At 36.9% G+C, this 72089-nt stretch overlaps 4 protein-coding genes, 1 long non-coding RNA gene and 1 other non-coding gene across 6 annotated transcripts; 3 read left to right on the top strand and 3 right to left on the bottom strand.

Annotated features, from left to right (window-relative positions):
- The first annotated feature begins 16428 nt into the window (after positions 1 to 16428).
- Positions 16429 to 17382, top strand: LOC113272487. Its single transcript, XM_026522313.1, has one exon. It carries the CDS (start codon positions 16429 to 16431, stop codon positions 17380 to 17382), a length of 954 nt encoding a protein of 317 aa, XP_026378098.1.
- A 3407-nt stretch (positions 17383 to 20789) lies between these two features.
- Positions 20790 to 23762, bottom strand: LOC113275416 (zinc finger CCCH domain-containing protein 15-like). Its single transcript, XM_026524906.1, has 3 exons — positions 23624 to 23762; positions 22217 to 23095; positions 20790 to 22025 (listed from the first exon to the last, which is right to left on the bottom strand). Exons 2-3 carry the CDS (start codon positions 23084 to 23086, stop codon positions 21675 to 21677), a joined length of 1221 nt encoding a protein of 406 aa, XP_026380691.1. The 5' UTR covers positions 23087 to 23095; positions 23624 to 23762; the 3' UTR covers positions 20790 to 21674.
- A 7643-nt stretch (positions 23763 to 31405) lies between these two features.
- LOC113273853 lies at positions 31406 to 32981 on the top strand. The gene is made up of 3 exons (XR_003322636.1): positions 31406 to 31459; positions 31931 to 32016; positions 32926 to 32981. It is a non-coding gene; the product is annotated as an uncharacterized LOC113273853 (long non-coding RNA).
- A 1787-nt stretch (positions 32982 to 34768) lies between these two features.
- LOC113273852 (putative zinc finger protein At1g68190) lies at positions 34769 to 37080 on the bottom strand. Its single transcript, XM_026523444.1, has 3 exons — positions 36422 to 37080; positions 35532 to 35858; positions 34769 to 35407 (listed from the first exon to the last, which is right to left on the bottom strand). The coding sequence occupies exons 1-3, from the start codon at positions 36899 to 36901 to the stop codon at positions 35225 to 35227; spliced, it is 990 nt and encodes a 329-aa protein (XP_026379229.1). The 5' UTR covers positions 36902 to 37080; the 3' UTR covers positions 34769 to 35224.
- A 443-nt stretch (positions 37081 to 37523) lies between these two features.
- LOC113273851 lies at positions 37524 to 40302 on the bottom strand. Its single transcript, XM_026523441.1, has 6 exons — positions 40242 to 40302; positions 40051 to 40135; positions 39898 to 39965; positions 39666 to 39808; positions 38495 to 38696; positions 37524 to 37905 (listed from the first exon to the last, which is right to left on the bottom strand). Exons 1-6 carry the CDS (start codon positions 40242 to 40244, stop codon positions 37711 to 37713), a joined length of 696 nt encoding a protein of 231 aa, XP_026379226.1. The 5' UTR covers positions 40245 to 40302; the 3' UTR covers positions 37524 to 37710.
- A 20594-nt stretch (positions 40303 to 60896) lies between these two features.
- On the top strand, positions 60897 to 60969 carry TRNAR-UCU. The gene has a single exon. It is a non-coding gene; the product is annotated as a tRNA-Arg (tRNA).
- The last annotated feature ends 11120 nt before the right edge of the window (positions 60970 to 72089 follow it).

Here is a 72089-nt window from a genome sequence, read left to right as displayed (position 1 = left end):
TCCAATGCAAGAAATTGTTGTTTTAGTAAACCTTAACATGTATAGAAGTTAACAAGACCCTTTATTTTAAGAGAACAAAATGGTAAATTCTATTGAAATTTAACCATCATCTAATCGATGAAGTCTGGAAAAAAACCGAAAGAAATGTACAAAGTTAGTCATTCCATACAATAAAATTTTAGTTAGATATCGAGATGCTCAAAAAGAATCCTACAAAGATATTGGTATGCAATGACTAATTTGAACAAAGTGTTTGACAGACATTATCATTTGATTTACAGTTCTCTTAGCCTTTTATAAAGTCTATAATTAACTCCTTCAATTTGTTCAACCAAATTATAAAATGAAGCAAGCTCCAAATCTTCTTCCATGTATTTTTATTCTTCTTGATAGACCATTTCCAAATGTTATATTTCATAGTTTCAACAATGAACCAACTTGCGCCAAACCTATCCAAGAGATAATGTCATATCTTTTTAATTTTTGGACAACGCAGAGATAAGTGTTATTGGTTTCTTGGTCAGATGCACACAAAAAGCATTCGCTATAATTTACTTATTCATTTTACCAGTTCTCATTAGATACTTCAAAGTGGAAGCACAAGGAGCACCATTATGAAATAAAGACCATACATAAAAAGACATTTTGAGAAGAATATTTGGGGATCGAGACTTGCTTATAGTGAAATAGAAAAAGACACCCAAGTCAAGTGAGGAGTAACAATTTGACACTAAAAATCAAAGCCAAACTTCCATTCTATTACATCCTCCAGTGTTGAGTATAGGAAAAAAAGAAGCAGATAAGTCACATAGCAGCTGTAATAAACCAACAATTTCTACTTCACTCTCAATCTTCTCTTGAAATTGAACTTTCAAGCTCCATTATTTGATAGCATTTTTTTCCACATGCATTGATTTTTTTGAATTCTAGAAATTTTGTAAATAGTAAGATAACTCTTTTTTAGAATTACATCACCATGTTGGGATTTTCGCTCCATAAGGGCCATCTGGTCCATGTACTTTATCATTGTCAAAGTGCATAACGACATTCTTTACCTCTTCCTCAGAAAAATGATTTTCAAGTGCAATACTTTCAGCAAAGGAAATAGATGGAAATTTTAAATCATCGAATCTTAGTCTTGTACATGCTCTTCAGAAAATAGAGCAGTACAAAAAAAATTCAATAAATATATTACCTTTATAATAACTCAAAAACTCATATCAATGAAACGATAATTTATATTGCTAAAGTTATGGTTGAAAGAAGCAAATGCACCTTGAGTTTTTTCGCGACCCTTTACTCACCTTTCCTTAACTCTTTAACGCCATTTTCTAACTAAGTCCAAAGATAAAGAAGTGTTTATGATTCTTGCCTCTTATCTAGCCATAATAGCAGCAGAAGTTAATTGAACATTTTCCTTCATAACATTCCAGTCATCAATTGACTTGTTAAGGATACGTGATGAGCATATTAATGCTCACACGGTAATTAGTTGTAGCTTCAAGTTCAATTATTTTCTTAATTATGTATACAAGTTAGGTATGTCTTTCTGTACAAGCTTATACCTAAGTTAGGTATGTCTTTCGGTACAAGCTTGTCTAGAAATCTCTGTAACATCAATTGATATAAATATATGTGTCCTTTACATAATCAGTGGAGAACCAGGATTCTTCAATTCCACATGACTCCTCCAACTAATCCAATTTTTATGTTAGATAACTCTTTCCAATATTGTCTATAATAACCATTGTTAAAAGCTCCATAAACTGAAGTGAAACACCAATAGAGATTGACAACAACTCTTGAACTTAATTGTTACCGAGAAAACATTAAGTAAGTGATCTTCCATATATACCAATTATTTTTACCACATCACTATAATAGCACTAGAAACGCCCTCATAAGATGAAGGAACAAAATTACATCTGTTATTGCCCCATAGAGATGTAAGGCTTCATCAACCATTTTCTTTTTTGTCTCTTGAATAACATAAATAGTTTCATTTTATTCTTTCTAATTACAATCATCTTCTCATTTTTAATCCAAATATTTCATTGTTTTATTTATCTTTTTGGTTAAAACACCATATAACTTTCTCTTAGAGTTAGATATGTATCTACTAACAAGTTTGAACCAATGTTGATTCTCATTTACTTCAATTTATTTGAGTATTTATGCTTAAGGTTCAAATAAAATTAAAATGTTAGAGAAGTTGAAATAAAAAACAATGTTGACTATTGTTGATGGTGGTTTTTAGCTTAGGGTTAAAATCGTAAAACCTTACATCTGACATGACATCATTACGGCCACTAGCGCATTTATTGAATCATTCAACATGCCTACGTAAGAATTACCAGGGTACCTTTTTTTTATATACATGTGTCATGTTCCACGACAGAACCCTTAGTATTTACCGACATCATCTTCATACCAAACCCTAATTCTCACACCAGACGTGCCAATGACAAACCATGCCAGCCACGTCTCCGCGCCAAGGCATGCCAACCATGCCAGCCGCGCCACCGTTCCAATGGAAAACCATGCCAGCCACGTATTTGCGTCCATGCATGCCAACCATGCCAGCCGCGCCTCCGTGCCAATGGAAAACCATGCCAGCCATGTCTCCGCGCCAAGGCATGCCAACCATGCCAGCCGCCAACCGTGCCAATGGCAAACCATGCCATCCACGTCTCCGCGCCTAGGCATGCCAACCATGCCAGCCACGTCTCCGCGCCAAGGTGTGCCAACCATGCCAGCCACGCTACCGTGCCAATGGAAAACCATGCCAGCCACTCTCCACGCCAAGGCATGGAGAATCACTTGTTAGCTTTCCCATCTGTTAGCTTTCACTTTCTGTTACAAGTTAAACAACTACTCTTCTAGAATCAACTACTCTGGTCTCAACACTCTCTTCGCTTCCCTCCCCAAAACCAACCCTTCTCCTTCACTTTGTGACCAAAGCAAGTCTGGAACGGCCATTTCTTGGTTTAGGACGGATTTGTACAGATTGATATCTCGAATCTAAAGTGCTCTCTTGCAGTACATTGTTTAGGGTTAAGACTCGTTTCTCACCCACAACACACGAAATTACCGAAACCAGCAGAAACTGTTTTCACCCTCAAACAATTGGCGACCACAGTGGGAGATTAATCTCTCTGTTACAATATCGATTTCCAACTCCAAATCTCATACTTAAACCCAGACATCAAGGTGGTAGAAGCAAACGATCCGCTCAGGAATCGGCGACTCAGTTACCAGTCATGACACGACAAGAGGTGACTGGGGACTTCCAAGATGGTAGAAGCAAACGATTCGCCCAGGGATCGACGACTCGGTTATCAGGTGACTCAGGGATGACTGGGGACTTTCCACAATCACGGCGGTGCTTCACACAAAACTTGGACTTACACCCGGAAGATTCATTTTTCGTCAAGAGATCCGAGAAACCCGAGTAAGTCTTGCCTAGACAAAATACATGGTTTACTACTTCAAGTTTTCACGAGAATGATAAAATTGATAACCATGTTATGTCTCATCTCATGCTCTCTACCGACATGCAACGCTCACGGTTCTATGGTTTTCCTGGGATGTTTGCGTCACTTGCAATCGTAACCAAGACAACATTATTCTAAAACAATTCATTCAAAAAGAGTAATCCAAAAACCTCATATATAACAGTTATCTATCAATTCAAACCAAAACCATAAACCAGGCGTTTCATCTTCCTTTCAAAAAAAAAAAACCTAAATAAAGAAGTTCAGAAGACAGGAGTGCATTTAAGGGAAACTATCCAGTAACGGCTTGCTCTTCTTGGAGAAGGCCTCCCTCGCGCTTTCGAGAGCCTCCCTTTTCCGATTCAGCTTCCTGGACAACCTTTCGATTTCTGCCTCCTGCGGTGTGATTCCATCCGCAGAAGGGCCTTCGACCGCTATGGCTTTGAACTTTTCAATCTCAGCAAAGCCTTCGACAAACCATAAGACGTTTAACTCATGGTCTACGCACATATCACGATGAAACTTCCAACTTGTAATCACTTCCTCAGAAACGGCGCGGCCAGTCTCTTTGCACATACCATCAATCGAAGATAAAACTTCCTCCACACGTTTGGCTAGCGCAAACTGACTAGTGACCTTTTTGGTTGTGGCAATGTGTCTGTACCTTTCCCATATCTTGGCATATAGCGTTTCATACATGGTTGGCACGCTGAAGACCCCAATCAACACATGATCCGGATAAGGAACCAAGTATGGAGGAGCAAAAGTGGCGCCAGCAACTGAACCAGTGACCATCAAGGGATTCCCAACTACAATTGTGCTTATAGACACGGAAATGCTCTCTGTTATTTGAATCGCAACAACACTTTCAGCTTGATCAACCTCCGTTTCCAGATTTCCATATGTAGCTTCCGCGATTAGAGGTAGAACTATATCTCAACGAGCCTCAACTTCAGGTCCATCTCCAGAAGCGGATCCTTCCTGTAATATCACAAGTTAGACACTTTCAACAAAAAAAAGGGGGAAGAGGAAGAAATAAAGGTGCGCAGAAGACTGACTGATCCGCTTTCAGAAGAAGACTCAACACTACTGTCGGAAGAGCTATTCTCGTCATCACAAGATTCAGATTCAGAGCTTTCCTCCTTTTCTGACTCCTCTTCACCGTGGGAAGGTTCAGCATTGCCACCCCCTGCCTCAAGAAGTGCCGCCTTCTGACGACGTGCAAGTTCAGCATTGCCACCCTCCGCCTCAAGAGGTGCCGCTTTCTGAGACCCTGAACAAAGCGCCAATACAGAAATTCAGAAATGAAATGAAGATTTAGACAATCCAGCTAAGCCGGGGAGAAGATGACGCATACCCGGATATTGGAAGAACTGAAAGTCACGAGAGCCGCCGGATCTGCCGGACCTGGCCGAAATCACCTGCACGATTCTTTGACCTTCGTTCCTTCGCTTGGGGAATGTCCACATTCCTACTAGGGGACTTTCGCTTAGTTGAAGAAGGTTCCCTCAACAGCGGGTGCTTTTCCAAAACCTAAGGGAAGGGTTTACCGCGGGTATTCTCCACTGTATTATTCACGAAATCTTGGATACAAAGGAACTCATCCTTCCAGAACACATTATACTTGGAAGTCGTTGACGGGTTTCTTTCCAAGGACAAGAAGGGGAGACTCTTACCCGCCGCAAGGGCACTGGCGTCGAGAACGGCGGGCAACGGATTCTTTGAAGCAACCAGCTGACGAGCAAGAGGGACTCCTTGGTCAAATCTCACATGTCGAGCTTCCCGATAAATATTGTAGGAGACTACCTGGAACGATCCTCGAAAGAAAGACGGTATACAACCAGGCACACAACTTCGCATGAATACAACCTCTCCAACACTCATATTCCTTTCGTTAGAGAGCAAAGACATGTTCAGAGCAGAAGCAAAAGTGTTAACCTGAACTATGGATGCGCACACCGAGGCCCACGGGCGAAAGTTGACCGCGTACGAATTATCGAGAAAATCAACCAGGTTTGAACCGGCTCTTGGAAACTATTCGACCAACGAAGTATCCTCGAACCGCTGCAAGCCTCGGGAAGTGAAGACGACGGTTTAGGAGCGTATCTCTCGAAATGCTCCCATAACCATGCCTGGAGGAAAGCGGCATGGACATACGAGTCCACTTTCATGTAGCCATTTGAAGCGCGCATGTCTGCAACCAGATGATCCAAGTGTGTGTACATAGAACCAAGAAACAAGCCGTTAAGAGGGAGAACGACGCCTTTCGTTAATTTTATGGCAAGCTTGATAAGTTCCGGTCTTATGTCCTTCATCCCAGAGCCATCATCGAAAAAATATCTGGATAACCAAAGAGCCAAGAATGCGGCGACATGAAGTGTACTATTCTTTTGATCCAGCTCCAACTCATCGGGAAACCATTGAGACACCCACCAGCTGTAGAAACACCCCGTTTCATTTTCTTTCCGAACGAACCCTTTCGACTTCGCAACTAGAGCGCTTGGCTTATCATGAATCGCATCCATTTGACGAAAGAACGCGATGGACTCACACTGATTTTAAAGTCAATAGGGGAAGCAGAGTACTCTCCTCTGTGGAGACAGAACCGTATTACACCCTCTGGTCGAACCGACCGGGTCCTGCTTTCATCTTCTGAACCGGTCAGAAGAATCGACAAATACTTGGGATGATTTCTCCTAGATGTGGTAAAAGACATCGTGAAGAATCCATCATCCGTGTTTGGTTTGGAGTTGCCAACGTATTTTGGTACAGCAAGATTTTTCTCAGGTGACATCCTAAAGAAAGTTTCTTACGCTTTCGCTGTCGAGGTAACTACACTGGAAACAAAACAAAGGGAAGTTACTACAAGGTGCATGAAATCTATTTTGTCAGCAATGGAGAATCCATTTTAGACGCGAACCAACTTGTTTTGGTTGCAAAGTCATAACATGCATAACCGAAGAAATGGAGACTACCAAACCCTACGAAGCCACGGAAAGCACACTCCTTGCGAAGCCGTACCTTGCAACGTAAAGTACACACCCGACCAAGAAATCATGCTCCATCGCGGAAACTATACGCACGCTACAACAAGGAAAGGGAGGAAACCCTAGAAACTAGGTTTTCGTGGGGAAGGAATGGGTGGCAGTTACCTGCCCATGCATGCCTACTTTGCGTAATAATTAAGGTGGCAAACATTAATACGGTATTCACGCCAAAATATTTCTACAAATTCATGGAAAGTATATCTACGGCTAGGGTTCACACCAATACAGAAGAACAATATTTCTACAAGTTCATGAAAGGTACACCTATGGCTAGGGTTTGCACCAACACAAGAAAACAAGAAAAAAAAATTGAAGAGGAAACGATGGAAGACATACCTGGGATACACTTGCTCACTTTATTGCTACCGCGCGGCCAGGACGTAAAAACAAAGGTGTGAAATAAAAGGGAGAGGCCGACCCCTTTTATAGGCATGACACTTTGGAGTTTGAATAAGGAAAGGACTTCCTATAAGGAAAAGAGCCAATCGGGCCCGCGAAGACAAGCCACAACCGTGCAAACAGTCCGCACCATGCCTTGCCTCACCGTGCCAACAACCTGCGCCATGCCAAGCCAACACCATGCCGATCAATCCGCATCATGCCAAGTCCGCTCCAACTCCCACGCCACACCGAGCCAGCGCCCAAGCCGGATCCCAAGCCAACGCCCATGCCAAGTCTACGCTAACGTCCCCATTCCAAGCCAATACTACGCTGGCGGCTCCATTCCAAGCCAATACTACGCTGCAGCTCCATTCCAAGCTAATACTACGCTGACGGCTCCTATTCCGAGCCGAGCAACGCCAACAACTTGCTAAGCCAGCACCTCCGCGTTCCCTATCCCAGCACAGATGACGTGGGACCAAGCCAAGTCGACAGTCTACATCTCACCACTTCACGGTCTAGCCAAAAACACCACGAGTAGAATTTACACAAGGCCGCCAACACAAGAATCACGAATTCTCCTTACCTCTCGAAAAAGGTTAGCCGGGTCTTCCTGGCCATCTTTTCATGACTTGCCATTTCTATTTTGTCCTTGCCTGTCACCATCTTATGCTTACCTCGCAACAATGCTCCTGTTCCGAGCTAAGCAGGGGACTTAATGTTGATGGTGGTTTTTAGCTTAGGGTTAAAATCGTAAAACCTTACATCTGACATGACGTCACTACGTCCACTAGCGCATTTATTGAATCATTCAACACGCCTACGTAAGAATTACCAGGGTACCTTTTTTTTTATATGCATGTGTCATGTTCCACGACAGAACCCTTAGTATTGACCGACATCATCTTCATACCAAACCCTAATTCTCACACCACACGTGCCAATGGAAAACCATGCCAGCCACGTCTCCGCGCCAAGGCATGCCAACCATGCCAGCCGCGTCTCCGTGCCAATGGCAAACCATGCCAGCCATGTCTCCGCGCCAAGTCATGCCAACCATGCCAGCCGCGCCACCGTTCCAATGGCAAACCATGTAAGCCACATCTCCGCGCCAAGGCATGCCAACCATTCCATCCACGTCTCCGCGCCAAGGCATGCCAACCATGCCAATCGCGTTACCGCGCCAATGGCAAACCATGCCAGCCACGTCTCCGTGCAAAGGCATGCCAACCATGCCAGTCGCGCCACCGTTCCAATGGAAAACCATGCCAGCCAAGTCTCCGCGCCAAGGAATGCCAACCATGCCAGTCGCGCCTCCGTGCCAATGGAAAACCATGCCAGCCACGTCTCCGCGCCAAGGCATGCCAACCATGCCAGCCGCACTACCGTGCCAATGGCAAACCATGCCATCCACGTCTCCGCGCCAAGGCATGCCAACCATGTCATCCGCGCCACCGTGCCAATGGAAAACCATGTCAGCCACATCTCCGCGCCAAGGCATGCCAACCATGTCAGCCACGTCTCCGCGCCAAGGCATGCCAACCATGCCAATCGCGTTACCGTGCCAATGGCAAACCATGACAGCCACGTCTCCACGCCAAGGCATGCCAACCATGCCATCCGCGCCACCGTGCCAATGGAAAACAATGCCAGCCACGTCTCCGCGCCAAGGCATGCCAACCAAGCCAGTCGCGCCTCCGTGCCAATGAAAAACCGTGACATCCACGTCTCCGCGCCAAAGCATGCCAACCATGCCAGCCGCGCCACCGTGCCAATGGCAAACCATGCCAGCCGCGTCACCGTGCCAATGGAAAACCATGCCAGCCACGTCTCCACGCCAAGGCATGCCAACGATGCCGGCCGCGCCACCGTGCCAATGGCAAACCATGCCATCTACGTCTCCATGCCAAAGCCATGTCGGCCCTACTACATGTTGCTGGCTGCCAAAACGAAGGGTTGCAACAATCAACGGACACCCTTCCATCAAAGATGCAAATCTTAGCCATCCAAGGTCGCCAGCTAACGCGTGGTAAACTTTGGCCCAACGTCAAGCCCTCATTTTGGCCGCGCCCAAACTATGCCAAAACCATAGTTTTTGGCCGCGCCTAAAATATGCCAAAATCCTAGCTTGGCCACGCCTAAATCATGCCATGACCGGCCTTTCCTTCACGGCTGCCAAAACGAACGGTTGCAACAATCAACGGCCACCCTTCCATCTAAGATGCAAATCTTAGCCGTTCAAGGTCACCAACTAACGCGTGGTAACCTTTGGCCCAACGTCAAGCCCTAATTTTGGTCGCGCCCAAACTATGCCAAAACCCTAGTTTTTGGCCGCGCCTAAACTATGCCAAAATTCTAGCTTAGCCACGCCTAAATCATGCCATGACCGGCCTTTCCTTCACGGCTGCCAAAACGAAGGGTTGCAACAATCAACAGCCACCCTTCCATCTAACATGCAAATCTTAGCCGTCCAAGGTCGCCAGCTAACGCGTGGTAACCTTTGGCCCAACGCCAAGCCCCAATTTTGGCCGCGCCCAAACTATGCCAAAACCCTAGTTTTTGGCCACGCCTAAACTATGCCAAAATCCTAGCTTGGCCACGCCTAAACCATGCCAGTTGCACCACATGTGTCAATGGCATGCCGTGCAACCTTTTCGCGCCAAGGCATGCCAACCGTGCCATATGTGCCAATGGCATGTCGTGTTAGTCGCATCTCCACGCCCAGGCATGCCATTTGCACCACATGTGTCAATGGCATGCCATGCAACCTTTCCTCGCCAAGGCATGCCAACCGTGCCACATGTGCCAATGGCATGCCGTGTCAGCCGCATCTCCACGCCAAGGCATGCCAACCATGCCACATGTGCCAATGGTATGTCGTGCAACCTTTCCGTGCCAAGGCATGCCAACCATGTCGCGTGTGCCAACGACATGCCGCGCTACATCTCTGCTCCCAAAGCATACCAACCATGTCGGCGCTCCACATGTGTCAATGGCATGCCAGCCGCATCTCTGCGCTAAGTCATGCCAACCATGCCAGCCGCACCGCTGTGCCAAAGCCATGCCAGCCTTTCTCCTTGTCGTTGGATGCCAAAACGAAGGGTTGCGACAATCAACGACCACCCTTCCATTTAAGATGCAGATCTTAGCCGTCCAAGGTCACCAGATAATGCGTGGCGACCTTTGGCCCAACGCCAAGCCCTAATTTTGGCAGCGCCTAAACTATGCGAAAATTCAAACTTGGCCACGCCTAACCATGTCAAAGCCATGCCGGCTATGCTTTCATGCCGCTGGCTACCAAACGAAGGGTTGCAATAATCAACGGCTACCTTTCCTCTCAAGATACAAATCTCGACCGTCGAGGGTCACCACCGAGCCGGCAAGTCTCCCAAGCTCAACTTGTCAAACAGAAACAACATGCTACATGTTTTCCACGAAAACACTCGAGACATCAACACATGTCACAAACTGGGGGATGCTCATTAGGGTATTGGTTTGGCGGTTTACAGCGTGCGGCTTACATTACGCCCGTTACAAGACAGTGTCATAAGAATGAGGCGGTTAGTAAACACATGGAGTAATGGTAAAACGCTTTCCTTCATTATGGAACATCAATTCCAGGCGTTACCAGTTACCACCTCCTCCCATTTACTCATTCGTTTCCATTTCTTACGAGATCAGAGTACGTTTCACTTCGACTTGTATAAATAGGTCTTACCTATTACCACCGAACAACAAGTTTTGGTCAGGAGCATACAACACTCAGAATCACTTGTTAGCTTTCCCATCTGTTAGCTTTCACTTTCTGATACAAGTTAAACAACTACTCTTCCAGAATCAACTACTCTGGTCTCAACACTCTCTTCGCTTCCCTCCCCAAAACCAACCCTTCTCCTTCACTTTATGACCGAAACAAGTCTGGAACGATCATTTCTTGGTTTAGGCTGGATTTGTACAGATTGATCTCTCGAATCTAAAGTGCTCCCTTGCAGTACATTATTTAGGGTTAAGACTCGTTTCTCACCCATAACACACGAAATTACCGAAACCAGCAGAAATTGTTTTCACCCTCAAACAACTATAGAAAAATAAACTGATAAGTCACCTACCAACTGTAATAAACCAATAATTTCCCCTACTTAACTCTCAATCTTCTCTTGAAATTGAACTTTCTAGCTTTATCACTGATGATATTTTTTTGACATGTAGTGACCTTTTTAGTTCTAGAAATTTTGAAAATCGTAAGATAACTCTTTTTTAGAATTACTTCACCACGCTGGGATTTTCGCTCCATAAGGACCATCTAGTCCATGTACTTTTTTATTTCCAAAGCGCATAATAACATTCTTTACCTCTTCCTCGGAATAAGGATTTTCAAGTGCAATACTTCTAGTTAAGGAAATATATGGCGATTTTAAATCATCAAATCATGGTCTTGTACATGCTCTTCAGAAAATAGAAAAGTACAAAAAAAAATTTGAATAAAAATCTTACCTTTGTCATAACTCAAAGACCCATATCAATAAAACGATAATTTATATTGTTAAAGTTATAGTTGAAAGAAGCAAACACACATTGAGTTTCCTTCGCCATCATTTGCCCACCTTTACTTAACTCTTTAACCTCATTCTCTAACTAAGTCCAAAGATAAAGAAGTATTTTTAGTCCTTACCTATTCGCTATCCACAATAGCAGCAAATGTTAATTCAGCATTTTCCTTCATAAATATCCCAGTTATCAATTAACTCATCCAACTAATCTAATTATTATGTTAGATAACTCTTGCCAGTACTCCCTATAATAACCATTGTTAGAGGCTCCATAAACTAAGTGAAACACCAATAGAGATTATCACAACAATTCCTGAACTTAATTGTTATTGAGAAACACCACATCACTATAATACCACCAGAAACGCCCTCATAAAAATAAATGAACAAAACTACATCTATTACTGCCTCATAGAGATCTAATTAATGCTTCATCAACCATTTCCTTTCTTGTCTATTGGATAACATAAATACAGAATGCGTGCATTATTCTTTGTAATTACAATTATCTTCTCTTTTTTTTTACCCAAATTTCTCATAGTTTTTTTTTTTGAATTGAAACACCATAAAACTTGCTTTTAAAGTTAGGTACGCGTCTTATATTAAGTTCAAACCAATGTCAGATCTGATTTACTTAAACTTATTTGAGTATTTATGCTTAAGGTTCAAATAAAATTAAATGTTAGAACAATTGAAGTTATTTTGTTTCATGACCCTGTAATTATATATGCTTTGATTTAGAAGTTTATTTTAGCAGTAAACAGAGTTTGCTACATCAAGTGGTGTAGAGATATACATGGGAGGTATTTTCTTCTGGCCTACTATTTGATCTATATACTATAAGTTATACCTATTACCCTTTCAAAAAAATAAGTTATACCTATTTGATTTATTGTAAAACCCAACGACAATGAATTTAAGGTTAATTTTATAGTGATATGTTATTGTTATAGAACTCTATATTCCTACCAAAATTGGAGACGTATAAAACCACAATCTACTATTAGGTGGCCAACTCTCTCTTCTCTGAGGATCGGTCTCCTCCTTTGAGTTAACTCGGTAAAAAAAAAATCTACAACAATCCATTCCCTATAGCTTATTATCTCTAAAATCTTGTTTTTCTTACAGTCTGTTTCTCTAACTTTTCATATTTAATGTTTTATTGATCAAGTTAATCTTTCTTTTCTATTTTCAGTTTCTTTTTAATGAGGAACTAATCTTTTCTGTATTCTTCTTATTGTGTATGCAGTTTGTTTAATCTCCAATGGCTTTTTCCTATATTCATATTGTGATTGAAGCTTTTGCTGAGTTTTTCTATAAGTGTTTGCTTGCAGGTTTCATTTGTGTTGGTATCCTTGGTTTCATTGATGTGTGGAGGAAGAAGACTCATATCCGTCTCAACTCGGAAACTCAAATCACGGTTTCATCCCTCCTTGAAGATAGTTCAAAAAAAAAAAAAATCATAAAGTCAAACAAATTAGGAAACTTAGTTTCCTTTTTCTGCTCCTTTGGTCAATTAACAGTTGTTCTTGTTACCAAACTCATCAGAAATCTCGCTCAATTTTGTTACCTTATTTCGATCCTGAATATCTCAACAATTCAATTCCAAATTATCCTCAGTTACACGATTATGATATTCTTATAAACCTAATAACCATCAAGACTATTTTTCTTATCACAAACCAAAAAAAAAGAGTAATCATGGAGGATAAAAATACAAGTACTGTAGGTGATCTTGTTAACAAATTCAAAAAAGCAACTTTGGATCTGGGTGATACGAATGATATTGTTGTTTTTCAGAAAGAGAATACTGAGAGTGTGGAAGAAGATTCTAACTGGGAAGCAAGTGCGATTGGGAAAGTTATTATAGAAGGAAGAATGAACTATGACACTGTTGCAAGATTCGTCAAGTTTACCTGGTCGTTCTTAACTCAAGACTAACTAAGAATTACGGAGGTTGAACCCAATATAATGATCTTCAAATTTAGTGACTGGAATCTATTAAACATTATGATTGAGCAAAGACCTTGGCACATCAACAAGCATTTATTAGTGGTACATGACTACATTCTTGAGATGGTTTATACTATCAAGCACTGGGGCTTTCAACAATTTTGGATCCAGCTGAAATTTCTTTTGCCAGAACACATGAATGTTGCATATGTGACCAAGATTGGGGAAGTTGTTGGTGAGGTAACAAACATAGATCCAAAGGATAATGGCAGCGACCCTGTGAAAGTTTGTGTGAATGTGGATTTATCGATGCCAATGAGGAGAGGTGTTAAAGCTTTAATAGATGCAGGTGTCTTTCGCTGGCAAAATTTTTCTATGAAAGACAACCTCCTAGTATCTGCACAGAGTGTTACGTAATTAACCATTGCAGTGGAGCTTGCAAAGATGCAGCAAATTATTTGGCAAAGGCGCATGAAAAGCCTTAATTCTTTGGGAATACTAACAGTGTCAGGAAAACTATCACTGCTTCGAATTCTTCTTCAGCTCCAGAACCAAAAAATAATCAAAAGAAGTTTTTTAAGAGTTCTATTTTCGTCCCTCCAAAATATGGAAGGATCTTAAACATGGACTTTTTACTCAATGAGAAAGCTACGGAAGAAACAGAAGATTTAAGACTTGGAAAGAGGCTCAGATCTAATGAAGAAGGCAGCAGCAGTATCACGGAGTTTGAGTCTTCTTCCAATGCTACCATCACTGATACCAACACGATGAACCAAAATACTCACATGCTCACAATGGGAGATAAACAAACTTTTATCGCTGATAAGAAAAGTCAGGTAATTCCTCTCTTTTTTGTAAAAATTAATTACCTTTTTACTCATTTTGATAAGTTTGATCTATGTCATTTATATTGCATGTTTTTCCTTGCATGCATTTATTACGTGAAAAAACACAGTAATTTTTATAAACATTTTAGAATATTACATATAGGAGCATCAAATTATTCTCTCATTAAGTTAGTATTTGTAGGTTTTTTTGTGTCTTATCACTTATCATTTGATAATGAAAATTGTTTCTTGGAATGTTCAAGGTCTAAAAGCCACAAATACTAGAGATCATATCAAAGATATCATTAGGACACAAAACCCTGATATTATCTTTTTATGTGAAACTAAATTAAATGAAGCTAAGATGAAACCTCTTGTAGCTCCATATCATTTTCCAAATGTGAGATATCTATCTTCAGTTGGTTTGTCTGGAGGCCTGGTAATTATGTGGAAGAATGGTTTTGCTTGTGAAGTTTTAACCAGTGAAAATAACATGATTCATCTCCTCATCCAAGACGATCCTAGTCAGCCTGAATGATTATTATCGTGTATGTATGGTTATGGGAAAGGTCATAAAAACAGGAACAATGGGATTTCATCAATGAAACGGGAAAGAACATTTCCAGTCTGTGGTGTTTAATAGGTGATTTAAATATCCATCTTTCTAATTCCAACACTTTTACTTCTACTTCAAGTGATGGTGGTATTAATGTGATGCTTCAAGATATTGTCTTAGAAGACTTGGGTTTCATAGGTCATGAATATACCTGGACTAATAATAATATTGGCACTGGGAAAAAACGCTCAAGAATTGAACTAGCTCTTGGTAATCCATCCTGGTATGTTAACTTTCCTTCTTCAAGAGTTCTTCATCTAAATCAAATGGGCAGTAATCACTGTGCAATTATGCTCATTACTGATTACAAAGAGCCTAAATTGTGGAAGCCATTCAAGTTTGTTCAGACATGGTTAAATGACAAGAGATGTGATGTTGAAGTTGATAAAGCATGGAGCATTCATGTTCAAGCGTCTGCTGCTTTCAAGCTCAATAAAAAACTACAGTTTACTAGAATAGCACTTGCTAAATGGAATAAGAAGCATTTTGGTGACATGAATATGAAGGTAGATAGTCTTAACAAGGAACTATCTACATTACAAGCTCTTCCTTTTTCTCAATAAAATACTTCTAAGGCTTTCCTAGTGAATGAAGAACTTCAAAAATGGCATCACATTCAACATGAATTTAATAAACAGAAATCAAGAGACAATTTTCTAAAAGACATGGATAATAACACTAAGTATTTCCATGCTCTTCACAAGAGGAAAAGAGAAAGAAACAATATTGATTCATTAAAAGATAGAAATGGGATTTGGGTTCATACAAGAGAGCAAGTAGCAAATCTTCTTACTGAGAATTTCCAGGATATAAGTACTTCTTCTAATCCTAATATTGAAAAAAGGTTTTATAATCATCTCCCAACTGTCATTACTGATGAAGATAACAGTTTGCTTACTTCCATACCAACTGATGAGGAGATATTAGTACTCTAAAGAAAATGGAGAACTAGTCTGCACCAGGACCAGAAGTCTTTCAAGCTGGTTTTTATAAGTCTCAATGGCATATCATAGGAGAAGATGTTTGCAACATGGTTAAGGACTTTTTCAGCACCAAGAATATGTCTCAATCCCTAAACAAGACTTATATTTCTCTAATTCCTAAAACTAAGAATCATACTACACCATCTGAATTCAGACCTATAAGCTTGTGTAACACCTCTTACAAGATTGTCTCTAAGATCTTAGTCTCAAGAATGAAACCTTTGATGGATAGAATCATTTCATCCTATCAGTCAGCCTATATGTCTGGGAGATTAATCAATGATAATACTATCATAGCTCATGAAATTATTTATTCTATGAAGAAGAATGAAGGTGAAGGTGGATGGTTATCTCTCAAAGTAGATATGTCAAAAGCATTTGACAGGCTTGAATGGTGTTTTATTCTAAATGTTATGAGAAGTTTTGGTTTCTGTGAAGATTGGATTCATCTCATTCAACAATGCATTAGCACAACATCATTATCTGTTCTTCCTAATGGTTCTCCATGTGCAGAGTTTAATCCTTCAAGGTGAAAAGACAGGGAGATCCCCTATCTCCCTATCTATTCATCATGGAAATGGAATGGTTTTCTAGAACTTTTACTTCAGCTCATCAAACAAAGAAAATACCAGGCATCAAAGCAGCTAGAGGTGCTCTTCCTATTAATCATTTTCTCTTTGATGATTGTCTTATCATTACACATGTTAATTTAACCAGTGTCACCAATATCTTACAATTTCTTGAAGATTTTGGCGCTCAATATGGTCAGGTCATTAATTTTGACAAATCATCCATTTTATATAGTAGTAACTTGGATCCTTCATACTGTGACTCTCTTAGTCACATTCTTGGTGTAAAGAATATGGTCAGTAATGAGAAATATCTGGGATCTCCACTTCTCATAGGAATATCTAAAGTTAAATCTTTTGAAGAAATCAAAACTGCTTTTGAAAGGAGGCTTGCTAATTGGCAAGGTGAGACAACGTGTCAAGCTGGTAGAGGTACAATGGTGAAAGTTGTTCTTAATGCGGTTCCTTTATACCAGATGAGTACTTTTAAGATTCCAAAAAAACTGATTAAGCAGCTAGATACATTGCAGAGGAAGTTCTTTTGGGGCTACAAATCTAATAGAGGTAACAACCCTATCTCATGGAGTGATATGTGCATTCCAAAGGAATTTGGAGGACAAGCTTTTAGAGATCTTGAGATGCTGAATCAAGCTCTTCTTACAAAAATGGTTTGGAGAATCAGTACACAACAAGATCTGTTATGTGTCAAAGTGTTAAGAGCTAAATATTTCAGAGGTGAAGAATTTCTGCATATTCAAAATGATAGAAATAATAACTCTTCATGGATCTGGAAGGGTATTGAAGATGGCCTCAAAACTCTACAAAGGAATGTGTGCATGGAGATCAAAATGGAAAGAAGACTCGAATATGGAAGGATCATTGGATTATCAATCTGCATGAAAAACCAATTCCTTCTTATCCAAGTCATAAAAGTTATACGTATGTCTCATAAACCCAGATAACTCTTCATGGAATATCAGCTTATTGCATGTTCTATTCACTCCGGAAGTTACAGATAAAATCATAAGAATGCAGATCAACATCCAGGAAGAAGATGTCGTTAGATGGAGGCCTACAAAAGATGGTTTGTTTACAGTTAAAAGTGCGTACAACAAGCTGGTAGAGAACTATGTCTCTCAACAAGCTACTCTTAATGTTGTCCCTAAAGAAGTATGGAAAGCCCTATGGAAAATGAAAGTCCCTCACAGAATCAAGCTCTCATCTGGAAGTGTCTTAAGGATATTGTGCATACGAAAGATAAAACAGCTCGTTATAATAGCAATATTGGTTTTCAATGTGACATCTGCAGTTTCCAAGTTGAATCTCTATATCATCTTCTACTTGAATGTAGTTTTGCTCGATCTGTTTGGGTGCATCTGAATGTAAACATCGACAGAGTTTCAGAAAATTGTGGGAGTATCAAAGAATGGATGATTTCTTGGTTCAACAATCAACCTTTAAATGGTTTAGAAGATCAAAACACCTGGAAACTGACTTTGATTGTGGGATGCTGGATAATATGGAAAGAAAGATGTGAAAACATCTTTGAGGATATATAAAACCCTAAACCCTATCTCAACTGCATCTAGAATACGATTTCATTTACAAAACTTTGCTTTGTCTTTGAAACACACTAGACATCCCTGTTATGATATTTTGAACATCACTGAGCAGGCACCTGCTAATATATCTACAGTTTTTGTTGATGCATCCTTCGATCATGTAACTAATACTGTTGGCACTGGTATTGTGCTTTTAACTTCTGCAGGTACCTACTCAGGTGTCAAAGGATCCTATACATATGGAATGATTGACCCTGAAGCTGCTGAGTGCATGGCTATTCTGGAGGCCCTGAGCTGGATTAAGGAGCAACACATCACTGAAGCTCACCTCATAGCTGATGCAGAGATAGTTGTGAAGACTATCACATATGATATTAGTTTAGTCAGTTGGGAAAGTAATAAACTTATTAGTAAGATCAAAACATTGATTTCTTCTTTTAATTTTTGCAAGATATCTCATGTCAAAAAAGATCTAAATAATGTAGCTGATAGTATCTCTAAGAGAATTAGGAAAGACAAGCTTTGTCTTGAAGAGTTCATGGATTTTTCACCATGGATAAACTCTGTACTGCTAAGGCAGACTTTGCCTGACTAAGTTTAAATAAATCGTCCTATTTTATCCAAGAAAAAAAACCACAATCTACCATTTCGAAAATCATTTGTTAAAGATTAACGATTGAACATGAAATTTATGGATATAAGATAAGGTTCAATATTGCGGAATACAACACCCAAAATTTCTAAAGGATCCCATAACATCTACAGCAAGACGCATGTGATTTTTTTGACAAAAATGAATGTTAATAGTCAAAAAATATCTTCTCTAACAGAAATGTCAGAGGTGAATGTGGAGATGACATATAGGATAGTTATGCAGACATCATTTAATCCATCCCCTGATTTTAGAAGTTTCCCCGGTGAATGTAAACATTCTGATTATAAAAATCAAAGATTATTACTCCCTCCGTTACTTTTTAATAGACTGGTTTTGTTTTTAGAGAAAATTTAAGGAAATTAAGAGAACTAATCATTGAAAGTGGTCCTCATGATACTTGTCAATAAAAGAAGTGAAGTGGAATGGTCCCCATGACACTTGTCAATAAAAAAAGTAAAGTGAAATGGTCCACATAACACTTGTCATCAAAAGTAGTTAAGAAAAAAGTGGTCTCAGAAATTTAAAGTAACATTTGACTTTCCCAATTAGAAAACCAGCCTATTTTTTGAAACATTTATTTATAGAAACCGGCCTATTAAAAATGAATGGAGGGAGTATTAAAGAGATAATTATAAAATGAATGGTTTAAAAACATTAACCATAAATTTGGACAATTAGATAAGTAAAACAGTTTATGGTTGATAAAATAATTTTACCTCCTTTGAATACATGAAATTTAGATCTCGCATTCAAAGACAACTTAACTCAACCAAGCCAGTACCGCCTCTCGCCATTTTGTCTGCTGAAAAAGTTTCTCGTTTCAAGTACAGGACTAAACTGTAAATTTCATTGTCATTTTACATCCACTATGGACCACATAGATTATCTGAAATTCTGAATGCCCAACGGTGAGTCAATGACATACCCTAAAATCCTCCCACCTCGTCTCTGCAAATGACATTTTTGGGTTTACATGAGTAACTCGATCACAACCAAAAGGAAATTGATTTTCAAAGCGCAGCTGCCATTTACACTATATAAACTGAGTTCTTCACGTTGTTCTGCACCCAATCTCAAATGCTAACAAATTCGCAGGTCATAAAAATGTCAGACATCTCCACTTGATGATAATTACTAGTGTTTCTATGAGTTCCCATGGCAAAGGCTACGGAACTTGCGGAAAACAAATAAATATCTAACAAATGTTTTTACATGTAAAAAGTAATTCTAACTCTTAGTTTTCTTTTTACCTAATATGGGGGGACAGTGAGTCCACCATATCTGGACTAGGACTCTATCAAGATCAAGGGCAGTAGAAGTAATCTCAGGGGAGGGGTGTTTTAGTGATTTAGAGTTATGTACAGTACTATAAATGCACATGCACATGACGTAGGTGAAAGTTGAAACTCCAGGCAAGGGAAGGGAACTATATCTAGGAGACTGAGTGGTACTATGTACATCTTTCTCTTTTGGTTTTTAAGGTGACCACTTTCCAGATTAGCTGGTTAGACTTAGGAGTCCAAATTCAAAGTCTCCGGTTACTGTCTTTTAGAGGCAAAAGGAAGTAACTGGAGTAGAGTTGCCCTCCACTCAATCATCAATTTCTGAAAAAATAAGATTGCTATTGACGAATATAACTGACTTTACTAAGCCTGAGAAACCCAAAACCGAAAAGATATATGCGTGAGGTATAAGCATCAAACTGATGAGAATTAATGCATGCCCATATATGGAGTAGCTGAGAAGTAGATGTTATTTGCCTTTTAGTTATGTTTGGTGGACACTGAACCAAATTTCGGTTACACAAATCTCTCAATGCCAGACCAGATTGGGATTGCTGCTTGGTGGTTAGAATGTTAACTTTATTTGGAGGGTCACAGCAATATTAGCCGTCAGCTAATAGGAAGCTTCAAAATCAAGGAAAAGGAATGCAACCTTCACTTGACTATGTGGAACTGAATTAACTAGCCTAGACAGTTTGCATCACATGAAAGCATCATATTATTGGCAATGTCCACAAATGTTTCTAGTTCTAGAGCTATTAATCCTCCATGTAATTAGCATTCTGGTATGATACTAGTGTGTATACATGGTATCAAAGATGCCAACATTATTTAATGAACTCGGAGGAAAAGTAAAAAAATAGGCATTATGATGAGGAAACTTGAATCAAAGATTGCTTACTATTTAAGAAAGTTCATCATTACAAATTACCATAAGAATGAACTATAATGAATATAAGTTGGGTACTAATGATCGATCAATACGATTAATTCCCAGTTTAACCAACAAATAATTCTGTCTGCTCTGCTCTGCTCTCTCTCTTTCTCTCAGTCTGTACTCTGTACTTAGACACAGTCCACTCTTGCAATAAACGTGACTACTCAGCAACAAGTACCTCTTCTCAGATGACCACTAGTATAAGAATTTTTACTATAGTAATAGCAAAATCCAAAAATGAGAAAGAGAAAAAGGAAATAGAATAACCCCAGAAAATACTGACAATGTGGTAGATGATCAAGATGCCAAATCCAACTTACGACCATTCCTTGAGGCTGACTCCCATATATAGGTATAACTAAGCTCATATCAAAATATCACATTATCACCCTCTATTTTTTGTACCGTTTCTTATCTTCTGTTTCAAAATGAACCAGTGATTCCCATATATAGGTATAGCTAAGCTCATAACAAAATATCACCGGCTATTTTTTGTACTATTTCTTCTCTTCCGTCTTCAAGCTGAACCAAAATATGCTTAGAAAATCTGCAACCCCCTCATCTTATTATCAATGACTTTATCTCACGTGTGCTTCTATTTTTGTTTTTCTGTCTTTATTGATTTTGATGTGCATACTGATACTGCCATACTCTCTCTATATACACACTGAATATACTAACTTTCTCCCATGTAGCTTCCTATTTTCTTTCCTTCTTTTCTGTTGCTTTTCCCTTTTTAAAATTTTTGCCATATTGCTTCATCACTCTCCATTTTGCTATTCACATCTTGCACGTAGGTAGAAGCTAGACAATCTAATTAAGAATGAGTAATACCGGTACGCTTCTCTTGATCAGTCAGGGCATGACGGAAATGGCAGCGATGACCATAAGGACAGAAACCTCCATTTAAAACCATTCTGCAAACCTCAGTTTTGTACCTAGGATGGCGAATCACAGGACGTAGTTCACGAATTCCATGCGCAAATTGACAATGGTCCCCATATGGACATACACCTGTTTCTTGCCACTTATTGCATAACTCTGTCTTTGACATTCCTTGATTGTATACATCCAATTCCAGTGGGTCCTCCTCCTTCTTCTTCTTTTGATCATCAACTCCTTTTTTGTTCTCACCAACAGCAGGAACAGTAGGCAAATTAACTCGAGGCTGTTCCATTCATACAACAAAAAATTACTAATCAAATCTAAATATTGCAAAATACTTCAAATCAGGACTAAAAAACAGCAAAAATTTGTCAAATAAACTTCATTTTAATTCGAAAAATTCAACAGATGAATGAATCACTATTAAACAGAAATTAGTATGATGTAACTTAAAATAAAACCAATGATTCTTACCGCAGTGCTAGGAATGAATGGTTTACTAGCAACACGAAGTCGGTTGGCTGTTTTGTTGGAAGAAGGAGCAGTTGTATTGGTAGCAGCAGGATTATTAGATTGATTCATCTTCAAGTAAGCACTAGAACGAATGGAGATGCTCTTTGGCAAAGAAACTCTATCTGCTTGAACTTGAACTGGTTTCTCATCAAACCCCTTGCTATTATTCCCGATTACACTGGTTGGACTCGTAACTGGAGCTTCACGACTCGGTGCAACTCGGTTGTCATTCTTAGTATTAGGTCCACCACCTCCACCAGTACTGCCTCCATTATCTCCAATGCTGAGAGAAGGAAAATCGTTGATGATCGAAAGAGTTGGAAATCCAGAAGAAATGTAAGCAGAGCGGTGATTCTTCTGATGATTGCCAGAAACCTCAGTTGATAGACTTAATCGATTTATCAGATCTCTGTTAAGCAATCGAAGAGCAGCATTTTCTTGACTTAATATATCAACTTTCCTTGACGAATCTTCGAGATAGCTCCAACATAATTCATACCGATCCATTAATTGTTCATACAGTAGAATGACACGAGCAAGGTAAAGTCGATCCTCTTTTGTAATTTGATTGTTTTCTTCATTAGAAGAAGATGAAGATGAAGGAGGAGTTAGATAAATTGAGTTACAGATTGATGATTTTGGCGGGAAAGTTGAAGAATTCTGAGAACTAAATCTTGAATCACCACCTGATGATGATGATTTATGATTTGGTGATGCTGGTACATAGTAATACTCTGCGTTACTCGGTGAACGAATCGGTGTTTGATAATCTATCGACGACTTCATACTGCTACTGCTGTCCTGAGATTTAGACGAATCGTTTTTCTGCATCTTCGATATCTAGCATGAATAAATACAAAACCGATAATCAGAACATCAACTTCTAAAAGAGATAATCAAAATATCAATTTCCAAAACGAAATTACTACTAAATCAGAGAAATTCCTCATCAAGAAAGTTAGGTTTTCCAAAATCAACAACAAAATGAAATTGATTACCGCTGAATAATTCAAGAAACATCATATCTTGAAAGTTACAAAATCAAACCGACTAGAAAACAGCTAGAAACAGCTCAATCAACGAATTCGAACATCTACAAACCCTAAAATTTCCATCAAACTTTTCCGAACCGCCTCAGATTGAAACAACACCAACAGCAATCAAGCCTAAATATGCTAACGAATCAGTAATAAATCAAATCAAAAGACAATCCACAGAGAAACTAAACTACATTGAACTTAGAACATTAACAAATCGATACTGAGAACTGATCACAAATCTAAACACAGATTGATTTAACATCATCTTCATCATCATCACAATGATCATCATCAAGAAATCTCAGAGATTCTTCAAAGAAACACTCACCAGTTGAGAAGCGTAGATGAGAAGATTCTTCGGTGAATGAAACAGTTAGAGACAGAGAGAGAGAATGTGAAATTAGTAATGAAGAATCTGGAAATGAAAGACTGAAGAGTAAGACCTTTATATATAGAGGATGAAAGAGAAAGAAACAGAGTTGTTCATCGGAGAGGGAACTTGAGTCGGTTCTCTTTCTACTGAGTTTAACAGAAATGTGGGACCCACGATACAACTGTGAAATCTGATGTGGATGCGTTTATTTCGCTTTTTTATTGATGTGGAATAACAAACTCTTACGAGCATCCTTTGCCGTTGATTCATCTTCAAGCCTTGGGAAAACTGGGGTCCAGCAGGTGAGATTGATGATAGTATTTGTAGTAGGATAATATAATAGAGCGTGTTGTAAGGAATAATAACATTAACTGAGTTGAGATATTTCTACGTGTGATTCACCGTGTGAAATGTCGTCTAAAAGAAGAAAACGGTCGTCGTACGGTAGATTATTGAGCATTGTCCGCATTGCTCAAAAGATGCATTGCATCACTCGGGAAATTAAGGTGTTGATCTTTTTTTGGTACTTTATGGTCTGACTCGGTGTTTCTGGATAAGTTAAAATACAAAATTTACAATTGAATCTGAGTTTTTGTGCATGGCATGCTACTCCGTATCTTTTAGGTTGTTTGACATCTTAATTTCCTTCTATAATTTTGATAGTTATGCAATAAGAGTTTGATATTTTCTTAAGTCTTCTGAGATTAAAAGTAGGCGAATGTTTGATGCTTTTAACCTAGTAAAAAATTAGGTGTTTCCACGCACAACATTTTGCAAATTGCTGTCTACACAAAGAAATATTTAAAATATGTGTTTGCCCACTTTTCAGGATAATATCGGTATTTAATACTAAAATACAGGGTATTTAAGGTATTTCATTATTTAATCTTCCAATTTTGTCCTTTCTCACATTTTCATTAATAATTATGATTAATTTAAATGATTTCTGTTTTGTAGGCAACCCAGTCAGGATTCTTCCTACTATTAAGGGTTGAACAACAAATAGATTCCAACTCTTATCATTTATATTTATCATTTATATATTGCAATTCTTATCATTTTGATATGAAGATCACATACAGAAACGAATGTACTGCTTCGTTCTTAGTTTTGCTTCCGTTTCTGCGCAAACGTGGTATTTTACCGTGATACTACTCAAACTCTTTCCATACATCCACTTTTTTTCATCAGTAGCAAAAACTCCTTCTGCATCGTCTGTTCTTTCCTCCTCACCTCCACCTTCACGAGATTATAATTTCACCGATCCATATTATTGCAGACCTCAACAACAGCATCACCGTAGCCACTAACTTCACGACCTCAACCACCATCAACACTTTGATCCTTCTTCAATCAATTCATTAGCGTAAAGTTAAGAGTCAATACAAAAACATGAAAGATCTAGCCATCCTACTGATCTAAAATTACTGGTTTAATTTAAATTTTAAAACGAGACGGATTATGGAGTTCAATTACAAAAAGAACCAAGTTTGACTGAAAAGTCCTCGGTTTTTACCTCATTAGATGACCTTCTTGGAACAATTCATACTCCAACATAATCTTAAGTCATTAACTATCAAAACATGAATTTCAGAATAATTCTTAATTCTGACATATGTTTATGCAAAAAAAAAATGACTCACAAATATGTTTATGCTTTAATATAAAGATAACCTGATATTTTTCCATTGCTGAAGCAAATCCGTGTATGCGGGAACAAAATAAATTGCAAATACAAAATAAATTGCAAATACAATTTCGTTTTTGCATAAAGAAAACAAACCACAAAAGCAAATCTGTGTTTGCATATAGACCACAAGCCGCAAAAGCGAATTCGTTTTTGCCTTAATACAAAGAAAAAGCCGCAACTATTCACCTAGATTTCAACCACCTTTATTCAAACCTCCCCGGAAAACTAGGTCAAATTGAATACCTAAAACAAATAGCCTAGAAAAACCCAGTGGCATATTTTTATTAAAATAACCATTTTATTTTCATTTTGAATTTTGAAAAATGGCAAATCAGTAAATAGGTAAACAACTATGGTGTTTTGAATATTTAAATTTATTGATCGGATTAGGAATTTTAAATTATGTGTAAACTCTGATTTTAAAAAGATTCATGTTAAAGACTAATATGAAGATTCTTATTTGTGCAAACATTTATAACCCCTTAACCTAGAGGGTGTTTTAAATATCAGAAGCAGGATTAATCATAGAAGTTAAAAGTCAAAAACATTTTGTTTCTAGCGCATTTGGATGCACATCTAGAGGTGTAAATTGGGATGGGCCAGCACGTTTATGGCACATCACGTTAAAATTCGAGTACAGCACGGCACAACACGGGCATAACACGTTTGTTTAATGTGTTGTGATGTGCCAGGCACAACGCATATCACAGCATGCGGCACGTGTTAGCACGCGGCACAACACGCGAAGAAACACGCCACGTCATGCGTAAAATACTACACAATACATCACATTTAATGCATATTTCACAAAAAAATCATTGTGTTAGCCAATTTTTGACATTTTATTTTCGTTATGCTAATTTATTTATATAATAATACATGTAATAACTAAAATATCTTAAAAATATTTATTTTGAAAAATATAAAATAAGTGTGCTAGCACAGCCCAGCACGGCACAACATGTTTATTTTTCTGGCACAACACAACACATCTGAATCTCTGGCACATCCCAGCACAGCACACAGCATGCTAAGCACGCGACTTCGTGGGCTGGACTGTGCCGGGCCGGCACGTTTTACACCACATCCACAAATAATTTAGTGGTTTTCACAAATCAAAAGGTAAGAAGTTAGTTTGGAATAAAAATTTCAAAACGACTACTTCTAAAAGCAAAATAGTAGATTTTTCGTGATCTTTGCTTCCAATTTCTGTTTTAGGTAAAGCGAACACATTTCTATTTTTGGTATCCAAACACGTCGAAATAAGTTATATTATTTGTTAAAACAAAGGCATGAGATCAAGCATCGGGGTGCATTAAACCACATGACAAGAGATATATTTGGTGGCGTGGAAAATTGGAAATACAACAACAATGATAAAATGTTTTAAGAGTTTCTAATGGATTATTTAAGACAAGTACACTGATCAACGTTAAAATCAAGGCTGTTAATGGGGATATCATTTTGTTTGGGATGTACCAATTTACATATAGGACAAAAAAGTAAAAGCCTTTGGATTGTTACACCTCCAAACAAAATGGTACCCCTTTAGCAACCTTGGCTAAAACTGGCACTTGCATCTAACTTATTTACCCGTAATTTCCGGTTGGTAAAACTGGATTCTGCTTTATCTTTTGCTTTTTTGTTGACGTGGTATAGCAAACTCTTCAACAATCTTTAACCGTTGATTCATTTTTAAGCCTAATGAGAACTGAGGTCCAGCATTAAGTAATGGGTAATATCTGGGTAGTAAGATAATACAGTGGGATGAACTGCAAGGAATACGATTAACTGACTCAAGATGCTTCTGCTGCCTGTGATTATTTATGTGAAATGTTGTTTAGATGGAAATTTATTATAGGGCTCCAAGAATTTGGTTCCGAGGGCTCGCAAGAGGATAAAAAGGGGTCATCAAATGTAATCTCAAAACCCCTTATCCTAATAATTAATTAATGTTAATGATTAAGTTCTAAATTAAGTAAAATTATTGATAAAATTAGTAATAAGATTAGACTAAGCATTTGATTTAGGTTAATATTTGAAAATTAAAATAAAAAATTCGGGATTTTTTTTCTCAAAATTCATGTTATGGTAAGGAAACCTAACCGTATGGTTGGAAGTTCATATTCTCCCAATTGTATAAGAAGTTAGGGTAATTTACGGTTAGGTTTTCTAACCGTATTCAAACTTAGGTAACTTATATACGGTTGGGAGTTCTTGTTTTCCCAACCGTAGGTAATTCATGCGGTGAGAAAATCAATATTTTTCACACCGTGAATCATTCTTCGTAATAAGATTATTACCCAGTAAAAGTTATTACTGGTTGAGAATTGACAATTAATTGTCGTTGAAGGAAGAAAAAGAAACGAAGAAGAGGCGAAGAGAAGAAGAAGGAACGGGTTTCCTTTTATTTATTTTTATTTTTCGGTTTAGCTGTTTAGGTTTAGTTTTTGATTAGATTAGTGTTTGGTTTGGTAGTTATTTTGGTTATCAAATGGTGTTTTTGTATTTTTGTTAATGAATTAGGTGCCCTTCGCCCATATTTAGGATAGTTGAATCCATATGAGCCCTTAAAACCAAATCCTTGGAACCTTTTCTTTAAATGGAGAAAATTCTTGTCGTACGAGTAAATAACAATCTCGCTGCTAGCAAAGATTTGTCACATTATTCCAAACGAGGGCATGGTATCACACACGGGCGCGTGTTAAAAATCACATGACAGTGAGATATATTTGGAGACATGTTTTAAGTACACAAAATTGGTTAAAAAAACCAAAATCAACAATTCCTGGGTGAAATGGACAGTTAGATTTTGATACTGTTTAAATGGACAAAAATGTAAAAATAGGCAGGATGTAACCAGTTTCATCGTGCCCATTTTCAAATATTTTTTCTTATTTTTAATTTACACAGGATGTATCCAGTTTCATCCTTGCTATTTTTTAAATTTAAGCTAGGATGAAACCAGTTTCATTTGAACTATTTTGGCCATTTCACCCAAACTATTTTTTACTCGTCCATTTGAACCGTGATTTAAAAATATTTGGACAAATGACCCATTTTCCATTTTAAGTACAACGACTGAATGTCCAACAGATTTTCTAAGACAAATATTTGAACGTTAGAACCGGCCACTCAATTTGCAAATAACTTGATAATTGTCTAGTTACTACCACAAACGGATTTTATGAACTCAAAAATTGGAAAAGATAGCCAATATCAATGCCGTCCAATTCGAATAGAAAGTTTTGGGTGAGGTAAAAAAAATATTTGAGTTTGTTTTTTGTTTTTTTTGTTAAGAAAAATATTTGAATTCAGATCTCGACAGCACCAAATTATCTGCCGATAAAAAAATATAAAGATGGTAGAATATGTTAAAAGAATATGTTAAAATTTGATTTTGCTTTTGGTAACCCTGCCTTGGTAGAACATTTAGTTTCAGTAACCAAAGTGATGTTGGTGCCCCTATAACTCAGGGCTGAGTTTGAGTGATGGCCTTATTATGTATTTGGGCCACAGAGAGCTGTTGAGGAGAGCAAAATTGGTAGAGAGAAGAGAATGATTGATTTGAGTTTTGTGATGGCGTGGGTCTGAAGTTTTAATGTGTTGTTAGTTGTTGTAGCGGTGGGAAGGTTTCGTTTTCGAAGTCACACATACTAATAATAAGATTATTAGCACTGAAATAATAGTATTAAATTAAAGCAAATTACACACGAATAGACTTATTTATGAAATTAGAAAAGACTAGAGAGCATCCCTTTCATTATAAGTTGCTTCTTTATTACAACTTAAACTAACTTCCTCTCCTTCTTACTTCCATTTTAGTTCAAGCTCTCCCATCAATTCTTTCTTTACATTCAAAGAGGTATGAGTTTGGTGAACCCTGAACCTACAAAACCCCACACCATTTCTGTTAACGCAAAAATAGTTAATTAATTAATTAATATTATTGCAATTTTTATGAGTCTCTTTATTCTTAAGTTTATAGATTTGTCATAAAAGTAAAATCGAGTTTTTAGGGTACGATAGCAAATTGACGTTCACGTGTTTATGGAAAGTGTTATACACTGCTCATCAAACCCTTTGCCCACATAGAATCTCAGTGAAATTTTGTTTTGATTGGAAGAGAGATTTCATTGAGAGATGAAGAATGTACATGAGTCTCTCGTAGGTAGACTAAAGAAAAGAAACGAAGACTTCAAACAACAAAGCAAAAAAGTATAATACAGGAAAAATTGTAAAACAGACAGATTTGCAAAACAATCATATTGTTACAAACTATTAACAAAATGGTCATATTTCCGTTAAATAAAAAGCTAAGTGGTGACTCACAGTTATATATGTAAATGAAATTACCTACATATCCTTCCTATTTATCTCTCTATACATAATTTCAAATTTTGGCTTCATTGTAGTTTTTTTGACGGTGGTGCTATTTGTAGGTGGTGGTGGTGCCGCCGTTTACATATCATTACATCGCATTCAGGATCGTTAGAACGCATTCAAGATCGCTACACCGCATTCACCCAAAAGGTTCATCGCTTCCCCTCTGGGGTTTAGCGAAGATTCTTAAGCTTCCACCACCACCACCGCTTCATCACCACCACATCAACCAATTAGTTAAGTAGGAATTACCTATAGATCCTATTATAGTGTTCTTAGTTAGTGGCATGTCCACCCACTAAAGCCCAATAACCATAGGTCCATAATTAAAAGAAAGAAGAAAAATGGACCCAATTTTTTATCACTTGGTCCTGTACACGTGCGAAACTAGGAAAATATTTTCGATAAATGTCTGGATTACCCTTCATACATAATAACGATAAGACTAGATCAGTCACAGAGATTTTCATTTTTATTTTCATTTTCTCTTTCCACGACTCCAGCTCTGCGTTGAAGATCGAAGAAACTCCATTTGAAAGCATCACCGACGAGTTCTATTGAATGAATCATCAATAAAATCCAACAAACAAGATAAGTTTCATCTATTTTGATTGTTTAATTCGGTCGTAATCCTTGATTTATCAGTTTGGATAAGAATTTACAGAAAAATCTATGGTTTCAAAAACCCTAATAGCACTAAATTCACTTTGAATTCCTAACTCGATTCACAATTAGTTTTTAGATCTGTAATCTCATTTCCTTTCTCGATGATTTTAGCTAAAGATTGGTTGTATAGATCTGAGTTGTTGATGTTTGATTGTAGATCCGTGGTTGCAGGATCCGGTAGTACATATATGTCGTACTGATGGTATTATAATTGTTGTATATGTTTAAGATGTGTAAAATCCATCTCTTTGTTTTGAATTTTTCTTGTTTATGAATCTGTTTTTGTAATTGATATTATTTTGATTGGGTGGATTGTCAATTTGAGATAATTTTCCGTTTTTGGTAGATTATTTTTTTTCCCAGTTAAAATCATAATTTTTCTTGTTGTTTTAATTTCATAATCAGGAGTACATATGTGATGTACTGAATATAATACGGTCGTTGTATGTCTATAAAATGTGTAACATCTAAATTTTGTGTATATGTGTGTGCTTTGTGTAAAAAAAAAGTATCAGTTTGATAATCTAATGAATCAGCATTTGTATATGTCTTTCTTTTAATTTGGTGCAGGCCTTTGTCGTTGGATTCATGCTCTGTTCTTATTCGGATCTAGAGACTAACATAATTCAGGTAGGTAGCTCTTAAGTTTTTTATTCTGATTATTCTTTTATAGTTGATTCTATTTTCAGTTGATTTTGGGTGTGATCCAGCAGTGCATATATGATGTACTGTTTATATCAGTATGATATATATGTAGTGCTGCAAAAGAATCCAGCAGTGCATATATGGTGTACTGAAAAAGAATTGTTTTGCTTTTGTTATATTCATTACTTGTTTTGATATGCAATTGATTTTTAGTTTTTGAATCCGTCTAGTGGATATAGGTCGAAGAAGAACGATTTGTCTGTTGGTAGTTTACTTCGGGTTAGGCGTAGGAATGGATCGTGGTGGCCATGGCGTATAATGGGATTTCCTGAATTTCCTGATGGTTGCGTCCTTTCTCTGAAGGATCAAACTCCGGTGAAGTTATTGGGACGATATAATGCAAACATGTAAGTGTTTCGATATTCTTGTTCATGTAATCTTGTTTAGTATGAAGTGTGTTTTAATGGGTGTGCATAATGTATGTACTGCATTCTCATGCATTTTTAGTGTGTTTTGATGAGAGTGTGTAATGCATGTATTGCATTCTCATGCATTTTTAGTGAGTTTGATGGAGTCCATAATGAATGTACTGTATTATTCCCAGATAAGTATTGTAGAAGGTTTTTGCAGTTTCATTTGGTATAATTTGGCAGCACGTATATGCTGCACTGCTGAAAATTCAGTTTATATACGCTACACTGACGAGAAATCAGTGTATAAATGTTGCACTCTGTAAAAATCACAGTTTACACTTCATAGAACATTACAGTAGCTGGTGGTTTTTTTCTCCATAACTATTATTCTGCACTAAGCATAACCAAGTAATCCGCTTGGAGTTTTTATACATTTTTTGATCATCTCAGTTGGTTACTTAGCAGGGGGCTCAACAAGACGTGCTAGTTGATATGGTTGCATAAAGTCATTCTTACAAGCAGAGATTGGTACACCTTATCAACACAACTACGTAACACTCTTGCTTAAGTTTCTTTTTTCGCATAGAGGAATACCAAAAAAAAAACTAATAAACAGTTTATCTCCTTGCTATACCTTTTTCTCTTAGTATACCAGCACCGTCGTCTATCCGCTGGACAACCCATAACGATTTTACTTTCAATTTTTAAGTATATTCACTCTATAATTACCCAAGTTGGACTAAGTGAAGTATTGTTCATTATGGGGACATTGATAGGATCCTGTACATATTTTTCTTAACATTAAATCCGTGTTATTATGTTTAAAATCCACTGAAAATATGAGTGCATCCAATATGTACTGATAGTTGTGAAACGAAGACTTGCCTTTCTTAGCATTACACATAGGTTTAGATAGAATTAGTTGTGTTTTGTAACGCAATCACTGTCATGGTGTGAAAGGAAGAATTTTGTTTCTTAGCATTATCCATTGGTTATATGATCTTTTTGGGTTGGTAATGGAATTGGATTATTAAGCAGTTTATGTGTCGGTTCGAGAACGATTTTTTTTTTGGATTATACAATATGAATTGAGTTTATTCAAGGATGATTTTTGTAGATGTAAAACATGAACTGAGTGTAGGTATACTGTCAATAAATTGGGTGTATAAGTACTGTCAAGAAATAGTTATTTGTTGCCTTCGAAAAAGAAAGGACCGAATAAATTGAGTGCAGATGTACTGTCAAGAAATTGAGTACATCATTTATAGACTGGAAAACATTTTGCAGAATTATTACTCTTCGTTAGTTGGTATGGTTTGCTAAACGCCTACGGGTCTTAAGAGTTTTCATTGGTAATGGGTGATAAGTGCCTTAAATACATCTTTTGAATGTCAATTTTTTATGCTTTTCTTAGTTATTTCTCTTGTATTTTTGTATATTACTTTTGTTTTATTTTGCAGGCATTTTGGAGTCATGTTACATGAAAAAAGAGGAGAAGAGGCATAATTCATCATTTTGGCTACGCTAGGTGCTAATGGATTTGAATCCAAGGCAGTCACACTTATTAATCGGGGTAGCCACCTGCTGTGATACGGGACAGTCTTATACGCAGCAACAACAAAGCTAGGTCCTAATACACTCGACCAGTTCCGCTCATTTCATCACAGTCTACAACCAAAATACGAAGAGCTGCTGCCAAGAGTTCACCGTTGTCCAACAAAGTCGACCAGCAGCTAGTCACGGTTCTTGTGGTCGTGTTTGAGGAGGAAAGGCGTGATCCAGAAGCTCAGAACAACACGACAGAGTGAGATATTAATACCGAGAAACCAGTTGGGAAAGAGTTGTTGTTTGTCATTGATTGGAATGAAGATCAAGGGAGATCAGGACTGGGATCTCGAAGCTGAGAAGGAAATAAAGATTAGGTATTCAATTTTGGAGAGTTTGGTTTGATTTTGAATTCGTTTTGCTGCCAAGAGAAGGCAGTGAAGAGAAGACAAGTTGCTGTCGTTATGATGACAAGTGATGATGAATGTTTCTGATTTTTGAATGAATTAGAAATGTGGATGCTTGTGTAATTTAATTATTGTCGCAGGGAAGGAGATTTAAAGTGCTTAGGATTCAACATCAAGCTCAGAACTGTATATAAGCAAACTGCACACAGGTTGTTTGTAGAAAGGCCGGAAAGAGCATTTCTTCACAGTTTCAAGATCAGCTGCGACCAGCTTAGTATGTCAGATGTAGGAGATGTTAAAAATGCATACAAGGGATTGTGCAACCAGTATTCACAAATCCAAGTAAGTCTTTTGCAGTTATCAGCCATGGTTACATTGGTTGTACAAGGGTTCGACCAGACTTTCGACAAGAGTTTGAGGCGAGTAATCAGTGAAGAGGGCAACAGTTCTGCCCAAGTATTGTGTAGCTGCTAGTCTTGGCTCGAGGATGTGCACAAGGGATGTCTGGCAAAGCCAAAAGCTTGATTTAGAATTTGAGATAAACATGGAAACATTGGCCGAATATTCAAAGATTGAGTTTGTAAAACTTGGACGAAAAACCAGTTAAGAGAGTGAAGCTTCTTGCCGTTGATTTTGATAGTTAACAGTGCAGAAGATATGTACTCGAATTTATAAGTATATAAGCTATGTGTACTCAAATTTGTAAGCAGTGCAGCGGATATGTACTCAATATAATAAGGGTGTAGACACACACACGTTTGGTAGTAGAGGGTATTATGGTCATTTCAATGTTTTCAATTAATTTGGACCTCCAGATAAAAGAAAATTCCGGTTGGACCCTACTATAAATAACTATATGGGCCCAGGACCAACCAACAAATTTTCCATTAGTTAAATGAGGACGGTATTTTGGGGAGGGTATTACGGGAAAAGTTAACACCGTTTTATTCAAAAGTGTTAAATCGGATCGAAGTATGACCATTTTGTAAACGAAATACAAAAATATGATCATTTTGTGAACGAATTACAAAAATACGACCATTCCGTAATTGGCCCTATAATATAAGCTCTACAGTTGTTTTTCGACTTTTACAAGTAAAAGAAATCAAAAGTTAATTTCGGACTTTTGAGCACACGACTTTAAAATAAAATCTACAAGTTAAAAAGTTAACTTGTAGACTTTATTTTAAAGTAAAATGTTTTTGCTATCTTAGTGATCTTAATTTTGTAAATTGGTTTCAAGGTTGGTTATACCCAAGCGTTTGAAATTTTATCTCGGTGGTTTTGCCGTTGCAAGAGCATCTTATACAACCATCTAGCATCATATGTCTAGGCATTACGAATTTCTGCGTTTCTTAGATTTGCAAAATTTTATTTGGAAAAATGTTACAGATCTAGCGGCTTTAGCCCAGCTGCCAAACTGGAGTATACCAGTATGACACTCTCAACAAAACATGATCACCAGGACCCATTAAACCAGTAAACCTGTCTGTGGTCGAAGCCACATCCAGAAAAGACTAGCTAGCGGTGCAGCTTTCTGCCCGTACAAAAATAAAAAAATGTGATCCTCTTGATACTTAGTTTTATTTTTGTGTTTTCTAAATTTTAGTAATAATATTTTCTTTATTTACCAAATGAAAGATTACGGGGATACCATAGTTGAACAAACTTGTGATACAGTGAAGATCAAATTTGTTAGAAGCTCTCAATATCTGGCAAGTGCTGTTATCAAAGACGATGCTGCTGCCATTTCCTTGCCCGCGCGCTCATGGAAAGCCAATATCTAATGTGTCAACAGCAAATACATTTATCTTGGCTGTGTTGGAGAAATCTCCACAGCCAAATTGTCTCTAGTTTGATGATCCTCACCAAAAAGGTCTTCATAGTTTTGGAATGTCAGATCAACATCAGGTATGCCAAGGTCATCATGGAATTCACGGCAGTCAATTTCTTCACATATTCCAAGGTCTTGCATATTTTGCGACCACAGCTGCACCAGCCACAAGTTACACGGTGAGTAAGATATGATATGAGGGTGCAATATTATAAAGAATGACAAATTTGCAAATATAAAGCATCAGAAGTTTCAAACAGTAACAAATCTATGATCAAACCTGGCTAGAAGGATCCCCTTGGAAAGCTATTCCAACACTAGAAGTAGTAGTTAGGTGCTCCAGTTGAGAGAAAGGGAAGGTAAAAGAAGGCCCGTGTATTTCATGATGGTTCATACTTCCAGAATCTTGCTGGAGATCGTTACCTAGACCTTGAAGATAGGGCCGATTATGAACAAGAACATCACAAGGATGCCCCTGACTGTTATTTCCACCAGTGTATAAAGCAGTCCTCACATTGTTCCTTTCAGCATACTGAAGCTTATCTAGGTTCAGAATCTGTTGCAGAACAAAGCGAGTGTCTTGGAGCAATCGGTTGTTATTGAACACCTATGAGATTATGAAATAAAAATAGAATTAAAATGACAAATTTTACGAGGGTGCAATATTATTCCACATTCTCTAAATGCCTGTAGAGGAGATAAATATGAAGATTACATGCTCCATTTAAGACTGTTAGGAGGGGGATGAGATGTAATGCACACAAGACCAAAGTATGATGACACACCGTTAAAATGTTACTGAGACACTAATTCGATTTAGCTACTTGAATGGAGTCTGTATTACTCTCGAAATTTCATAAAAACAGAAACGCTTGATGAACTCCATACTGACAGAAATCGTGGAAAACTAAATGCAGAGGGCACAAATGTTATTATCCTATATATCTATGCTATATATCAACAACAGATAACCAAAATGCATACCAAGGTCTTGCTTCCGGGTCCAGCAAATCTAAAGATTTGATATGACATGCATATGAGTACATCTATTCTAATTGAACAATGAATCTGGTTGGCACTCCTTTACAAATGACTGATTTGTGGATAAAAACTTCAACACTGAGAAAAATTCATTGTCAACATTTATTTGAATTGAACAAGTAAGCATACCTTGCAGTTCAAATTAGGCGAACCCGAGTTAAACTTGGCGCCACACACCGGTGGCGGTATCGAGCTATACGCAGTGGAAGTATTACTACCACTCAAAGCCAATCCTTGAGAAGAACAAATATCAAAATTGTCATTGTTATGAAGTTGATTGAAATCATATCCCCATAGTTCAGCAAAATCCTTAGCAGAAGGACAACCATAGTAATTAGTCATCACACGTTTTTGATGTTGTATTGTTTTCTCTTCATCAGTATGCAAGTTAATGTCACAATTTGCACACATAAAAAGCGGGTGATCTAAGCAATTAACAGATGCTGGTGCTTTTCCACAAGCTTCACATAAAAGTGCCCGGTAATGTGCACTCGAAAGAGAATTTGCTGAATGAACTTTTGAATCACAACAAAGACAAAGACGAGCTGAATCTGCCTGACAATATACAACTGGTTTTGATTCACAACAATATTCGCAGATTCTCTCCATTTTCTTTTCTTTGTGATCAATTCAGAAACTAGAGTTGTTTTCCGGATCCACCAAGTTTAAGCGCCACTGCCAGGGAATGGCTTCAATGAAGAAATGAAAGATTATATCAGAAAATCAAGGAGCACATTTTGTGATGTGCATTTGAAATAGTACAAATCAAGAGCAAACAAGGATCTCCATTACAAAGAATGATGAGCTAGCTCTATATCTCTACCCGTTATAACTGGTCTTCTAGTTCTACGTCATTATCCCAAGGAAGCTTTTTTGGCTGACGTGTCAGCATACTATGACATGGATTTGACACGTGGGTGTCATTTGGACGGCATCTAAAGAAAGTGTAAAGCATGGGAAGTCTCTGAACTGATCCAAAAGTTTAGCACTTATAGTCCAATCAGATTTTGCCACGAATTCTATGGATTGGCTAAAAGACTCGACCACAAAGCAAAGCTGATGAGCTTTCGATTTCCTGTAACATCTTGAAAGTGCTCAAATGGGCTATGAATAGTACATTGGAACGAGTATTGAACATGTATTTAGGCAGAAATGAATTCCTTGAACTGTATCTGTTTACAGATATCCAGTTTTCGGAACACCTGCTCATCCTAAAAAACGGGGTAAAAACTGAAAAAACAAAGACCTGTATATAATACTATTTCACACTTCTTTTCAAAGTAGTATTAAACAGTGAGTTATAAACATTGTCCCCAAAAAACTACATTCATTAACAAAATGAGACAATGAATCAGTCAGCTATACGCTTGCACGTTCCAAATCACAGGGCAAAAGAAGTTGGAACCAGAAATGAGATGCTAAGGCTTTTTCTTTTTACCCTGGGCAGCTTGACTTACTGTGTGGACTTCAATAATGTCATCATCTTCCATACCTAGGCTTGCAGGGGTTTCAGCAGGACTAATTTTATCACCGTCAAAACAAAAGGCCAAGCTTTGTATATCACGCTTTACTTTGTCAGCATACTGCTTAAAGAATTTCTCAAACTTTTCGTCCTATCACATGAAAATCAATCATAGCAGTTAATCACACAACTTTAAGATAAATTTTTCGTGGAAGTTGTATAGTTCAAATGTCAGACACACAGATTATATGTACAAGACCGAAAAACTGACAACATACCGTAGATACAGTTACACTAGTGAAAGTGCATCTGCGTTCATAAGAAATAAATTATAAATAAGGTTTAAAGCCCATGGACATTATAATTTCCTGCCAGGTAATCTCTAGCGGACTCTATGTCCTTTGACAAAGATAATTGATCATCAAAATTATGGGCTAATTAAGGCTCGAGATAGTACTAATTTTAAACAAAAAAATTGGATTCAGTATTCATATTTCCAGCACCCTTACTTACCGTTGAGCCGAGGTTTCTACATTGATGGGGAAGAAGATGGTGATGGTGATGGTGCTAATTAAAGTGCTGATATGTAGTTTGCAGTTTTTGTGTATTCATTTATTATATGTGACAATAGGAACATGGATATAATGGATGTAGATGTAGTTTTGAAAGGCAAATAAATTGCAAATACATCGTGAAAACATGAAAAGAATTTAAAGGGTTGGTTCGAGTTAAGACTGTACCACATAAACTTTAAATTGCTTGGCTCCGTCTTTGTCCTGGATAGAAATTATAATCTTTGCTCTTTCATCACGCACCTTTGGTGGTTGCTCAGTTTTAGCATCAGTACCTGAACTGCTAAGTTCCTTCTTAGCTGAATCTTCTACAGCTTCCAAAACTTCTCCAGCTGATAGAGCAAATGATGCTAACTCCTGTTTCTTCAACCTATGTAGAACACCAATATATTATAAGATGACCATAGCACAAAACTTCATTACCTAAATACTAGTTAAATGAGGATATTCATCATACTCTCTACAGTCATAAAAACTTGAGCCTATGTATTAAAGATTTTATATCAATAACTTCCAACCATAAAACAAAAATGAAAGGCAGCTTACTGCCTAATCTTATTAACCAGTAAGTGCCTGAGAAAAGCAAAATCAACCAGCATGTGCCCCAAAACAAAGTACAAGAAAGTGAAATCAAGCATATATGATAACAAATCTCATCTATATTCATGCAAACAACAAATTAACAGTGCTGAAAAGCCTCTTCAAATTACTGCAATTAAATCCTTTAAGAAAGACTTTGTTACCAAAGCTACAAACATGATTCAGAAAACAAAAGATCTCTGTTTAAGTTGGCAATTGGTTGCAACTTATAACATGGAGTTTAATACTCCACAGTTGACAATACCAGGGTGGTGTCATTTAAATGATTCTTCTATAATAAGCACATTTACCATTCTAACCTAATTTTTTGTAAGAATAACTCCCAGCTAGATGGGCCATAATACATACCTTTCAGCTCATGGAAGCATATGGATTCATATAAAATGCATTAGAGGACTGTCAATTGGTTCTGACTTGATGTACAAAATTTTTATCAACATTACAAGCTAAGTCATGCATCACCTCTTAATCCCATGATGAAGATAATGTCTCCGCCATAATTCCTCTAATGCAATTTAAAAAAATGATGCCCAAGCTTAACCAAATCTTGAACTAAAAAACCTGAAAATCATCCTTCAAAATACTGATTCTATCTTAATAATATCAATTCTACAATACTAACACTATAAATCCATGCATAGATAATCTCAGCAGTCAAATCCGAAACAAAATTTGTCAAACCTAGAAGACCAACAACACAAACATAAACAAATTCATCCCAAAGAAAACAAAGAAATACCTCAATTGCTTTATAGTAGAATTTTCTAGTTCCGCCTTAGATTTTGAAACAACTGGTGGTGGAGGTAACAACCAATCATCTTCATTGTCATCTAAATCAATCACATTTTTCACTTCAACCTTCTTTTCATCACTTAAACATTCCTAAAAAAATCACAAAAATCGATTTCAAAACGCTTGAAATAACAACCAATCAGAAGATTTTTAAGAAAAATAAAAACCAAAGGAATTACATCTGAAACTAGTTTTTTTCTTCGTTTCGGCGATAACTTGAAAACATGTTCACAATCTGAACCCTCATCTGCAACGATAAACAAAACCTAAGTAAAGGAATCCTTGTAAGATTATTAGCAAAAAACGTAGTGTGAGATAGCGAGAGAGAGTACCATCGAGTGAGATGTAATTGGTGCTAGGTTGGACACGGCTGTAATGAAAGAGAGGTTCAAGTTCTTCTTCTTCAGGTTTGTCTTCCTGCAAAGAAAACGCACAAATTCGATCAAATCAATAATAATAATAATAATGATAAATACCTACAGTTAATACAGAAATGGAGAAGAATCAGAGAGTGAGAGATCACCATTACTAAAGAGAGAAAGGATTTCAATTTTGAGTAAACCCCCAAATTTGAGAGTTTAAAGTTTTCGTACCTTTTTTGTATGTGAAGGGCCACCTTCTTATACTGCTATAGGGTTAGATTTGTATTTTCATTGGAATGGCTTCTCGTGTACTCATGATGGGTGCCATGAGGGGGACCAATTTCCCTAACCAAGGATCAAAATTCCAAAACCACCAAGAATGGTTCGTCCTGAAACATAGTATTGGGCTAAGGCCGAGCACTATGGTTGGTCACTTTGCTTAGGTATGCCAAGCAGAATGACAGCACCATTGCAACTTTTACAGCATTCTCATTTCACTTGGCCTAATGGGACGGAAACTCACGATCAAATCGTTGACCTTGACCTGAAGAAAACTTGATCCACATTCTGTATGTAAAAATATAGCGCGGGTTTAACATTTTTTTTTATTTACTCCATCTTTCTTTCACTCCGAATTTTTGTATATTTATCTTTTCCCTTTTGATTTTGAAGGTGTTTTAGCTTGAACCGCTGCTTATAGGGTTATCAATGAAAATTTATTTTGATCATCATGAAATTCTTGATATTAGCTTGATTTACATTGTATATACCCAATAACAACATGAGAGCATATATGTAGTTAAAAAATACATGAGTATTATTTGCTTTGTGATGTATTAGTGATCAATGTTGATTGAAATGGTTATGAACTACTATTTTGTTGGTGTTGAATGTTGATGGAACCAAATTTTATGTATGGTATAGAGAAATTGAAACCAAAAATACAAAGGTGCAATATGAGTTTCATGCATGTCTATGTGAGACTTATATATGGAATCGAATTGGATGCTTCGAGTGATGAAGAAAAAAATCTCCGCTATTATTTACGTAATTGACATTGGATGAACATAGGCATATATATATATTCACCCACCGGCCTAAGGAAATGCAGACACATAATGTACTTAGCCGAGATCGAGTGTGGCATGATGGAAAAATGATAAATGATTATTTCACCCCTAGAACTGGTTATATTTCAAGTGGATGAAAAATAACATCAACGTACAGATGTAACTTACATTATGAGGTATTCTCCACATATGAAATTAGTTGATGTGATGAAATATTTGTACAAAAGTACAGATATGTCATGTATCCGTGGACTAGTGTTGGGCTTCTCTTAAAATTGTATGTCTTTATTATGTATATGTCTTTTAAACTATTACTAGAGGTAATGTTATGAACTTTGGTGACATTGTTAATTAGGGCAGTCTTTCAATAGTTGCATTTGACGGCTAGATAACTCTCAGATGTTGATTGTTTTAGTAGTTAGTACTTAAGGGAATTGTTGCAAGAAGAGAGTTAGACAAATTAAGAAGTAAAATTCTATTTGAGGCTCTTCCTTGTTCAAGAAATAAAATGTATTGTCTTCGATTTATTGAATAATTTTGTCCAAGTATTGGATATATAATTGGTATCAAAGACCTTTTTATGGGTACCTAAATCATGTCGGGAAGATGTGATAAACCTACAACAGTAAAAGAGGTTGAGTCTGTGCAGCAAAATCATCCAGCTCGTTTAGATGATGTAGAAAGGGAGTTAGCTGATGTCGAATCAAAATAAGTATCTGATCTTTATATGAAGACTTCTTTTGCAGTTATTGCTAATGATAGACGCATTTATGTGTCTAATATAGCTCATTTGTATATATTGTTAGTGCTCGATATCGTACTTATTTGGTTATTTTATTTATTTGTAGGTGTTTTTGGAAGAATAAGACTTTGTGGCCAAATTGGCTAAAAATATGGCATTTGGACCTCCGTAGATAGCATACCGGAAGCTCCCCGAAGTGTACCGGAAGTACCCCAGAAATACCCCGTAGGAACCCGAAAAAGTGCGGAAAACATCCCAGAAGAATTGCTAAAGGCACCCCTAATTTGGATAAGGGGCACCCCATTTCAGGGCATGTACTAAAGGGACACCGGAACTGGATAGGGGGAGGTCATCTTCAAAGTTTCAAAACTGGATTTTGGCGGGAAAAGAACTCTGCAGAAGAACAGTTTTAGGGGTTCGAATTTGAGCGAGTTTTAAGGAGATTCAACATCGGATTTTCACTGGGCTGGACTTCCTAGACTATAAAAAGATCAGTATAAGCAATTTAACCCAACCAATTGGGCTGGAATGACCGGGAGAATGGATCAAAGTCCAAACAGGACAGTACCGTGTTGTTCACTTTTAAATATTTGTGAGAGATTTGTGGAAGATTTTTACGCTAGATAACTACGCACCTAGTCTTGTTCAAGTCTTAAGAGAAGTTTGGAGCGTAATAACTGGCCAGAGGACGCGTACAAATCAATAGAAAAGAGATTATTCTCTCAACTGCTCGAGAAGAAAAAAAGAGAAATACTCTCGGATTTGCACGAGAATTTTGGTTCTGTTGGCTATATAAAACATTGCTTCGAGTCTTAGAGGGGTTAGAAAGTTTTAGGAGAGAGTTAGGAGGAGTTTAGAGCCGGAAACAAAGAAGTTACAGAGAATTTGTTGTTGTTGCTGCTGCTGCTTGAGGAGGAAGAAGAAGACGAAGAACAGACGCTTCTGAAGTGTCGTTCTTCAACAGTGCTTACAGCGAGAAATAGGTGTCGTTTTTCTACTGCAGTTCACTTGTGTCGATTATAAGCTGCAATACCATTGTAACAGTGACGCTGTAACATTTATACATCGTTGCAAACTTCTTTTTACACCATTTTCATCAATAAAAACACATTATTAAGCCATGGATACATCTTATGATTATGTTTTTGGGATGAGGAGCTAAACCCATTAGCCGAGACGACGGAGGAAGCCATTGATCCATATTGATTGGTATAGTTCTAATTTTATTATTTATTGCAATATTATTATTTGATTATTTGCATGGAATTGAATTTGAAATATTAGTTTTTATTGAATAGTTGTGAATTATTTTGATGAAGCATGCTGGGTTTTAAAAACTTTTGATGTTTTATACTTTGTGATTACAATTATTACTTCAAAAATATATTTGAGGCAAATATTAGAATTATTTTTAAAGATATAATTGCATGAATATTATTTAGAGTTTACTATTTAATTGGTCAATGGTGGAATCCTAGTCTTGGTATTTTCTCTAAAGGTTTGAACTATTTTATTTATTTGCATGTTTAATTTAAATCTAGAAAAATTGTTTTCTTCACAAGTCTGAAAAGACCCCTTTTTACCACTACAACTACAATCACTATTTGAAATCCATCAAATTTTTGGCGCCGCCGACGCGGACCTGTGTTTAGTTAGCATTTTTTTAGATTTTTTTTTTAATTTATTTGTTCTTCTTTACGTTTCTGGTTTTTTGTCTTTTTCTTTCAGATTCTTGAAGTTGGAGCAAAAGAAATTTTTGCCAAAGTTTTTGGTGGACATTTAAAGACTTGGAGTAAAAGGCAAAGCAAAAGGAGCAAAAGAAGAAGAATTTTATTTATTTTTTTTGATAAAAAGAGAGAAAAAAAAAGAGAGACATTTTTACTTTTGTAATTTTATTTAGACTTTCTTTTCTTTTGTATTTTTTTTTATGGACTTTGGACATTAATTTTGGGACATTAATTTTTTTTTACCCTACGGAAGGGTACCCTTAAATACAAACTGTGTGCAGGGAAGGACGGCGATTACGATATCGTCTCGGCCCCTCGGGTTCGCACACGGCATAGGAGTCGTGGCCTGAGTCGACGACAACGGTTCATCGCCCGTCTGGTACGGGAGATAAGTCCAATCGAAACACTCGCGAATATCCTGCAAGCGGGTTACTGTATTCCTTAAGGTGATAATTGTTTGAGGACGAACCAGACTGTTTTTATATTCCTAGTAAAGGGCAAGGCCTGGCCTAAACAAGATAAGGGTTCGGATTTCATCACCGCTCCCTTCTTTCCCGCTTTAGGAGAACGAAAAATAACGCGAACCTAAGCCTTAAAAATTGATTAGAAAGAGACCTATAGGGTATCGAGCTTAACAGGACAATCATTCGAAAAATATTGGTTACTCTTTTAAGCACACCTCGAAGTTCTTGACGGTTTCTGCGAGTTGAATGCGTGACTGCGCCGCATTGGATCGGTGAGGTTTTGGGTATCAAAGCTCCACTGAGCTTCCCTCGCCTCGATTCAACTTACTTTAACTCGGATTGATTCCAGAGGGGTTTGCTTAAATTGTAACGAATTCCCTTTCGAAGGATTAGAAGCTGGTCTAGAAACAATCTAAGTGGAGCCATCATGCTTGTTGTTTGCTAGAAATCTTTAGGTTTGTGTGGTAAAGTCGAGTCAGCCTGCTTGTGATTGCTAGAACCTTCCTGTTAGGATTTTTATTTCTTTTTGAATTCTTTTTAGTGTATGCCCGATTTTTGTTAATAGGGCTTGGAAAAGAGATACTCTAGGTCGATTGATTAGCGAAAAACCTAGTAGTTCTTCTGATTTAAGCAGGGAGCTCGAAGACTCTTCTTTGAGAGCCCTGTTTTTGGAAACTTCAGTTTTGAGAATCTTCTCTTCGTGATAAAAGTACCCCTAGTACTCCTTGTGCCAACGATGGCAACTTTGAAAGATTACATGTTCCCAACTAGGACCAACCGAGCTTCATGCATTAAATTGCCAGCCACTACGGCTAATTTTGAGATAAAACCTAGTATTCTTCAGATGATCCCTATATTCTTAGGAAATGATGAGAACCCTTATTTCATATTAGGGACTTTGAGGAAATCTGTGGGACAATTAGATAAAAGACCTTACTGATGAAGTCTTGAAACTTAAGATGTTTCCCTTTTCTTTGAGAGACAAAGCCAAGACCTGGCTGAACAACCTACCATCTGAATCCATGAAACATGGCAGGAACTTATCGCTGCTTCTATATGAAGTTCTACCCTAAGCATAAAACTGCAGCTGTTAGGCAGAAATTAGTGCTAGTGTGCAACAAGAGGGAGAGTCTCTTTATAGGTTTTTAGAGCGATTCAATGATCTCTATCTCAGTGTCCTCACCATGGATTTGATAATATGAAACTTACAGATTATTTATGATGGTTTAGACTATTCACCAAAGCCATGGTTGAGTCTATGTGCGCTGGTGAGTTCACTAGTAAAAATGCTGATGATGCTTTTACCTTCTTAGGAGCTATCGCTGAAAAATCCCAACAGTGGGAATCTTGTGTTGAACCCCCTAAAAGACTCTTGGTCAATAGAAGTAGCACCAATATGGTAGATACAGTTTTGGTCAGATGCTAAGTTTGCTGCTTTCCAGAAGGTTAGAAGCTTTGGAATTGAATCAGTCTAAAATAGGTCCCTTGTTGAACCTAATAGAGCCTCTCAAGTCTCTAGTTGTGGAATAGAGCCCGATAATTCATTTTGGGAAGGTCAGGTTAGTGAAGAACAAGCCCATGCTGTCTATAACAATGCTAGGTTTGAGAACCGTCAGAAGTTTGACCCATACTCAGAAACCTACAACCCTGGTTGGAGAAACCATCCTAATTTCTCTTGGTCTAAGGGCCAGAGTCAAGGCCAGTCTAGCAATTCTCAGCCTCCCCCAGGTTTTGGTTTTAAGAATTCTTCAGGTCAAACCCAGTTTCAGAACACTTCTGAGAAAAAGATCTCTACCTTAGAGGAAGCTATCACTATGTTAGTAAGTAACCATGACATGCTATCAAAGAACCACATGAGCTTTCAACAAGAAACTAGGCAAGGAATTGAAGAATAATTCCCAGAGTCTTGCCAAGTTAGAACTTCAAGTAGGACAAATAGCTAAGTTTATAAGTGAGAGAGAAAATGGAAGGTTCCCTAGTCATACTGATCCTAACCCCAAAGGAGAGAAATCGTACAATCATGTGAATGCTGTCACAACCCTGAGGAGTGGAAAGAAGGTTGACAACAAGGTTTCCATGCCTGATAGTGAACATGCTTAGTTCACCCTGCTGAGCCAGAAAATGAGGAGACTGATAGAGTCTCCAAAGAGACCAATAAGGGTCCTGATGAGCCCGGCTTTGTTCCCAGAGCCCCGTTTCCCCAGCTGCTAGTTCCGACTAAGAGGGAGTCCAACTTTAATGATATATTGGAGGTTTTTAAGCAGGTTAATATCAACCTTCCATTATTAGATGCAATTAGGCAGATTCCCTCTTATGCCAAGTTCCTTAAGGACTTGTGTACGCGAAAGCGTAAGCTCAGTGTCCAGAAGAAAGCCTTCATAGCTAGTCATGTGAGTTCTATTATTCAGAATACCACTACTCCTAAGTATAAAGACCCAGGGTCCCCTACCATTGCTTGTACAATAGGTAAGTACCGTGTTGAGAAAGCTTTGCTTGACTTAGGAGCCAGTGTGAATTTACTTCCATATCATGTGTACCTTAAGCTAGGACTTGGTGAGATGAAACCTACCCAGATGACACTTCAGTTAGGTGATAGGTCCGTTAAAATTCCTCGTGGTGTGATCGAGGATGTTCTCATAGAGGTTGAAAAGTTTATTTATCCAGTGGATTTTGTTATCCTAGATACCCAACGTGTCCCTGACCCAGAGAACCAAATACCACTGATTTTAGGTCGCCCGTTTTTAGCTACATCCAATGCGATCATTAACTGTCGAAATGGTATTATGAATCTATCTTTTGGTAATATGACTATTGAGTTGAATATTTTTAATGTCAATAAGCTACATTCTGAGCTAGATGACACGTGCATTGAAGAGGTCAACATGATAGGAACCTTAGTTCCGAAGTCTGTACCAAACACCGAATCGGAAGATCCATTAGAGAGTTGTCTAGCCCGTTTTAGCATGGATTTTGACGATGATAGCAACATTGAACAAGTAAATGCTCTGTTGGATTCTATTCCTATGTTAGATACCGATAGAGGGCAATCTAGGTTTGAACCATTAATAGCTACTGAATCTACCTTAAGCCCTTATTTCAAAGAGCCTAAAGATCCTCCTAAGTTGGACCCCAATTATGCATTTGTAGGCCCATCTGAGATTTTGCCTATAACTTCCGATTTGGATAGTGATCATGAGATTAGGCCAGTAACTGTGCTTCAACACAATAAGAAAACTCTAGGGATGACCATAGAGGATATGAAACATATAAGTCCTATAGCTAGTATACCTCAAAAGAATTTAGAGGATGAACCACCTGATTATAACTCAGAGAAAGCAATTGACCTTTTTCAGGAACCAGATGGTCTAGAAATTAGGAATATTGTGACTAGTTTATCTAGAGACACCCAAAACTCTAAGTTTGGGGGTAGTGAACTAGAAGAAGCTCTAGATTATTTTAAATACTCTCCAGATCCGGAAATTCAAGCCATAGTTAAAGGTCTTACGGAGAATAGTGATTAACCTAAATTTGGGGGTAGAGATTGTCAATTATCCCCAGTAGAAGTCCCTAACTTGGGACTCAAGCCTAGTGCATATGAGGTATCGCTTGAGTCTATTTAGACTCCACAACCTGATCCGCCTGATACTATCCAGGAGAAAATCCATATGTTAGAGACCCGTTTTTCGGATGAATCTGTTTGCCGAGACACTCATATGAAGCCCAAGTGGGCACCTCAGATAAATCCAGTTGTCTTGCGAGAAACTTTAGATCATGTTGTGCTCTATCTGCTCATTTTTCTGATCTTGAGCATTTGTCTCCTATTCGTGGCAGTTCTATTTGGTCTTATGGACCCACAATTGTTTCGACTATTGGTATACGACTTTGGAAGGTGACAATTCTTTTAGAGGTATTTGATGTCTAGCTAATGACTATAAATTTAGCATTTACTGGGAGGCTCCCGCGTTCATATGATACGGTAATATCCTTCCTTATTTCTTTTCCCTCCAGTGGTAATAGTTTCTCCTTGTTCATGCTTTTAATTTCATCTTTAGAACATTGAGGACAATGTTAGATTTAAGTTTGGGGGTATGGGAGTAACTTTTGTGTTGCACTTTTGAAACTTCTAGCGTCACATGTTATCCGTTTAGCTAAGTTTACATACTGTTTCTCACCGAAAAGATAGAAATTGGAATGCTACAGATAACAACTTATTGGGACATTAGAGAAAAAGACATTGAGATCCTTGAAATTCAGGAGAGAACTTGTTCTTTTTAGAGGGTAACCGTGATGGACCTAACCATACATGATGGAAAGGTAAGTAGGTCAGGAAATTCCAGAAAGACAAAGCAACCTCACAATGTAGTCTTAGTTACTGGATTGCGACTCTCTCTCAGTAGAAACTTATCATCATCAACAAGCGGAGCGACATCAAAATCTATGAAGAAAGTGAAGACGTTTTAGGTTTAGAAGCTACAATAGAAGAGAATAATTCAAAAATCAAAGTTGAAGTTATAAGAGCAAATGATATAAGTTGTTAGAATCCATGATACCAAGACATCACAAGTTTCGAAGATCCAAGTTTTGAAAGTCCTTCTCTCATGGCCATGTAAATTTTTGTCTTGTAATTTTTTTTATTTTAGCCAAATGAAAAAAAAAATGAAAAAAAAAAAATGAAAAAATAATAATAATGAAACATCGTTACGTTCTTTTTGTTCAATAAGGCCATAGGGAAGAAGAAATTTATAAGTCAAGCAAGAAATCGAAGAGAAGATTTAATTGTCAAGGTTCTATGAGGTTCGAGAGTTTATCATTAACAGTTGTAGACCGAAGAAGGCGTTGTTTCTACTGGACACTGTGAGAGAGTCGAAGAAAGATGCATTTTGGTTGCTTTGTTAGTATGCTTTCAATCTGGCACAAGATCTTCCTAGCACTGGTTTAACTCATCACACGTAATTAGTCCATCTGTATAGCAGATGTCCCTCTCATTTTTATCTCTCTCCTAATCTTATCCAGCTGTAAAGCAGCGGACGCATCTTACAATGTTTATCTAGCTGTATAGCGGATATCTCTTTATCTAGAAGTCGTGTGGATGTGTCTCCCCTTTTCTTCAGTTAGCTTTAGAGCTGACACCTTTAATTTCTCTGGCATTCTAGTTACTTGGAGATAGGTTGAGAATATGTATGTCCTCATAGCTCTTTGGATACTTGTGACCAATTAGGAGTAAAGGTTTTGTGGGTATATCTCTAGTAAGCCCTCCCGAGACTATAACTCGGCCACTAGGGCCACCTAGGGGTTTAAAGGCTTATTGCGTACGCTAAATGCAATCGACGATGCCTGCGACAGTGAGTTAGGATTTTATTTTGTAGTTTTGATTTGCTCGAGGACTAGCAAATAATAAGTTTGGGGGTATTTGATAGACGCATTTATGTGTCTAATATAGCTCATTTGTATATATTGTTAGTGCTCGATATCGTACTTATTTGGTTATTTTATTTATTTGTAGGTGTTTTTGGAAGAATAAGACTTTGTGGCCAAATTGGCTAAAAATATGGCATTTGGACCTCCGTAGATAGCATACCGGAAGCTCCCCGAAGTGTACCGGAAGTACCCCAGAAATACCCCGGAGGAACCCGAAAAAGTGCGGAAAACATCCCAGAAGAATTGCTAAAGGCACCCCTAATTTGGATAAGGGGCACCCCATTTCAGGGCATGTACTAAAGGGACACCGGAACTGGATAGGGGGAGGTCATCTTCAAAGTTTCAAAACTGGATTTTGGCGGGAAAAGAACTCTGCAGAAGAACAGTTTTAGGGGTTCGAATTTGAGCGAGTTTTAAGGAGATTCAACATCGGATTTTCACTGGGCTGGACTTCCTAGACTATAAAAAGATCAGTATAAGCAATTTAACCCAACCAATTGGGCAAGAATGACCGGGAGAATGGATCAAAGTCCAAACAGGACAGTACCATGTTGTTCACTTTCAAATATTTGTGAGAGATTTGTGGAAGACTTTTACGCTAGATAACTATGCACCTAGTCTTGTTCAAGTCTTAAGAGAAGTTTGGAGCGTAATAACTGGCCAGAGGACGCGTACAAAGCAACAGAAAAGAGATTATTCTCTCAACTGCTCGAGAAGAAAAAAAGAGAAATACTCTCGGATTTGCACGAGAATTTTGGTTCTGTTGGCTATATAAAACATTGCTTCGAGTCTTAGAGGGGTTAAAAAGTTTTAGGAGAGAGTTAGGAGGAGTTTAGAGCCGGAAACAAAGAAGTTACAGAGAATTTGTTGTTGTTGCTGCTGCTGCTTGAGGAGGAAGAAGAAGACGAAGAACAGACGCTTCTGAAGTGTCGTTCTTCAACAGTGCTTACAACGAGAAATAGGTGTCGTTTTTCTACTGCAGTTCACTTGTGTCGATTATAAGCTGCAATACCATTGTAACAGTGATGCTGTAACATTTATACAGCGTTGCAAACTTCTTTTTACACCATTTTCATCAATAAAAACACATTATTAAGCCATGGATACATCTTATGATTATGTTTTTGGGATGAGGAGCTAAACCCATTAGGCGAGACGACGGAGGAAGCCATTGATCCATATTGATTGGTATAATTCTAATTTTATTATTTATTGCAATATTATTATTTGATTATTTGCATGGAATTGAATTTGAAATATTAGTTTTTATTGAATAGTTGTGAATTATTTTGATGAAGCATGCTGGGTTTTAAAAACTTTTGATGTTTTATACTTTGTGATTACAATTATTACTTCAAAAATATATTTGAGGCAAATATTAGAATTATTTTTAAAGATAGAATTGCATGAATATTATTTAGAGTTTACTATTTAATTGGTCAATGGTGGAATCCTAGTCTTGGTATTTTCTCTAAAGGTTTGAACTATTTTATTTATTTTCCTGTTTAATTTAAATCTAGAAAAATTGTTTTCTTCACAAGTCTGAAAAGACCCCTTTTTACCACTACAACTACAATCACTATTTGAAATCCATCAGCTAATCAATTAGCTAACATGTGTAAGTTCATGGGGATGGAACCATCGATGGAGTCAGATCCTCCTACTCCATATTCAACCCCAGATCTTAATTCTTCATAGAATACTACAACTCCAAATCATTTTAGGGATCCACTTCAATATTTCTCTCGCAAAAATTCAGGTGACTCTTATCGAAATCCTAAAATTGATTTCCCTAAATTTGATGGTGACAATCCTCGTGGTTGGGTTCGTAATATAAGAGTTGTTTTCAGTTGAAGAATATTGATTTTGTTGATAGGGTATATCTAGCTTCAATTCACTTTAAGGGTACAATAGATCATTGTTTGCTATGGCGGAAAATTTATTTATTGGGAAACTTCTCCAAGTTGCACCTTAAGCTTGTATTTCATTTCTTCGCTCAAGTGACTCGAAAACATCTATAAAATTTAAAACAATCGTAAAAGAATACTCCCTCCTCCCTAAATAGATAACCTAATTCAATTTTTCACAATTCTAAAGGCAAAGAGGAGAGGGGAGTATTTAAAAAAACGGTTTTGTTATCTTGTGCATCCATGCACAAGATAACGGCCAATCATTGCATTGGGAATGTGCAACAACAATTAAAAAAATACGAGAGATGTTTAGATTTGCATTGGATATTGTAAAATTTTACTCTCAATAAATGCATGTTTGGTCTATCTATGTTAAATTTCATTCTGCGATACAAGTTCAAAACATCTCTCTTATTTTTTTAATTGTTTTTACACATTCCCAATGCAATGATTGGGCGTTATCTTGTGCATGGATGCACAAGATAACAAAACCCTATTAAAAAAAATACAACTATACTCTTATGGATAATAATTAGTACTCCCTCTGTACCACATATATAGGCGGAGGGACAAATTCTCTTAGATTAAGAAACTTTTATTGATTTTATACATTTCCATGCTTTTTCCTGTTTTACCCTTAATTATATTCCCAATGTTAGAGACAAATACTCAATTGTGACGATTCCCAAGCAAATAAATAGGGGTAATACAAGTAAAAAAATGTTTTGAAATTTGGACTCCGCCTATATTATGGTACAAGGAAAAATGGAAATTCCGCCTATATAATAGGTACAGAGGGAGTAAAATTTAGAAACAATTTATGTACCACGGATATTCATAAACTTTATACCATTACAAAGCATTTTAAAACACCTACTTAACGAATATAAACATGACTATCAAATTATACATATTTATTATAATTAATTAAAAGGGTAATTTTAGAAATATCTCTTTATTTAGTGATATTGGTCATCTGTTAGTGGGAAAATAAAATAAAATGAATAAGTCGTCTATTTACGGACGTAGGGAGTACAATTCACAAAGAAAATAACAAAAGAAACGTAATTAATTAATAGTAAATCAAGGTGTTTAAGGTACCTATCATTTTTCCTAAAACACTCTCTACTTCCTCTCCGCTCTCTCTCAAGTAATTTATACTTGTAATTCTTTAAACTAGTTTACTTTTAACAACCAAAGAAAATTTAGTCACTAACGTGAATATATGTACATGGGATTTTCAATTTTTTTTATAAAAATAATCTTATCCCGTCAAGTACTCTTAAAAAGATGGAAAAGTATCTAAAAATAATTCCAAGGAAAATATTACAGGCTTAGGAAGTTAAGATGGATCATCTGTGCAATTGTTATATTAGAACAAGATAAGACACCCCTGGTGCATACCAGGTGATTGAAGTCGAAGAGGGGTCTTAATCTTCTTTAACAAGAAATTTAATAATTATGATTCCCAAAGAACAAGATTTCTCCTACTTTGAAGTAATAATTTTATCAGATTCCAGTCGATTGCAGCAATGGTTTAAAGATGTTAATTTTTCAAATAAAGTATAATTTAATATGGGTACAAACATGTTAAATGGTAATGTCGATTTCCTACCGTTTCTTGCTAATAAGAATGTTATTATATTTTCTTCCGTTTCTACCGTTTCAATTTTTCACATATGGGTCTTTGGATGGGTTGGTGGATGCAGTAGCTTATGGCCTTCAAGAATTTTAATGGATTTACCCCAAAGTCATCACGATATTCTAGCGATAACAATTTGGTTTCTGGCATTTCCTCGTTACTAAGTTCTGAAAAGAATACAAATATGTTAGAATTTGACATCAAAAAAATCCAAAAAAACAAAAAAAACAACAAAAAAAAAATACTTTGGCTCACTTATGGAAGAGTTGGACTTGGTCTAAGTATGATGTGTGGAGTACTTAACACTTATGCAATGATGTGTTAAGTAGTGGAAACTCATGTATTGATGTGTCAATCTACTGTGGACTAAAGTATTGATGAGTCAATTATATTTGCTATGTGTAAGTGAGTTTTGTTGACACGTTGTTATGAGACAACTTCGACTGGAAGCTATAATTACTATAAATATACTTGTAGAGAGAACTCTTATTTCTCCCATTAGACTGGTTACTTCTATCTCCGTGACTAAAGGATAGTAACATATAATAGTAGGGTGGGGGAATATGTGCTCTATTATTTTGGCATACAAAGAAGTCTTTTGGGTTCAACCTCATTAAGCATAGAAATCAAGCAACAAGGAGTCAAGGAAATGTGTATCTATGGAATAAAGCTTAATTTCATCTTATAAAAGTTATATATTTATATGGTTGTAGTAGTAAACATGAATATCCCACGCATTTAATAGTTTTGTGTTTGCATGACTTTAACCTTAAAGCTAACATGTGGTACCAGAGCATGTGTTTGATAATTTCAAGACATTTCTTTGATATTCTTTCATATAAACTTTAATCCATTTCCATTTCCATTTTGATTTTTTTTTTTTGCAGCTCAAATATTTTCTCTAGTTGTATCTTAACTCTAATCTTTCCGCCCAATATTCCTCCTAGAACAATGTAATACTTGTTAGAGTTCACTGATCGGATCCTTGCAGTGTTTGTTAGGTATTATACTCTTGTATTTCAGCTATCACAACATGAAATGTAACTTGACCTTAATTGATTAAAAAGAAGAGTTCTATTTGTTTGATTGAAATTATCAAACATGTACCTTATGTTTATAGTGGGTCTAATCAACTCATTAATATCGTTAAGTTGATTTATGTTGATGAGCCAATTTTCACTAGCCCTTATCGGTGACATATTTTGGTCCGTGTTAGTTGTATCGTATGAGAATGTACACACCCATTAGTTGTTTCAGTTATGTTTCTATTATGGTTTTCGTTTTGGGAAGTAATGGATCAAACTGAAAGTAATATTAGAACTAAAAAAATGTTAAATCTGTTTCAAATAATATATTGTTTTATGAGTTGGCGAGTACTCTTTTTGGTAAAGTAGTTAAAGATATGGTAGAGTTTATGAGTTGTCGGATAGACAAAATTCAGTTTTTAGTTGCCTGCAGGCAGTGTGAAAAAGCAGGGTCTAACAACGACACCCAATATTTCGTTTAGGAAATATGTATGGACTAACTCCAATATAATTCCAAGAGAATCAACTAGACAGTCAGACTCAATCAAGGAAAATATATCCAAGAGTTATATCTCAATTTCTTAAATCAATCTGCAATCAAACATATAGGAATCTGTGGGCCGGATCATTATGAGAAATAACTTGGATGGTACCAAAGACCAATATCCAAGCGTCAATTAATTTTAGTCAAAACCAAAGGTTGGATTTACCAATTGATTGAACTACGCACAACCCGTGATATTTCAATTATATAATCAAATATAATGCGGAAAAGAAATAACACAGAACCTGAAGTTTTGTTAATGAGGAAACCGCAAATGCAGAAAAATCCCGGGACCTAGTCCAGATTTGAACACCACACTGTATTAAGCCGCTACAGACTCTAGCCTACTACAAGTTAACTTCGGACCGAAATGATGTTGAGCCCTGACCAATCACACACTGATTAAGGTACAGTCGCGTTCCTTACACCTCTGAATCCCAACAAGACTCTACGCACTTGATTCCCTTAGTTGATCTTGAAAATGCGGGGGTCTAACAACCACACCCAATAATTCGTTTGGCAATCTGATAGGATTTACTCCAATATACTTTCTAGAGAATCAACTAGACAGTCAGACTCAATCTAGAGTAAAGTATATAAAAGAGTTTAATATCTTTAACTCTTAATTCAATCCGCAATCAGAAAATAGAAATCTGCGATCCTGATTGAATAAGAGGGGTAACTTGGATGGCACCAAAGACCAATGTTCAAGTGTCAATCGATGTAAATCAACAACCCAATGTTGGATATTCTAATTGATTGATCTTAACGCACAACCTGTGATATTTTAATTATATAACAAAATATAATGCGAAAAAGAATAACACAGACACCAGAATTTTGTTAACGAGGAAATCGCAAATGCTAAAAAACCCCGGGACCTGGTCCAGTTTGAACACCACACTGTATTAAGCCGCTAAAGACATTAGCCTACTACCAATTAACTTCGGACTGGACTGTAGTTGAACCCTAATCAATCTCACACTGATTCAAGGTACAGTTGCGCTCCTTACGTCTCTGATCCCCGCAGGGTACTACGCATTTGATTCTCTTAGATGATCTCACCCACAACCAAGAGTTTCTACGACCCAAAGTCGAAGACTTGATAAAAAAATCTGTCTCACACAAAAAAGTATATAGGATTGAATAAATCTTTCTCCCACAAAAATACCCAAGAGTTTTTGTTCTGTCTATTGATAAATCAAGGTGAACAGGAACCAATTGATAACCCGAACTTATATTCCAGAAGAACAGCCTAGAATTATCAATCATCTCACAATAAACTTAATCGACTTGAAAAACAAGTTATTGTGGAATCAAAAACTATAAGACGGAGGTGTTTGTGATTATTTTTTTATCTTGCCTATCGGAGATATAAAGTCTCGAGCCAAATTACTTTAATTGTACTCAACATGATAGAAAAGAAAGATCGGATCACAACTACAAGAAAAGTAGTATCGGTCTGGCTTCACAATCCCAATGAAGTCTTCAAGTCGTTAACCTACAGGGTCTCGAGAATAAACCTAAGGTTAAAGGAGAATAGACTCTAGTTATGCAACTAATAACACACGGGAGGTGTGGGGATTAGGTTTCCCAGTTGTTAGAGTTCTCCTTTATAAAGTTTTCAAATCAGGGTTTGCAATCCAAGTTACCTTGGTAACAAAGCATTCAATATTCACCGTTAGATGAAAACCTGATTCAACCAATCTAATATCTTTCAACCTTTAGATCGAACTTAGCTTGTTACACACAAATGAAATGTACCCTCATTTAGGTTTATGTAACCGTACCTAAACGTGTACACCATGTTGGTTCACAAATAGTTAACCGGGGTTAGCCATATGATTACTCTCATATCAACCTTACTCATCTCAACCATAATTAGTTCAAATGACTCAAATGAAACTAGTTAAAGAGTTGTTCAATTGCTATAGAAAGCACAATTGAAACCAAATAGGTTTGATTCACTTGAATCAATCATGAACATTTTTCAAATATTGCATTCCTTATGATTTAAATGTTTAAGTTCATGAACTGACCGATTTGACAAAGTAACCAGCTTAAGTATACGTACGGGTATGCGTACTTAAGCAACCGGATTTGAGTTTGTTAAGTTTCTAAATTCAGTAGAAATTCTCGGTTCGAAAACTTCCGCCAGTATGCGTATGGGTACGCATACTTAAGGTGACTAGTTTAGGAGTTTGTAATTCCCAAACTCAGCAAATATTTTCTGTTCGAAAACTCACTCCAGTATGCGTACGGGTGTGCATACTTAGGGTGACTAGTTTAGGAGTTTGTAATTGCTAAACACAGCAAATATTTTCGGTTCGAAAACTTCTACCAGTATGCGTACGGGTACGCATACTTATGTTGTCTCCTTCACCAATTTCGTATACACGCATATGCATACACTTGGCTCCCGGTTTATGGATTTATACACTAATGTGCGAACACACTATATATGCTTATCTACAAACATGGTTACGTTCTCAATTCTTTATTTCAATCATTGAAACATTATTCTATAATGAAAATAGCCATTGTCACACACTACTAGCATCAAAGCAATTTTCAAGATATTGAAATAATCATTATCGAAACATTCCAAGCCTACATCAAATGATTGTATCACACAAACCATGTAAGATGTTACTCGGAAATTTTCTCATGATATAAGATGAACTTGGTCAAAGCGAAAGCTTACAAACACATTTCGAGAAATATGTAAGCGAGATATACTCAGCTCGAAATCTCAAATGTGTATAGAGAAAACTATATCTTAACACGACTTATGTCTCAATATAGGAGATAGTAGAAATAGACTTTCCAAGTGATAGATGAGTTCAAGTCTCCACATACCTTTTGTCAAAGAAGTTCCACAAGCTCCCCTTAGTAGCTCTTCGTCTTAAAATGATGAACTCTGTTAAATCTAAGATCAACTATGCTATTTATGTCATAGTCCGGGACATCTATAAATAGGCTAGAAATTAAGACATATAGTTTTGATCACTAACATTGACAAACATGCTTGAGATAATAACGCATACGAGTTCGACCGAGCAGTGCTCTAACAGATCTCACCCACAACTAAGAGTTGCTACGACCCAAAGTCGAAGACTTGATAAACAAATCTGTCTCACACAGAAAATTCTATTTGAATAGATAAATCCATCTCCCATAGAGGTACCTATGAAGTTTTGTTCCGTATTTGATAAATCAAGGTGAAGAGGAACCAATTGATAATCCGATCTTATATTTCCAAAGAAAAACCTAGAAATATCAATCACCTCACAATAACTTAACTATATGGTAGTAGAACAAGTTATTGTGGAATCATAAAGAATGTGACGAAAAGCTTTGGGACTACTTTGTCTATCTTACTTATTGGAGATAAATCTCGAGCAAATCTTAGAGAAGATAGTACTCAATACGATATAACAAAGTAAGATCAGAACACGCAACTACAGAGAAAATAGTTAGGTTTGGCTTCAGAATCATAATGAAGTTTTTAAGTCGTTAACCTATAATGGTTTTAGGAAAAACCTAGGTTAAAGGAGAATCGAATTTAGTCGCAACTATTATCATACAGGAGGTGTGAGGATTAGGTTTCCCAGTTTCTAGAGTTCTCCCTTATATGATCTTCAAATCAGGGTTTGATAACTTTGGAACAAAACAATCAATATTCACCGTTAGATGAAACCTGATTTAAGATTCAAACTAATATCTTTCCACGTAGATGGTCTTTAGCTTGTTACACACAAATGAAATATACCTTCATTTAAATATGGGCAACCGTACCTAAACGTGTATATTGATTTGGCTCAATAACAGCTAACCGAAGTTAGTCATATGAATTCTTTTCTCTTAACCTTGTTCATCTTAACACTTCTAGATCAATTGATAATCAAATGAATCTAATTGTGTTACTCATAGAGTTGTTCAAATATTTATATTCTCATAGAAGTATACAAGACACAATTGAAGCAAAATAGGATTGATTCAAAAGAATCAGTTCATGAACATTTTAGCCACGGTTTGCAAAGATTGTCTTCCTTAATTTATAAATGTATTTGTTCATGAGTATGAAATCATATTTAACCGATTTAAGAACTTGAATCACTTACGTTTGCAAATGGGTACGCGAACTTAAATTCTGGACATTGGACACAAATCTGCAGTTTGTAAACGGGTACGCAAACTTTAGCTCCGGACCGAACTCGGATGAAACCTTTGCGAACGGGTACGCAAACTTGGTTCCCAGACTTCAACAGTTAAATCAGTTTTCAAACGGGTATGAAAACTTACGTACCCTGACTTAAACAGTTGAATAAGTTTGCGAACGAGTATGCAAACTTCCAGTCCTGAATTCCGTCAAAACAGTTCGTACACTAAGTACACAAACCGTAATGTATCTATACATGGTTTTTAGCTCTTAACTCCCATTTCAATCATTGAAACATTCTTAGAAGACGAAAATAGCTATCTCACACAAACTATTAGCTTATAATCAATTTTCAAGTGATCGAATGATCAATACGAAATATTCCGAGCCTACATCAAATGACTGTCTCACACAAATCATATAAAATGTTACCAGGTGATTTTCACATAATCATCTTTTGACTTTCATCAAGAATAATGATGAACGTGGTTAAAGCAAAAAGATTTTCAACACATATATCGAGAAAGATATAAGCGAGTTAAACTCAGCTCAAATATCAAATGTGTATATAGTAAAGTATATATACCTATACAACTTTGTCTCAATAGGAGATAGAATAGAATAGACTTCTGAGTGATATATGAGTTCAAGTCTCCACATACCTTTTGTTGATGAAGTTCCACAAGCTCCCCTTAGCAGCTCTTCGTCTTCAATCGATGAACGACGTGAAGTCTAAATCTCAACTACACATTCTATCTTAATTTGAGACATAGCTATAAGTAGACTAGAAATTAAGACTTATAGTTTTGACAACTGAACTTGACAAATAAGCTTGAGATAGCAACGCTTGCGAGTTCGACCGAGCAGTGCCCTAACACAGTGCATGCCCATGCATTTCTCCTCGCTATTCCGATTGAGTGCCTTGAACATAAGATGTCACCCTTGGAGTATCGTACCGTTCTCAAATACAGATTGATGATCCCTTTATACCCATCAGATACACGTTGTCCTGCTTGTCTCACAGGGTGTTTGGACGCCTATGGAGAGCATGCAGTACAAAATAGGCAATATATTCATAAGACATGGCAATGGTATACAACTACGTACATATCTAAAAAAATCCTGAAAATCCAATATCCATACCAACATAACGGGCCATATATTTCATTAGAAGGGACAACGATGTACATCTATGTACATATCTATGAAATCCAGAAAATCCAATATCCATACCCGCAAAGCAGACCATATATTCATTAAAAAAAAGGTGCACTAGTTTGTACACACATACAATTCAAATCGACTACCAATAATGCTATCCCCATTGAATATGAAAAACACGTTAAATAAACAAATCCATCTGAACCATCAATCTTCACAAACGTTATGATAGGCTTGGGATCTCTACCATTTTGAGCTTATGAGTCCCTAAATTTAATATGTAAAACAAAAAAAGATTGGCGTCAAAGGTGCATCGAGGTATAATATAGTTTTGTACCATTAATAATCAATATGTATACAATTATATACACATAAACAATCAACAGGTGTACAACTATGTACACATTAAGAATTAACACGTGTACAACTATAACATCAATTGTTTCATGTTCCTGTAGTCTTAAATCACTTACTTCTAAGTCGTTATCTCTTTTAACCTACACCACCAGTTTCGCATAGCCCATAATTATTTCAACATCTTAAACAACAACAACAGGAGTATATTAGCATAATTATGAAATCCTTATGTTAATTCTATAACTCACTCTTATCTCTGTCGTTCACTTTGTTTCTCTTCAAATTTTGATGAAATTGTTGGTCTTTTAATAGCTAATTTATAGGATTAACGCAATAAATAAACATATCTCTTGGAATCTTTAAAATGGAAATTTAATTCATGCGATAAAATCATATGTCCTCATAAATTAGGATTATGGAAATGTTGTTTTATGACAGTAACAAAGAGAATATCTTAGCAGTTGGAACACTTGATTGATTACACGTAAATTAGGAAATAATGTTTAGAAAATGAAATAGTAGATTTATTTTGCATGCATATACATCTTAATCCTTATGAAATGTTAGTTTAAATTAACACTTTCCTAATGTGAAGCACCCGTGGCCTAATGGATAAGGCGTCTGACTTCTAATCAGGCGATTGTGGGTTCGAGTCCCACCGGGTGTGCAAATTTTAATTTTTAAACTTTTTAAAAGTGTTACATGTGAAAAAAGAGCACCCACATGAAAATCTAATTTTCATTTTTTAAAATTTTAAGTTTCACTTCATACTTATCTCACGTGTAGAAAAAAGTGCACATGGACACAATTTTCAGAAGCTTATATAATTATTTTTTCAAATGTAGCACTTTGTACACAACTACAAAAATGATAATTCTCAATGACGCAAAAAGCGATGTTTTCATAGAAAATACTTTGGTGCACCAATATGTACGCATCTAAAAAACATGGAACAAATCAAATATTCATATCCACAAACAGATTTATTTAATGGGAATGACACTAGAGTAAAACTATGCACACATCTATAAAATCTTGAAAATCCAATACCCTTACCCATAAAACAGTAAAAATCAGCAGGTGCATACACATTACAATTTGCAGGTGTACAACTATGTACACATTAACAAATAACAGGTGTACAGTTTTATACCAATAACAACCAGCAGGTGTACAACTATGTACACATTAACAAAAAAAAACATGAATAATTTATAGATGATCTTTAGAACGGGAGGTTAAATTATTCAACTCAGACTAATAAAGCTTTCATTATGACCCTTGCGCACTATACTCCATATGCTTTAGCTAACCCTTTGATGCTTATAAGTCCCTAAATTTTATACATTTAAACAAGTGTAACTAATATAATCAGCATGTGTACATATTTTTAGGCTTCGTCACAAAATAATTTTAGAAAAAAATATTAAATCATCACAATTTACCGATCGCAATATATATGCATATAAACAAGAGTGGATGATTCAGGTCACCTTCCACAAGCTACTGCATCCATAATTTCTGGTTTTGGGACAATAAGAAGTAAGAACCACACGGAAATGCGCAGTAAGTTTCCCATGACCATTGGGATGACAACACCTGACTCGCTAGTTCTGGTACTAGTGTACCACTGTGAACGACCAAGTATCATCTGTCCAAACAAAAATGAGTACGTAGAACTCTGGACAACATTAATTTTGCAAAGGAAAGGGGTATAAATTTTTCTTTTGCTCACATAAATTGTGAATGTCTAATTAAAGTTCAATATAACATTTTCCATATCTAATAAAAACATAACATAAATATGATATCTCAAAGGCATGTTACAGCAGGAGTTCCCTATGTAATCTAAAACAGGGAATCCAATAAGAACGTATTGGCAATATTGGTGGAGATGTGTAGGGTCGCAACATACAATTTATACATTTGGTGTAGATCAAGCACTTTCAGTCCAACACTGTTCTTAATTGGAGATGGTTTATTTGGAGAGGGTATCAACCGTTTACTCTTTGTTCCTTTATAGTCTTCGGAAAAAGTGATGAATATCAAAAGAAGATCATACATAATACAATTTACATGAATAACATTGTGGCTGAAATTGAAATGAGGATAAGTCCTGTTATTTTTACACACAACGGCTGTAATAGAACTACTCCCAGCTATAATAAAGAAAATACACAATCAATTATAGGTACATAAAAGAAAGTAGAAAGTATAAGAATGTAAACAACCAAATGTTATTGCTGGGTAAATATATCCTCCTGCACATTACAACGAAACACATTACTAAAGGTGCTGACATGCATATCAATTAATGACTCAAGTAAAATACAACAATAAGTGAAAAGAACTATAAAGAAAATCTCGCATCATGACAAGGAAGTGGACGCTACTGTTTTTCTTATTTAAGTTGGGCCGGAACTATGTCCTGACATTAATAAGTTCCTCTGAAGAAAAAAAACAAAAAAAAACAAAATTGCATAATTATGCCAATCTTAAAAAAAAAAAACATGTGTACAACTATATACACATAAAAATCAACATGTGTACAACTATGTTGTTAAGTGCATATTTTACATATATTTAGTGTCGAATCCATGCTAATAATTGCTATATATTCTTGCGAATTATTGTATATTACTCTTGTTTTCTGTTATTTATGTTTTGCTAGGTGAATCATCCAAAAGAAGTGAATTTGCACTTAATTGTGCAAGAAAAGAAGAGCTATAAACGGAGAAAGGCCAAAGACCAAGTGGAACTCGTTCGAATCTAAGAGTTCTTGATGTCATCTCGAAGATAATGAAAATACGAAAGCAATGGCGAAAGAATGAGGCCAACCCAATGTCGTATGAAGAAGCGAAATGGGAAGTTAAGCTTGTCGGTTCTCCGGAACTGACAGTTAAACGAGAAGTACTACAGGCAGACACGTCTTTACTAGGGGCATCCCTTCTGTCCAACAATTTATTATTTGGTGCAGACGTATTAAGGCACCATGTATTCTTATGAGGGATGCCACCTTCATCATCTTCTTCATAGTGCCGATCAGGCGTTACAACTAAATCAGGGTTCGAATATACGAGTGATTATAATTAATGGGTCGAGTCCGCTGTGTTGATTGATAATTGATGTCGCTCCGGTGCTAGGCAGAGATGAAAGGAGGTTTTGTTGACGATAGAAGCTGAGCTTGGCAGTGGTGGAGTCTCGGATGATTGATGCCATGGCAATGAGATGATGCCGGTGATGATAATGAAGAAGATGGGTTGATGGTTGCTGCCATTATCGGAGATAGAAGATGGTCCGGAGCTGGGAAACATGGAAGAAATGGAGAGAGTTGGTATCGGGTATTGGCTTGCCGCCATGGATGGATTGAACGAGAAAGTTATGATGGTTGTTGTTGTCTGTGGTACTCGGTGATTGAAGGAGTTGGTTTGCCGGCGAATGATTGAATGAGAGCTGGGAACTGAGTTGGATTGCTGCTAAGTCCAAGAGATGAAGATGGCTTATGAAACTGAAAATAACTCGAGGTCGATAGTGATAAGATTGAAGGTTGCTGACATTGAACTCGAGCAAGAGTCTGTAATGGATAGATCGACTGAGAAGAAAGTGAAAGAGATGATATAACAATGTAATAATGAGATAATGATGAGATGTATTGAAAAAGATGTTTCAGTTGTATTAAGTGATCAAATAGATGATCTCTGAAAGAGATGTTACAAGATATTTATAGGGCTGTAGTATCCTAACCTAATGGATAGAGACCTGACAATGATGACACAACCCTAGAGGATAAACTTATGATATGCTCTTTCATAACACAACAAAGTAGAGCAAAAACAAAAGATAGAAAGGAAAGTGCATAACACGTCCTCATGGAGTGATACTCCATTATTGTTACTTCCTATTAGTTTTACTGTCTAATACACCCCCTCAAACTGATGCAGAGGTGTTGCAGAAGTGCATCAGTTTGTCCCTTAAACTGTCAAGTAGAGGAAGGGATAGTCCTTTGGTAAGAACGTCATCAATTTGAAGAGATGAAGGGATAAACTCAACATCCACTGTCCCGACTTGGATAAGATCTCTGACAAAGTGATAGTTGAGTTCAATGTGCTTTGTTATTGCATGAAAGACTGGATTCATTGCAAGTGCTCTGGCTCCCATGTTGTCTCAGTAGAGATGATGAGGAGTAGAGCAAGGTACATGAAGCTCATCGAGAAGTGCAGCCAACCACATAGCTTCAGATGCAAGGGTAGATAGTGCTTTGTACTCAGCTTCCGTTGAGGACTTGCAAACTGTAGGTTGCTTCTTGGACTTCCATGAAACAAGTGTAGATCCCAGAAACACACAATATCCAGTTGTAGATCGTCGCGTATCAGGGCATCCAGCCCAATCCGAATCGGAATAACCTGAGATCTGAGCAATATCACTAGAAGTAATAGTGATGCCTGAACCAAGTGAGGATTTTAGATATCTCAGAATCCTCTTAACCACCACCATGTGATCAGATGTAGGAGCATGCATGAATTGAGAGGCATAATTCACTGCAAATGCTACGTCTGGTCGAGTAAGAGTTAAGTATTGCAATCCACCAACAATACTACGGTAGTCTGCAGGATTTGAAAGTAAGGCACAATCATGAAGTGACACTCTTGGACCAATAGCAACTGGAGTTGAGCATGGTTGACAGTCTAACATTGCTGACTTGTCAAGAAGCTCCAAATTATACTTTGTTTGGGTAAGAAGTAATGAGCTACTGCTTGAAGATTTTGTAACCTCTATGCCCAATAAGTAATGTAACTCACCTAAATCTTTCATTGCAAAAGATAAGATGAGAGTGGTAGTAAAACTGGCAAGCAACTGTGAAGTACTTCCAATAAGGATAATATCATCAACATATAGAAGTAAGAGTAAGACATCACCACCTGAGAAGTACATGAACAAGGAGTGGTCAGAGTCACTCATTGTGAAGCCAAAATGCATTAGAAACCCACTGAATTTCTCAAACCAAACTCTGGGTGCTTGTTTGAGACCATACAGTGCTTTGTTGAGCTTGCACACATGACCAGGATAATTAGGGTCTTCAAAACCTTGTGGTTGCTGCATGTAGACTGTTTTAGAGAGTTCACCATGGAGGAAAGCATTTGATACATCCAACTGCTTAATGCACCAGCCATTTGTGACAGCAATTGTAAGAACAACTCTAATTATAGTAGATTTGACCGCAGGACTGAAAGTCTCATTGTAGTCAGTTCCATTTACTTGGTGGTATCCCTTAGCTACAAGCCTAGCTTTGTGTCTTTCCAAGATGCCATCTGAATTCAGCTTGACTTTGTATACCCATTTGCATCCAAGAATGTTCATTGATGTATCAAAAGGAACATAAGACCAAGTGTTGTTCTTCATCAAGGCACCATATTCAGTTTTCATAACAGTCACCCATTCTTGGATTTTAGAAGCAGTCTTGTAAGTTTTTGGCTCAGAAAAGGCATTTAATTGTGACACAAAAGCATGTTGAATTGGATGAGTCACAGTGAAGTGAGTCACATAATCTGGTAAGTACTTTGGTTTAGTAACTCCCACCTTAGACCTTGTAGTCATAGGATGAACTGGTATTGAAGGAATGATGGATAATGAAGAATCAACATGGTTATCAGGTTCATTTGATTCAAAATCTGCTGATGGAGCTGAATGAGTAGTTGAGCTTTCAGCATAATTATCAATATTGGTAAAAGGGTATTGAAGAATAGGTAATATAACACTTTTATCATTGAGTATAGGTGTATTTGAATCACAGGTGCAGAAAGGAAAAGAAGTTTCATCAAACAACACATGTATTGAGATGAAAACTTTCTTGCTAGAGTTATCATAACATCTATATCCTTTATGCATTTGACTATAACCAATGAAGGTGCATTTCGCAGACTTAGGACTGAGCTTATCATGTCTGTAAGATCCAAGAAATGGATAACAAGTACATCCAAACACTCTAAGAATAGAGAAGTATGGATATTTATGAAACAGAATCTCATATGGTGTTTTAAAGCCTAGCAACTTAGATGGTGTTCTGTTAATAATGAAAGTAGCTGCAAGGAAAGAGTCATACCAAAAGTGTTTAGGCATGCAAGCTTGAAATGCCATTGTATTTCCCATTTCAACAATATGTCTATGCTTCCTCTCTGCCACTCCATTTTGTTGAGGTGTATGTGGACAAGAAGCACAAATGGCAATGCCTGAATCATCCAGAAAAGTTCTTAGTATTCCCTTCACCAATTCAAAAGCATTGTCAGTCTGAAAGTGTTTGATGGAGGTTGAAAGCAGGTTCTCATTCATCTTATTAAAGTGTTGAAAACATAAAACACTCTCATCTCTTTTTGTCATGGGATAGATCCAATGAAATTTACTGAAATCATCCACAAAAAGTATATAGTATCCATATCCAAGATTTGACACAACTGGTGCTGGACCCCATATGTCACAGTGAATGAGCTCAATAGGTGTTGATGAAGTTCTTGTAGAAGCATTGAATGAAAATCTCTTACTCTTTCCCAGTTGACAAGAGTGACAAAGTGAAACATGATCTGAGGTTATAACTTGAATCTGTGAAGCAGAAGATAACTTCTAAAGGATGGCATTTCCTGGGTGACCAAACCTATTGTGCCAAGTGGTGGACGTGGCCTGAAGAGAGACATTTGCTTCAGCTGTAGAAGTTGGTGAAACAATGATAGGGTACAGATTTTTATGAACTTTTCCTCAGCCAACAACTTCTTAGTATCAAGATCATTTATTTGATAACCCCAGGGTAAAATCTCAAAGGAGCAAGAGTGTTCATTAGTGAATTTACCAACAGATATAAGGTTCCTATGTAGAGTAGGAACATATAGAACATTAGGTAGAGTAAAAGAAGCAGTATTAGTGTGTAAAGTTGAAGAACTAATCATGGTTATGGGCAGCTATTCTCCATTTCCAACCAGAACTCTTTCAGATCCAGTATAAGGGGTAGGATTTTGAAGTATGGAGATATCATTGGTCATGTGTGAAGTAGATCCTGAGTCAGGAAGCCAGTCATAAGCAGAAGGATATGTAGATTCCTCAGAGAGTGAAGCTGTGTGGCAATAGTTAACCTGAGGAGCAGGGTTATTAGCAGTATTTGAAGATTTTGAAGTGGTGTGTCTGTAATAGCACTTATTACCAGTGTGACCCTTCATTTTACAGATCTGGAAAATGATATTATTGAAATCAGTGATTTTTGTAGGATAAGAACTATTTGTATCATTATTCTTGGAGGGGTTATTGTGAAAAAAATGTTTTGATGAAGAAGCTGTATCTTTAGAAGTAGATGGAGAAAAGGTATTTTTGGTAAAAAAAAAAAGGCGGAAGACATGGAAGCATCTAGGTTTTTACTAATCTCATCTTCTTGACAAGAAAGCCACTGTTCATGTTGCACAAGACGAGATCTGAGCTCTCCAAAGGTGAAAGGAGTGTCTATATTATGTGTAGAGATAACAAAGTTATCATATTCTCGACCTAGACCATTTAGGGTGTACATAACAACATTAGCATCAGATACATGTTCATTAATAACTGCTAACGAGTCAGTGATTTCCTTGATACGTTGTAAATAGTTAGATGCAGAAGAAGAGCCACGTTTTACACTATGCAGTTGATGTATAAGCATGTTCTTACTAGAAACAAACTGATCTGAGAAGGTTTTGGCTAGATAGTTCCATACCTGACGAGATGTACAAAGACCTAACATAGCTGAAGAAACAGGAGAATAAAATGTTGCGTTCAGACAGCTCATAACAAATCTATACCACTTCCTCCATTTGAGATAGTCAGGATTTAGTTTTTCCACACCTGAGACAAGTATAGAAAGAGAAGGTGCTGGTATAGATCCATCTATAAACCCAAAGAACTCAGTACTAATAAGGATGAACTCCATCTAGTTTTTCCACACAAGATAATTTGTGTCATCCAGTTTATCTGACACAAATCCGGTGACTATACTGAAAGTTAGAGCTGAGTAAGTAAATTCAAATGAAGAAAGAGAAGTATCATTATTATTATCTGTGTTGTGAGATATGTTTTCATCAGTGTTTAAAAGAGATTCAGGTGTAGGTGTAGTCATTTTATGATGTAAGAAGAGATAGTGACTGCACAAAACACAGCCCAAGGAAAATTGTTTTAAGGATATCCTCCTGATACCATGAAAGAGATGATATAACAATGTAATAAAGAGATAATGATGAGATATATTGTAAAAGATGTTTCAGTTGTATTAAGTGATGAAATAGATGATTTCCGAAAGAGATGTTACAAGATATTTATAGGGCTGCAATATCCTAACCTAATGGATAGAGACCTGACAATGATGACACATCCCTAGAGGATAAACTTAGGGTATGCTCTTTCATAACACAACAAAGTAAAGCAAAAACAAAATATAGAAAGGAAAGTGCATAACACGTCCTCATGGAGTGAAACTCCATTATTGTTACTGCCTAGCAGTTTTACTGTCTAATAGAAAGTATAGTGGTGATGGAATAGTTAGCTTCGCTGTTAGAATATTTGCAGAGATTATGATGTTGTATTATCGGTGATTGTTTCATGGAGTTGACGCTGAGATGAGGGTTGAAAGGAACTCTAGCTTGGCAGTAGTTATGGAGTCGTGACTGGTGGAAGAAGGTCTGAGTTGGAAGATATGATTTGGCAGTGATGGTGGCTGAGGATGAAGCTCGAGTTTGAGTTCACAGGGAAGATGAAATGACGAGATTAGGGTTGCTGTGGTTTGAAGGTTAATAGCAGTTGCTGAGATGATTGGTTGCAGTTGAGACTCGAAGTTTGGGTGATGCTCGTGAACTGTGGTGATCGAGACAGAGATGATGGCATGGCAACTGTGGCGATGGAGTTGGGTGTAGCAGGGAAGTTTACGGATAAAAAGATTTAGCCGTAGAAGTAGAAGTAGAAGTGAATGAAATCCAGGAGAAGTTACGTCTTGAAAGTCCCAGACGTAATTGAAAAGCAGAAAAAAAAACCAAGAATGTTATAGGAGAAGTTACGGCGGGATAGTCTTAGTCGTAAGAATAGAAGGAGAAAATAACTTGTCAGTTCAAGGGAACTGACAAGCCAAATTCAATGAAATGGGCTGGACTTCTCAGTTTTCTGCGAGCCCACTTGGCTATCTAGCTATTTCTCCACACGGCAAGACATGAACGTGAGTTTCCCAAGGCTGTTTTTGGCGAGATTTGGCAACCTTTGACACGAGATTCGGTGCACGGGGATTCTATTACTTGAATACCTATACAAGAGACACTTCTTAACCTAATATCTCATATCTCAGACATCTCATATGTTCTTCATTCATATTTTAGGGTTTACCCCTTTAGGGGGAAACCGGGTAATCGTGTAAACATGAGAGGCTAAACTTTATTGATTAAGGATGAATTCAATGTTCTAACGTGAAGCTTTATTATTTATATAAGTTTGTTATGAGTTTTTATCATCTTATCGTTTGTTTTCACTACATCTAATGTTTATGAGTGATTCTTAGATTGATTTGGGATGCATACTAGATTAGTCTATTGATTGTTGTATTGCTAGTATTGAGTTAGGAGATAAGTAATAGTCGAATAATTCATACACAAGTAGAAATCGCGAGACCTTGCAAAGGGATTCTGTGGAGCAATTGCGAGCGAAGATAACACCAGCAAGTGGACCTTGAGCTAAGAGTTTAACTATTGGGATAAACCTAATTCACAAAGCCTAAAGCGTTCGATTGGATTACACCTTGATTGAGATACTACTTGGTGGTTCGGTTGGATAAAATCTGATATTGGAGAACTTCTGTATCCGTGGTATAAGGAGTTTTGGGAATAACACTGAGCTAGCTGTTATTATACGGTTGGTGATGAATGGTTCTAATGAAGATAGATAAGTATACTAATCCAGTTATCGCTTGGTAACATCGAAGGATTCCTTGATCATCTCTTTCTTTTATTTGCTATTCTCTTATTTACTTTAATCAAATCCCCCTTTGTATTGTTTTGCTAATATAAATAACCTATCAATTACACAGCTCTCTGTGGGAACGATCCTTACTACCGGTATATTACCAGTTAATTAGTGGGAAATATCTTGATTAATTTGTTGTGGTTACGACACACATCATACGTGCATATTAACGATTCAAAAACAAGCTATGCACAAACTAGTAAGGCAAGTGTGTAGAGTATCTGGAGCCAGAATTTTTATAAATATCTCTTTGTTAAGATCGAATGAAAGTATCATTATATTGGGACATTACATTTTCTTAACTAGATATTCAAGGTTGGTCATATGTTTGCATTGCATGCATGCATGCTGATAGATAGATAGACATAACATAGCTATTGCTTTCTTCATTTCTTTGATATAAATAAATTAAAAGGATGTCAATAATTAAAAAGAACAAAATGAAAGGGGTCCTTGCTAATAACCGAAGTTGTACGCATTCTACTACTCATTCCGCTTATACTTAGGGGAGTTGCTTCCAAACAATTTCTCAACATACTACTGTCACAAGCATGACTAAACACATTTACATTGAACAACTAGATCAAAATACAAAATATCAACTTAAAAAAGAAAAATATTTGCACTTAAGCATATTAACGATTTGCAGGACATGCTTGGCCATTCTAAGTGCAACCTTATAACGCAAATGCAAGCACGGGTAGAACCGCATTTTCTGAGACGGGTTATTAACTACTTCTGTGAGATATCATAAATAGTCCATAAATTATATTCTCTGCATCCAACCATCACTAATTTATTACTTCCATTTCTTCGACCATTATTATTCTCTTAATAAACAGTTTCAAACCCAAGTTCGTATAGACATTTTAACAACCAATATGAAAATGGACCCAACTATAACTAACTGCACAGAATTAATACCAACACTTGACTAAATATCAATCATGCCCACAATTGAAATTATTTTAGGATACAAAAAGCTGCACATATAGTATCATGCCAGTGAACAAGCATGTATACAATTTTAGTTCAGTGCTTGAGACTGTTAGAGCATTGCTCGGTCGAACTTGCATGCGTTGCTATCTCAAGCATGTTTGTCAATGTTAGTGTTCAAAACTATAAGTCTTGATTTCTAGCCTATTTATAGATGTCTCGACTAGGATATAGATTGTGTAGTTGAGCCTTAGACTTCACGGCGTTCATCATTTGAGGACGAAGAACTACTAAGGGGAACTTGTGGAACTTCATCAACAAAAGGTATGTGAAGACTGAAACTCATCTATCACTTGGAAAGTTTATTTCTACTATATCTCCTATATTGAGACATAAGTCGTGTTATGATACAGTTTTCTATTATACACATTTGAGATTTCGAGGTGAGTTTAACTCGCTTACATATTTATCGGAATATGTGTTGGAAAGCTTTCGCTTTGACAAAGTTCATCTTACATTCTTTATGAAAGTCGGAATATGATCATGTGAAAATTGCCGAGTAACATCTTACATGGTTTGTGTGATACAATCATTTGGTGTAAACTTGGAATGTTTTATTATGATAATTTCAATAACTTGAAAATCGCTTTGATGCTAATAGTATGTGAAAAAGACTATTGTCATCCTCTAAGAAAGTTTCAATGATTGAAATAAAGAGTTTAGAATCAAGTTACCATGTTTGGATATGAACATAGTGTGTTATCACATTTGTGTGTAAGTCCAAAACCGGGAGCATGAAGTATGCGTACCCGTACGCGTACTGGCGGTTGCTGATGTCTAGGC

The sequence above is a fragment of the Papaver somniferum genome, chromosome 4, assembly GCF_003573695.1.
Source record: "Papaver somniferum cultivar HN1 chromosome 4, ASM357369v1, whole genome shotgun sequence".
In the NCBI taxonomy this organism is placed as follows: Eukaryota; Viridiplantae; Streptophyta; class Magnoliopsida; order Ranunculales; family Papaveraceae; genus Papaver; species Papaver somniferum.
This window is presented reverse-complemented; position numbering and strand designations above follow the sequence as displayed.

Excerpts from the sequence above, each read along its gene's own strand:
- LOC113272487 (XM_026522313.1), top strand. The coding sequence starts at position 16,429 with ATGGAATGGTTTTCTAGAACTTTTACTTCAGCTCATCAAACAAAGAAA.
- LOC113275416 (XM_026524906.1), bottom strand. The coding sequence starts at position 23,086 with ATGCAGAAAAACGATTCGTCTAAATCTCAGGACAGCAGTAGCAGTATG. Across the intron at positions 22,026-22,216 it reads CATTCATTCCTAGCACTGCG|CCTCGAGTTAATTTGCCTAC; the intron begins GTAAGAATCATT and ends TGAATGGAACAG.
- LOC113273852 (XM_026523444.1), bottom strand. The coding sequence starts at position 36,901 with ATGGAGAGAATCTGCGAATATTGTTGTGAATCAAAACCAGTTGTATAT. Across the intron at positions 35,859-36,421 it reads CGCCTAATTTGAACTGCAAG|GTGTTCAATAACAACCGATT; the intron begins GTATGCTTACTT and ends ATAATCTCATAG. Across the intron at positions 35,408-35,531 it reads AAGGGGATCCTTCTAGCCAG|CTGTGGTCGCAAAATATGCA; the intron begins GTTTGATCATAG and ends TGGCTGGTGCAG.
- LOC113273851 (XM_026523441.1), bottom strand. Across the intron at positions 39,809-39,897 it reads GAAAAAAACTAGTTTCAGAT|GAATGTTTAAGTGATGAAAA; the intron begins GTAATTCCTTTG and ends TGATTTTTTTAG. Across the intron at positions 37,906-38,494 it reads AGCAATTTAAAGTTTATGTG|GACGAAAAGTTTGAGAAATT; the intron begins GTACAGTCTTAA and ends TTCATGTGATAG.